This window comes from Abramis brama (genome assembly GCF_963993115.1).
Source record: "Abramis brama genome assembly, chromosome: 4".
Classification (NCBI taxonomy): domain Eukaryota; kingdom Metazoa; phylum Chordata; class Actinopteri; order Cypriniformes; family Leuciscidae; genus Abramis; species Abramis brama.
In genome coordinates, this window is record NC_139966.1 from 28211920 (window position 1) to 28284008 (window position 72089).

At 38.2% G+C, this 72089-nt stretch overlaps 3 protein-coding genes across 3 annotated transcripts; 1 reads left to right on the forward strand and 2 right to left on the reverse strand.

Annotated features, from left to right (window-relative positions):
- Positions 1–28800: 28800 nt before the first annotated feature.
- LOC311081894 (uncharacterized protein) lies at positions 28801–29616 on the reverse strand (the record flags this gene model as incomplete). Its single annotated transcript, XM_084112583.1, has 3 exons — positions 28801–28950; positions 29024–29263; positions 29325–29616. The coding sequence occupies 3 exons, from the start codon at positions 29614–29616 to the stop codon at positions 28913–28915; spliced, it is 570 nt and encodes a 189-aa protein (XP_083968709.1). The 3' UTR covers positions 28801–28912.
- An 86-nt stretch (positions 29617–29702) lies between these two features.
- On the reverse strand, positions 29703–32729 carry LOC311081895 (uncharacterized protein). The gene is made up of 4 exons (XM_084112584.1): positions 32628–32729; positions 32056–32155; positions 31874–31966; positions 29703–30454 (listed from the first exon to the last, which is right to left on the reverse strand). The coding sequence occupies exons 1-4, from the start codon at positions 32726–32728 to the stop codon at positions 30293–30295; spliced, it is 456 nt and encodes a 151-aa protein (XP_083968710.1). The 5' UTR covers position 32729; the 3' UTR covers positions 29703–30292.
- A 23068-nt stretch (positions 32730–55797) lies between these two features.
- LOC311082021 (uncharacterized protein) lies at positions 55798–65085 on the forward strand. Its single transcript, XM_084112763.1, has 3 exons — positions 55798–55865; positions 59039–59154; positions 63900–65085. Exons 2-3 carry the CDS (start codon positions 59079–59081, stop codon positions 64745–64747), a joined length of 924 nt encoding a protein of 307 aa, XP_083968889.1. The 5' UTR covers positions 55798–55865; positions 59039–59078; the 3' UTR covers positions 64748–65085.
- Positions 65086–72089: the final 7004 nt, after the last annotated feature.

Consider the following 72089-nt stretch of genomic DNA (forward strand, 5'->3'; position numbering starts at 1 on the left):
CAATAAGAGCAAAACAAATTGCTTATTCTAAAAAAAATATCAAGTATGAGTCTGATATATAATAAGGGGTTGTGTTAAAACAGTAAAACATCCATAATGGATAATTATGCGATGGATAATACAACATGCTTTCTGACATTTTGACAGAATTTTTTTTTTTTTGTCAATTTTTATTTTACAATGATCTCTGTGTGTGTGTTTTGTGTTTGTGAAAACTCAGTCATCCTCTTCTTCGTCATTGGTAAAATACTGGAGAAATAAGAATCAAACAAAAAATTTATAAAACAATGGTAATTACACTATAGAGTTTAACAGGCTACATTAAATATTTCCATTACCTCTTCAAAATCCTGCTGAAGAGGGAGAACGGGAAAATGGGGTGGTGGAGGTGGACGAAGAGGAGGAGGATCCTGTTGAACGCCATCATCAGATGACAGGTGCTCATTGTCCTGCAAAATAACACAATTCAACAGCTGTTTAACTGCACATCATACAAAAATCTGTCTAAAACAGATGCACGGTTTAATGACAAGTATACTCAACTTACTGTATGACGGTGGATTCCTGAAAAAAAACAAAAAAAAAACAATGACCATTTTGTTTTATGAAGCGTCTCATTTCTACTTCCACAACTGCTCCAACCAGACGTCTCCTCTCCACTGTCACTCATTTTACCCCGCACGCAAACACTATCTGCTTGTGAAGTTATGATGTAAGGAATGCTGTTATGACACAGTCCCACAGTTATGACAGTTCTTCGCTGCTTTTGGTCCTTTGACTTCAGCCGGTTGTCTTAAGCGTTTTTGAACTATATGTGGCGTGTAACACGAGGGCAGTAAGAGGGGTTTCTCAAAGAATTATAATTAACAAGATGGTACCATTTGCACACCGACTACGCCACTCTGGGAAATTTGCCCAAAGAATTAGAATAAGCCCCAACTAAAGGCATACACAGGTTCGTATCACCAAATAGAGTCAGAGGCATGGGTCATCATACAAAAATATATTTTATTAACAACCTTTTTTTAAAAAGAGCATAAAGGATATAAGGCACTGTTCAAATTTGGCAACCCTTATAGGGTTAGGACCCGGTCAAGGCAGGAACAAAAAGCGCAGAGGCAGAGGGTCGTAGCAAGCCACCCGCAGATGCAGGACCACTGCAATTCACTGTGCGCACACACTCACACACGCACTCACACAGGTGTAAATACCAAACACTGCACACTGTGAGGAAGACACCATCACCCAATAGGAATCCTCTGCCCCTGGTGCTCAGGCCCTGACAACACACAAGAGATACAATAAATAAAATATGAAAAATAATAGAATATGAAAATAAACGAATATGAAAAATAAACCAATATGAATATGATCAGCTATGAAAATAAATCAAATATGAAAAATAACCTTGATGGCTGGGAAGATTATTAATGCCCAAAAGAGACCAAATATTGAAAGTAATAAATTGAAATAAACAATTAGCTAAACCTCAATGTCAATGGCGGCCAAATATACAGAGAGATCAATAAAGGAAACAAAACTTCAGTTTGTTGAACAATTTGACGCGAAATAAAGCAAGATAAAGAAAGAAACTATTCCAGAAAATAATTAGAAAATAAATAATTCAATCTTTAGAAACAAAATCAAATACAAGTGAAAAGAAAATAGAGGAATCAAATGGATGAAAGTCCTGGTAGTTAATATCAGTTAGGCAACCAGCTACATAAAGACCAAATCAAAATAAACAATCAACCGCGATTCCGAGTTGTAGTTGAGTCAGTTGATTGTTGTGAACAGGATTGAAACAGGTTCGAAACAGGACAACACTGCGGCCGTGAAGGAACACGGAGCACCCCGACTGGAATGCAGTTATAGCTCTTTACGGGTCTATAACCAGGGCCCGATCGTCGAGGACAATTTAAGCGTAGCTTTCTCTGGAGGGAAACTCAGGTTTTTACAACTTTTCCAATGTCCACATCCAGCACACGCATCCAATGCATGCAAACAATACCAATCAGTAGCTCATGTCACGGAAGACAATAGCACACGCTCTCCAAGCAAAGCGGTGTCTCGCCTCAGGTGATCGCATCCGGGTTCCCAGAAGCAGCGACGGAGCGCGTTAATGACGCAGCGAGTCAAAACGTAACGCCTCATGAACGGCAGATGCGTTGCTTTTTTAAAGCCCAGGGGCACCAATGATAGGCTAGAATGGCCATCAATCTCAATGATGAAAACAGAAACGCCCTTCCTGCCACATATAGGTTCATATTCATGTTTGTCACGTGATTCTTCGCCGTCACAATGGCAGGTGTTTAACTGATGTATCGGTTTGCATTAAAAGTTTTTCAATAAGCTTGTATTTAACTTGTTAGCTAATTGTGTGATATTCCTATTCTTGTGTGTAATATGTATTTTGTGCTTTAAAATACCTTTATAACAATTCATCATTCTGGTAGTGGTCATTTTAGTTTACATTACAATGCCTGGATTTGGAGTCATCAAATTTATGTTAATTCATCAACTTATTTTTTTAAGAAGTCTCTTATGCTCATCAAACCTGCACTTATTTGATCAAAAATACAGAAAAAACAGTAACACTGTGAAATATTACAAATTTAAATAATAGTTTTCTATTTTAATATACTTTAAAATATTTGTTTTCTGTGATGCAAAGCTGAATTTCCATCAGCCATTACTCCAGTCTTCGGGGTCACATGATACTTCAGAAATCATTATAATATGCTGGTTTATTATCAATGTTGGAAACAGTTGTGCTGCTTAATATTTTCTTTATAGCCTGATACTTTTTTTCAGGATTCTTTGATTAATATATTTTATTTTTTTTATTTTTTATTTTTTTAAGAACAGCATTTATTCAAAATATAAATATTTTGTAACAAAACCCTGCTGAAAAATCCAGCATTGCTGGTCATCAGCATAAGGTATGTTTTGCATGCTGGGACCAGCATATGTTGTCTTTTGGGTGCTGGTATGATCCCAGCAAGACCACAACAAAACTTGCTTATGTGTTACATAGCACACTTCTTAGTGTGTGTTCGTACTTAAAGACCAAGACAATTTTCAAAACCTCAGGGTTAAATGAGCACTGCTCAGTTTTTTTATATGGTCAAATAAATGCTCTTTATTTGAATGAGTGGGTGGCAATGATGCTGGCCTTAAAGGATCTTTGGTGGCTTCATCTTCGGAGTTACACCTGTAGAGCTTCCCAAAAAGCTTGTTTTAGAAGTTAATGAGAGGAACAAACCGGTCCTGTTGGGTAGTCGCTGCCTCACCACTTTTCTGGCTCTATGATGTAATTCTTTGATTGCTGTATTCTGTACTGCTGCTGCCTTTTATTCAGGCTTAAGGATAAAATTATGTTCTCTGGTTTGACAGCAATCGTGGCCTTTTCAAAACTCAAAGTTTCCAGGGTGCTGTAATTTGGGAAGCACCTGGGAAGCGATCTATTTGTAAATCGGGGATGTGTATCACAAATATGTACGAAGCCTGTAAATTATCTTTGGATCTTCTGTTGCTCAACCTATTTGAGAGAATCCTCTCTGCCAGTCAATGTCTCTATAATCACTGTTGACAAACTTGCGTGCATGGAAATGTGCATTTGCTTTCCTGAAGCTCTCACAGTCAACGTAGTCATCTTCATGTATATCGTGGTTAAAATTGAGTGAACATGCAGTCATAGTCTTGTCCCCTTCATATAGAATGTAAACATGCAGTTATGGTCTTGCTTGAAGAATCAAAATTCTTTTGAGTGTCTCAAACAAAGGCGCAGAGAATCTCTGTCTTCTGCGTCACGGAAACATCCATCCTGAAAACACAGAACAAACTCCACAATGTGTGAAAACGTACCGTTCAAGCCACATGTGACTGTTTTGCTACCAATCTGTACCTTCTTCAGGCCAGCTCGAATGTTAAAAAGCTGGTTTAGAAATTAAAAAAGTCCAAAGAATAACTCAAAATAGACTCATAATTAGATTTTGATTAATTTGTCATCAAGGTTTCACACTAATTGAGTGTGAATCTAGCAGCCATATCACCCTGTAGCCCAAGACTGGTTGCTCACTGAAGCTAAGCAGGGCTGAGCCTGTTTAGTACCTGGATGGGAGACCTCCTGAGAAAACCAGGTTGCTGCTGGAAGAGGTGTTAGTGAGGCCAGTAGGGGGTACTCACCCTGTGGTCTGTGTGGGTCCTAACACCCCAGTGTAGTGATGGGGACACTATACTGTCAAAGAGCACCATCCTTCGGATGAGACGTTAAACCGAGGTCCTGACTCTCTGTGGTCATTAAAAATCCCAGGATGTCCTTCGAAAAAGAGTAGGGGTGTAACCCCGGCATCCTGGCCAAATTTGCCCCTTGGCCTCTGTCCATCATGGCCTCCTAATCATCCCCATATACTGTTTGGCTTCATCACTGTCTCCTCTCCACCAGTAAGCTGGTGTGTGGTGGGCGTTCTGGCACAATATGGCTGCCGTCGCATCATCCAGGTGGATGCTGCACATTGGTGGTGGTTGAGGAGATTCCCCCTTTTATGTAAAGCGCTTTGAGTACCTAGAAAAGCGCTATATAAATGTAACAAATTATTATTAATAATTTTACTGTCGCTTGTGTTGGCTTTCTTTTTCATACAATGTTATTTCATTTAGTTCTTGTTGAATTTTCGACCACAGCCACACGTAATGGCAGATGAGGCCTTTCCACTCCGCCGAGACCTTATGCGTCCTTTCCCAGGCCACCGTCTCTCCAGCAGGCACAGGGTGCTTCTCAATATCCCTCCTTGTCTCCTCGCTCCTCCGTCATTCATCCTCCATCCTATGACCCAGAAACCGATCAAGCTCAGCCATCTTGAAGGACATCTCAATTCTTTAATTGCACCGCGAGGATCGAGGCTATGCGGAATTGTTTTATCGCCTAAACGTGACGCACGTATAAATTGTCCCCCTTCACATCGGTCACAATCATTTTAATTTATACTTTACTTTTGCAGTTTATATAAACCACACATCTCACATATTTCAACAGGGAATCTTGCTTTATCATTATTTATTAGGAATTTCTTAAATAAACAAACTAATACAACATAACGTGGAGCTGAGACGTGAGGAAAGGAAGCGAGGATGCACAAATAAGAATTGAGAAGCACCCACAGTTTCACTACAGGCTGTCACGGTCGAGGCTAATTGTTGAGAATACCAGTGGCAAATGTACAGAGGAGTTATTGAGATCAGCCCTGCTGACATGGATGCTTGTATGAAGGCTACCTGTGTCCTGCACAACTTCCTGAGGTCGACTAGCATCACCAGGATGCCCATAACATCGGCTGGAGACGGAGAAGCTGCTGGCCTACAGGAGGTCACCCGAGGGGGAAGCAACATTGCCACATGAGAAGCCATCCGTGTCTGGGAGAAATTTACCTATTTCTCCACAGAGGAAGCTGTCCACTGGCAACCTGTGGCATAAGCCATGGCGTTAAACGGTTCTTTTAAGAGCCACCAATTAATAAAAAAAAGCATGATTTCCATACATTTAGTATCAAGTGTGAAAACACCCACTATCCCCTACACGTTTTCAATAATAGATTTGTAATAATATAAAACGTATAACCAGAAATGTTGACAATATTTTATTGCCGGTTTATTAACTTTAAAATAAAAAAAGGCAAGATATTTTAAGCAATATGAATGTCTGTTTATGTGTGTGAGGATGTCTGCACAAGGTAGCAGAACTTGAATGAACACTGTTAGAACAAATACTTTCAGTCCAACATATGCACATTCAGTCCAACATATGCTGCTATGACAAGTCCAAGCTTCTCGTGTGTGAGCGAGGAAGCACAAGGTGCAGCTGACAAGACTGCGAGGGAAATAAGCTTACAAACACCCCTCACAGACTCCACTGCCCCCTGTTACTCTCTCCCCAGTGTTCAGTGCGTCCAGCCTCCAGACATTTTGTCTCATACACAAGTCTGTGTATTTGGAATTGTCCTGTCTGGTCCTTAATGACAGCGTCCTGAACTCCTCCAGGAGGATTTTTTTTAAAAATAAACTGTCACCGTCCTCGCTAGCATTAGCTTACCTACTCACAGTCTCCAAAGATGTTAGCATCCTCTCATCAAACTCTGTGATGCGGTATGCTCTTGTCACCGGCCGGGGTGGAGGTAGAACCCAGTAGCCCACCACCCGTACCAACTACCACTCTGAGGAGCTACACCAAGGGAACACCACAAGGCAGGATACGAGATAAGATGAATAAGTTGACTTTATTGAATATTAAAACATCCTTAAAATAGTTTCAGCATGGAGAACTGAAACTCTTTCTCTTCTTCAGACGAGTAACCCAGAATGACGGGAGGAGCTGGCTTGCTCTGTTTCTTCAAGACAGCGGTGGAGCTCAGAATACTCAGACTACGAGGATCTTCAGGTGAGTAGCTCAGAGCAATGTGATTGACTGGTTTTCTCTGTTTCCTCAGGACAGCGGTGAAGCTCAGAATCCTCGGACCTATTGGAATTAGATTCTACATCTGCAAATAATAATAATAAAAAAATTCTACTGCTCATTCTAATTCTAATGGTTTTAAAGCAGTTCATAATCAATGAATATCACACATTTATGAAAAGCGACTATTCCTCAAAGAAACCTGGAAAAAAAATACTATTATATATATATAAAAAACATTTTCAATACTAATAATATTAAAAATAATAATAAGATAAGAAAATGCTGCTTTTTAGCAGCATATTAGTATTATTACTGAAGGATCATGTGAAGACTGGAGTAATGATGCTGAATATTCAGCTTTGCATCACTGGCAGTGTTGGGTGTAACTAATTACTAAGTAATTAGTTACTGTAATTTAATTATTTTTCCCTCTAAAAAGTAAAGTAAGGGATTACTCTTAATTTAATTACAGTTACTTCTAATGTAATTGAGCTAAATACTATGTATAGATCAATCCGATCTCATGGCAATTTGTATGCATTTTTATTCGTACGAATTAGCCACCTTGTAAAATAAGTATGAAATGTCATGCGATCAGACTGGTATTAACTAGAACAATTCTATATAAAACAATAGTGGGTTTAACATCAACATTTATTGTCTGATGTTAAAAAGTATATGTTTATTATTTAACCTCCTTTTAAATTGTTTGGCCAGTTTGAGGATAATTCATGCAATTTATTTGAAAGAATTAAAACAGTTTCATGTCTATTATTCAGATGGTTGAGGTTGATATGGGATTTAGAAAGTAATTAGTAATTAAAAGTAATTAAATACTTTTTAGAGAGAGTAATTAGTACCATAATCTAATTACACTGTTGAAGAGGTAATTAGTAACTAGTAATTAATTACTTTTTTAGAGTAACTTACCCAACACTGGAAAAAAAATCACTCATTAAGAGCCAGCTTTTCTTTTCTTCTTTTCTTAGATATATAAGGTTACCTCTTTAAGGTTATTTGTTTGTTCTATGGGTGTACAGATAATATTCGTACAGATACTTTTTTGGTACCTTGATTCGGTACGCATGTGTAAGGGACAAATGCAGAATTTTTTAATCTCAGTTTAAACATTAATGGAGAACTTAGTGTGGTTTGGGTATGAAATTTCTGCTGGCAGGGTTAATTCTTCACCATCCTAAGACTGATTTTAAGGTTTTTCAGAGAATAAATTTCACAAACGTCAAACTTTGCAAATCTGCGAAATCGCATGCGTTCTGAACCAAAACCAATCAACTAAGATCCCTATAAGTGCATGACATCAACACATCCTGTGATGTGACTATTTTGCGGATATGCTAAAACGTTATATCATGCTGCCCTAATCATGATTGCTATATCGACTTATCTTCTTTTTGTTTAATAGTGTCACATACAAACTGTTTGACTCGGAGAGTGAAGAAGACGACGTCCCAAATGAGCAACCCATAGGGAGAAACGCCAGGGCTCCATTAGCTTTAGCCCCTGCCCCAGCTATTGCTCCTCCAACTATCATCTCTCCTCCAGCTGCTACCAGACCAGCAATTTCTGTCCACACACCAACCTCTAGCATGGCACCCCCTAACCAGCCAATTAGGATACACAATCAGCCAATGTGTGATCGTAAGTGTTTTCAGCAATTACTACAAAACAGCAGAATTCATTAAATTACGTGGAAATATTTTTAGCGACATTGGCTTTTATTTCTGGTACAGCTAGCAACTTGAAACCTATTTAGTTTGATATGATTTTTGAAGTTCTTGGACTAACAATAGAGGGATAGAAATCTCTCAGGTTACAATAAAAATATCTTAATGTGTTTTGAAAATGAATGAAGGGGTCCTGCAATTAGATGAGGGAAACTGTCAGTTGTGAACAAACTATTAAACAAAATATAACTTGAGTGTGTTTATATTTTACAGAAATTCTCCGTGATATTTTGACCTCTATGGAAACCATAAAGCAGCAGCAGAAACTGATATTGCTCCAAATGCAATCTAATTACCCAAATTCATTGGAGGTGACAGAAGTTTCTGGATTCCCGCTCACATCTATTACTGAACTGGTGAAGCTGGAAGAGAGCATTGCTGCAGGGGAATACAGATGAAAACTGGTATGTTTTCCTATTTCAAAAGTTTTGGACTGCTAATTGCTTTTGTTTAATTGTGACTGCTAAAACCAGTTGCCTACAACAGTGATTTTTTATTTGTGTTAAGGAGTGAACATTTATTCAAACAAGCTTTTAGTATGTTTATATTGAACTAATTTAGATAACTTTGCTGACATTTGTTAATTATTGCCATAGTAGCACATTTAATCTACAATGTACCTAGGGCTGTGCGATCTCACAGTCATTTTACATTTCACATATATTAAATGTATTCATATGTCTGCAGAGCGGTTCAGTGCAACAGATCAAGCAGCATCAAGAATATCCAATATTGTGGACGTGCGCTCCTCAATGTCTATTGCATTAATGCAAACAGCATAGCGGCACACAATGATCTTTCAAGGACTTTTTATTCAAGAGTAAAAATCACCCTCCATTACAATTGTCCTTCCTACAGAGAAGACATTACATTGCAGAAGGCAGTAAAAATTAAGAAACAGCAAACATATCAAAGCGGCTAAACGCCAACAAGCTACTAAACACACAAACGCAATAACTTTATCATTGTAGAGCTGCAATTTTATTTTATCTAGACCAGGGGTGCCCAATCCTGCTCCTGGCGATCGACTGTCCTGCACAGTTCATCTCCAACCCTAATCAAACACACCTGAAGCAACCAATTAAGGTCTTCAGAGCACGGCAGGATCACTTGAAAATTAAAGGCAGGTGTGTTTGATTAGGGTTGGAGATGAACTGTGCAGGACAGTCGATCGCCAGGAGCAGGATTGGGCACCCCTGATCTAGACAAACCTCATTCTTTACTTGGCTGGGAGGGCAAAAAAAATAGCATGGTAGGACACCGTCCACCACTAGTATCACTAATACTATTACTCGTTCCCTGTCCGTTATAATCAACAATATTTAATTTATTCACCATCACTACTTTCTTACATTTTCGCTTTAGGGCACCCAACCTATTTGCGACGGCCCAGACTGTACCATTTGTCAATATTGTCTTTCAGGTCACCTATTATGGACTGGTAGGGGGGGCTGACTGTGAAAGAGAGTGTGTGGAGGATCATGTCAAAACTAATGACAAACCAGCTGGCAAAACAAATAAATTGGCGTGGGTTAAACGGGAAATATGCATTTGAACAACTTGCCATCAAAGATGTTGTCCTCAGTAAGTTTTATTTGTGTTTTATAGTGTTACTTAATTTTCAGCATTATAGAAAAAACATTGACACTTTCTTGCCTATAGTGATGAGAAGATTGATAGTGAGGCTGTGATCAAATTTGTAGTAAACTTCATCCTGAGTTTTCATGTCAGAATTATTATTATTTTTACTGACATTTTCCATATTACATTTTGAAATTACTGTATAATACCATAAAGTGCTAGTTTTTTTTATTTTTTTTATCTTCCCATCTGGTCTTAATAAGTTAGGAAAACCAGCTTTAAGTTTAAACGGGCAAACTAATGCCACATATCAACACACATGCCTAAATTCTAATTGTTTTTTGTTTTGTTTTTTTGCTTCTTTTTTCTTTTTAAAGAATCTGTCAGACAGAATCGGAATACTGCCAGTGCTTTGGATGGAGAAACAGAAAAATTAATAAAAAGATGGCTGCAGCTGGCATCTGATAGGGATGGGGGAAGAAGAGAGCGGGCCCTAAAACAAACCAATTCTTCTTAAGGTATGTTTCAAAGGTTGCTACCATTTATTATTGAGATCTATCTTTAACTGACTAACCATGTGTCATTCAGTGTCCCCTCTTAATCTCTTTCTGTCATTCTGTACCTCTTTTAGGATATCCTTGAGATGAGCCTGAGATTCATATAATTTCTATGTTTTAATGCCATTTGTTCTTGTTAATTTTATGTTATGTTTATCTTGTCAAAATCTTTAAATAAATTCTCTTTTTCTGAAATTTACATGGTGTCATTTTCATTTGGGGCGTTTCTTCCTCATCACTGTCATCTACACCGTGCCCACTGGGTTGCTAAAAAAAAAAAAAAAAACATTTTAAAGACAACTTTAGATTTAGCTTCATATGCACAACTCGTGTCTTCTGTCTTGGCTCTGAGAAATCACCCTAAACATCAAGCAGGACCACTATTTCTCAGAAGTAAAAACTTTGAACGCACCTCAAAGTCAGAGTCCAACCTTGTAGCACCCGTGCCATCACTGTCTCTATTTGCATGGTCATCAATGGATTGCTGTAAAAGAGGAGAGACACAATATGCACCAATCACTTTAAGTGCACCTTAATCTCAATTATTGTAAGAGTTAGATATGAAAAAAAAGTGTGAGTTAACCTACTTCAGGTTCATCATTCAGTCTCCACTCTTCCTCATCACTGTCATCTACAGCTTGCCCACTGGGTTGCTGAAAAAAAAGTATATATATATATATATATATATATTTTATTATTACTTTATATTTAGCTTCACGTAAGACCACGTAACTATTTCTCAGATGCGAAAACATTTAAAATTGGATTTTTCCAATCCCTTCAGATGACCATGCTGGCAAAGACAAAAAAAAATCCAAAAAAAGGATAAATAGGACTTCACATTAAAGATATATTTATTTATTTACCTGTCTCCATTATCACTGGGATCTGAAATAAAGTCAATAATATTAACGTTAGCTGTTCTGGTATTTGAAACTTGCAAATAAAACTTATGGTAGACTTTTATTACTCAGCTCTCTGAAACACTTGATTCTGATGGGTTAATAGCATAGATAGACTAACATCACACTATCTAAAATTTCCTCACAATTTCCTCCTCACAAGTTACCTGTTTTTTCATCCCCAAATGTAAGACATCGTAAAATTATAATTAAGACGTTAGTAATCCCAATTGATATTTATGATACATTATACATTTATCATACATTTGTATTTATGATACAAAATTCTAAATACATTTGTTGGGACGCATCTATTTTAGTGGCAAACTAGAAAATGCGCCTGGATGGTGCCCTTTCAATTAGTAGATAGTTCACATTACCAATTTTCTCCATACGGTATTTTGTCGTCCGGGGTAAGTGTTCGTTGTCATCTCGCAAATATCTTCTGTAAAATCTCCTTCTTTTCTCAGACGGCTCCATTTTAAAGTCCTCTAACTTCAACTCTTCCTTCAGTGTGTGTGGGCGCCAAATGACAGAAATGATGCGAGTGGGTTTTTTTATTTATTCGACGGATCTGATTGGCTACGATTGGCGCTCTTTTTTGCTGCCTGTTGCTGAGGCAAATCGAAGTAGAAATAAGTATGTACGTACTAGAGATAGTATATAACGTTAAGATAGAAGTCAAGAAAGCTGCAGCCATGTATGTGCTCGTAAAATAGGTAAAAGAAAACAACGAGTAAGTGTGGGCTTGGAGAAGCATGTGAAGGACAGAAAAATTTTAAATGACCCAAAGAGGATTGGCCTGGTGGAACACGGAGCGGTTGGAGTAAAACCACCTAACGTTAAAGGTGATCTAAGTAACTTTTTTTACCTTAACTGAACAGCTTCGGAATCATTGGAATGGTTATATTACTTATTTCGGGTTGAATGGTGGTCGTTTTGCACCCCCCGGTGCCCGTGAGCGGAAAATACGCACTTGCAACTTTGAGCCGGCGGGGCGCCGGCCGCCGCGTCAGGAAGTATCGCGTGATATCAGGTCTCGCGATGTAAACAATTGCTTTACGGCCAAAAGAAATCTGCTAAAATGCTGTCATTATTGCGCTCCCTCACGCTGTTTGAACCCGAATGAAGAAGACGTTTTAAAGAATGTCCCATCTGCTTTGATGTCGTTGATCTACTAGCCTCTGGTGTCTGAGAATCACCAACGAGTTTTTACAACAGTGTTGTAGCGTTTATACGCCCGTATAAGTATAATTAATTATTATTCATAACGGATTATGATCAATAATTAATAATTTGATTATTTTCAGAATTTACTGTAGCAGAATCAATAGTATGATCATTTTATCAGTTCATCCAATGAACAGAAACATAAACAATTATTAACTCTAGGAAATATAATATCTTCCTGGCCAAGAAAGAGTAATCCCCAGCTAACAGTAAATTAAATAAATCAAGGGTAAAAGCATAGGTAACTTAGATCGCAGTTCAAGACAATAAATTCGTAAGCACATAACAAGTAATACTTCTCTTTTCAAATACAATCAATACTTTATTGATTATATACTAACACATAAAGCTAATATCTAACACAAACACACGCATACACACGCATTCATACAAGTTGCCGAAAGAAAGAAAGAAAGAAAGAAAGAAAGAAAGAAAGAAAGAAAGAAAGAAAGAAAGAAAGAAAGAAAGAAAGAAAGAAAATTAGAAAGAGTTTGGAAAGAATGAGTTTAAGAGTGAGATGATGAAATCTCAAGATTCTATGCACTTATAAGACATAACCTGGAACGAACCATCAATCATTAATTAACCCTTCTATCGTTTCTTAGACAGGTTATTAAATTTATATCAATACACCAGTTCAGCTTAAGAGTCTGGAGGTTACTTGCTCGTTTGCGTTCCTTTTGGGAATTCCTTTGGTCAGCGTCAAAGGGGTTTCCCCGAGTTCTTTCGTTGGCTGGTCTCCTCGTGTTGGCTAGATGTCTGTGGCGGCCACTCACGTGGTGTGGATGGCGGATTGTTGAAGCGTCTTTGAAGTTGAAAGCATGCGTTGCAGCCGTGAATCGTGGACCGAAACTTCGCAGCAAAACTTAACTTAAAACCGAGACTCACAATGGAAAATAAAGGAAAACTTAGAAAAGAAAGAAAATTGAGACGAGAATAGTAAGATGAATAAAGCTGTTGAACCCGTTCTTCTGATCTTAATTTGGGTTCGTTGTCTCTTCGCGTCTACATGGTTGCTAGTCTGATTTAGATCTTCATCTCCCGCTGCATTTTTGTTCTGCACTTGTTGAGAGCTCTTCCCCTCATCTTTTTCTGCCCAACTTAACTAACGCTCTGCGCTGGGTTTTTAAAGGGTTTGTTTTAAAACAAAAACTCCTACAAATGGGAGTTCTGACTGCTGCTTTGTTTTCAAAGTCGTAAATCATGTCTTCCCTGGGGGTGTCGGTTCTCTAGCTTTAATTGGAGACCAGATACAACAGTTCAGGCATGATTTCTAATTATCAGAATACGAAACATTTTACACAGATTTAATTCAAGCCATCTTTTGAATCACGAGCATACGATCATACTGATATGAAACACCACACACTTTCATTCAAACATCTAACAGTTATAACCATTAAATGACTTACATGGGATCTAAGCTTATAAAAAAAAATGCATATAAGTGGTAGAACAACATAGGATTATGTAGTTGCATGATGTTTGATTATAAGTCCATGAAAATTGTTCTTGAATGATTTTATGTATAGTTATAGGTAAAATCTCAGTTCTGTGGTTTGAAAAGATTTTACACCCTGAGGTCATTCAGAGGTCCTTAAGAAAGATGGGGTCTGTTTTGTTCATTGCTCATGGGACCTTGGTCTTTAAGAAAGATGGGGTCTGTTAGTCGCAGGGGTCAGGTGACCTCTTGGTAGGGCCTTGAGCAGTACCATTTCTGAACAGATCTGTCTTGCAAAATTAACAAACGTTGACAACGTTCTTCCTTAAAGTTAACCAATAAAAGTCTTTAGTTGGGGGTTTTCGTTGGTTGGCGGAGACTGGCTGGAGCCTGATTTTATGGCTCTGGGTTGCTGATTTGAGTTTGGAATGTGAAGACTCTTTGTGGGATTATGTATGAACAAAATCACCTAAAAGCTTCAATTGTGTTTGATTATTCTCGTAGTCGTTACAGTGTTGTCAAATATCTATTCCGAAGCTGTGGGGGGAGCTCTAGAGAGAAACCTGCGAGCAAAAAGCGAGAATACAGCGAAGAAATCCCGAAACTACTGAGCCCTGCTTTAAATGCGTCTGGAAAGCTTTTCCGGCCCAAATACTCGTTGTAAATGGTAAGTGAATCAATTAATATTTAGTGCAATTTTATGGTCGATAATGACCAGCTCATTGTTACTTAAACTTCAGACAACAATTTGGTAGATTTGTTAAGTTATTTCGTGACGTATTTAGCTAGCAAGATTGCAAATGTTTTTTAGTTAACCTAGATTACTGTATTAGCCTCGCTATTAAGAAATACTAACGTTACGTGCTTTTGATTTGTTATTTTCCTCACGGTTTTTAATATATGTTAAAGATTCTGCTCAACACTTTTTATAATCACTTTTGCTTTGTTTGAATACAGAGAGCCTTGGGCAAATTAAAAAGTCTGAGTGTCAGTGGATAGAGACGCACAAAATGGCGACTCCATCAAAACCAAAGGTATGTTACACTACATTGAGAGATATGGCCTCTATAATAGTCAAATCTAAAATGTATTGACCTTAATCCTTAAACAGGCAAGAGTGGAAAATGATAAGCAAAAAAAAAAAAACCATTTCATGTCCTTTTTTATATCATCTGGACATAAGTTAAAGAGTACCGTTTCTATGGTAACGCAACGTCCAATTTCAAAACGGTTTTCACAGGATGAATTCTGAGTTTGTAAGATTTATAATATATAAAGAGTATATAAGAAAAAATATATTATATTTTAGAGAATAATACATATATTATACTTTTTAGAGAATAATATTATTTTATCATTTTTTTATTGACAAATACTAGATTATATGTTTTATGATTTATTATGAACTTTTAGCATGAAAACCAAAGTTTCAATCATTAAAAATGTGTGTCGCCTTTTTGTGACAAACGCCAGAACTCCTGTTATGATGTAGATTTTTTGAGGTGCACTCTTGTCATAAATTCATCTATTCATGTTCCTACATAATTTGTAACAAAAAACAGTGCTAAAATAGCTATTTAGGAGTCTTAGACCTTTCCAACGATATATAGTTTGTCATGATTAGATTCGGATTTAATTGTAATATAGTGAATTAAAAACTCAAAACACAAAGTTGATCAATATATATTTACTTTCCTCAAAATCTGAATGTCCTGCACCACCGGTAGCCATGTTGGATTTAGGACAGGCTGACTAATTTATCACAAAAAACTTGAAGCAAATCATGTGACCAGCATAATCAAGACAGACCAGGCTGTGATAAATGATAAAAGGATTTGATGAAAAAATTGTTCTTATGCCCCAAAAAAGACAATAAAAACTATGTGACTCCCAGGTCACGTTGCCTGTTTTAGGGTTAATTCGCAATTTCTCTCATTTTTGCCTCCTTTTTATTACTTTGGTCTACATTACATTCTCTTCTGTCTTCTCTTCCCCTTTGCAATGCACTTGCTGTTTTGTCAGACTACAGTAGATATTGAGGAAGATAAGCCTACTCACTCCGATGACGAGGATGAGACTCCTCAACATCAGGTGCAGATGTTGTCCAAACACACGTTCATCTAGTCTCTTCCTGTTCAATGACCTTTTATTTTAATTTAGTTAAATAGAATTAATTGATGATTTGTTGTATGTCATATGCAGTGACAGCTCATGGGTTTTAAAATAGAGGAGGCACACTCAATTGTAATGTCTGGGGATCCCCTGCCGAGGATGATGATGATTGTTATTATTATTTGCTTAACTGCTTTAAATGGCTTTTAGACAGAAATTGAGGAAAAATACACACATACAACACAATAATACAAATATAATTTCACTCACCTATCACTTGAAGCAAATCCATCCCTTCTTAAATGTCTGAGTGAGCGCACTGGACCGTTTAGTGAAGCTGACTGCTGTTGCTGAGTCTTGAGTCCCATGAAAACTTAGTGTGACAAGCAGGGCGTGGCGAGAGCCATGAGAGAACGGCACAAGGCCAGTGGCGTGATTGCTAAGGAGTGTCACCTTCTCCCATTTTCACATCAAAATCTGGGGTAGGCTGTGCCTCCCTTGCCTCGACGAAACGCCACTGGTCATATGTTTATCATAGAAGTTTTTACACTCTTGAGCTTCAAACTATTTTGGATGGAACCTGTGTTATTATTCATAATTACAGCTGACCCTTTACACTCCATAGACTTGTTTTTCAGACAGAGGATGACTCAAACGCCATGACTCCAGAGCATGATTCAATCTGGACTCCAAAACGGCCTAAGGTAAATGTAAACGAATCTGATTTGTTTACACTTATTTATGTGCCAAAAGGGTCTTTTTCATGCATATGTCACCAATAGGCAGTACATGGCGAGAGAAAACAAAACACAATTCATTAGGCTAGTTGTCTCTACCTGAGCAACAGATAACAGAGATTTCTTTTCATAATTACAAGATTCTAGAAAGTTCTTCAGCACTTCAAGTGGCTTTCTCTATTTTCTTTCTCTTGTACACTTTTCTTCTTTCTACACTGATAGAGAGACTACAAAAATGATGTACAGGAGCTTGAGGAGAGGCTAAAAACCAAGGAAAAGGAGATAAGATGTTTGCAAAAATAAAATTTTCAAATGCAAGAGGGTAAGCATTTCCATTTTACAGTTCCACCTGTACTGCATTTTGCAAATTTTTTTTTCCTTTTCTCCTAGTGAGTTTTGCGATCAAAATTACTGATTTTGTGGTGGTAATTTCAAGAAATGTGCACCCAAAAATTCACCCTCAAGTTGTTACAAACTTGTATGAGTTTCTTTCTTCTGTTAAAGGTGCCCTAGAATGTGTTGAAATAATATTTTAATTTTGTCTCTGATATCTACATAGAGGGTATGGTTTATTTAAGGGCATTTAAAATGTCCAGATATGGTTTTACAGGTCCATTTTCAACCCTAGAAATTGGCTCTAGAATGAAATGGTCAGTTTTTACCTTATTTGGAAGGGTCATGAATAGTAATGAGGAGTTCTACTCTGATTGGCTGTTTCACTGCGGGCTCATAACAGTAGCTCAGAGTGACAGCAAACAGGTCCCTGATGTCCATCGTGACAATGGAGAGATTAGGCGTTCAACCGTACATCAGAGTCCTGCACGGGTCCGATTTTGTAAATCCGCACCCGCCTGTACCCGCAGTGCTTCAAACCGCATCCGACCCGTTTTCCGACAGCAGCACTAATTAAAATCCGCACCCGACCCGCTTAAAATAGAACCGACACCCGACCCGCACCCGAAATAAGAAACCCGAAATAATAAAATAAGTTTAGCCAATCACATTATAGACACAATTACAAAAATGTTTATCGCCAGGTCATACAGAAGTTATTACACGACAATTAACACAAGGACAACTTCAGCCGAAGCTGTCAAAAGGCCGGTACATGAAGAACATGGCTAACGTTACCACAAAACTGAGTAGCCCTATCACATTTTACCAATCGAACAGACGCGGCTACAACACTATATCTGCCACGCAATTTCGTCTAGCCTACATCTGACAATTTTGGGTTCAAACACGCCCTGCACACCACACATAATTAACAGTGTTAAATTTGAAAAATACTGTTCGATAGCACTGCTTTGTTACCACAGTTATCTGCGTGCTTCCTCGGTGATGAAGTTCCACATTTGCGGCTATCCAACACGAAAATGCATGCAGCAAATAAGCCTTTCACAATATTTTCTTCAGATAACTCCAAATTTCTCCCACACACATGCATCCATCTCGACGACTGCAAACAGATCGCGCGCACGGTTATGATGAATTTTTCAAAGTGAAAGTAGCCTAGGTAACGTTAGATCCTGGGAGGGCGCAGTTCCGCCTGGTATTGAACATGGGCTGGCATATGCAAATTTTTGGAGGCGTACATATTAATGATCATGATTTTGAACTGTTGCGTCACAGTCGGTATTATGTGGAGATTCGCCTATTTTTCAGGGGTGTTTTTCAAAAACGAGATTTAAATAAGAAGGAGAAAACAATGGTGTTTGAGACTCACTGTATGTCATGTCCATGTACTGAACTCTTGTTATTTAACTATGCCAAGATAAATTCAATTTCAAATTCTAGGGCACCTTTAAACACAAAAGAGGTTTGGAACAGCTTGAGGGTGAGTAAGTGATGACAAAATTTAGATTTTTGGGTGAACTATTTTAATTTGATCATTCATACATGTATCGCCTTTGCATCGTTTCACACTGACCACTCACTGACATAAACATCTTTATCCTCATGAAAATAATATTAATAGTGAAAAACTGGAGGAACTGATTATAATATTTTAATAATATAAATACTACAACTAATAAGTCACAACTCAATTGATGTGTGTGTTAACTGTTCATTCCTTTGATTTGAATGTAGGACTTGCTGATACATTCACAAAAGCTGTCAAAGATGCCATTCAGGCAGCTCAGTCGGCCCCCAGCCACCCAGTACCCACTTCTAAAACCCACCTAGCCACTCCTAACCAAACTGGCGAGATAAAGGTATAATTTACATAGTCAGGATTGTGACAAGTGATTTCAGGCCATCCTTAAAAATATTCTTGTTTGCTGTAACCCGACCGACCCTGTCAATTTAGGACCGACCCAATTTCTTTTTTCATTTTTATTTTTAGTCCGACCGGCTTGCCGGTTGTAAACTTGCGTTAAGACCGACCAATTGTTTTTTTTTATTCTTCAAACAACTAATACAAATGCAATAAAATAATATTAATTATATTTTAGTAAGTTCCCTGTGGTGTTAAGTATCATATTTGGATATTGGAATAATAAATTAAGTAGCCTATCTAAATTGTACACACAATGTTCCTATGTTTTTTTTTATTAGTTTTTTTTTTATTAACTGTTATTAATAAACTGTTATTTTTATTTTATTTAACTGTTTTATTACTGTTTTCTAGTGGTTTCTTGATTTTAGACTAGTTGACCAGCACACATTATATGCAATGCAATATAATGCATGCGTGTTGTCGTCGTCGTCTGTTTATATATCCATATAAAAGGTATCATATTAAAAAAATGTCATATCAGTTGATATCAATCTTCATTTTCTTTCAAGTTTAAAGGTAGATTTTTGCTGCCAAGTGAAAGTTGTAAAAGTTGTAGAAAACAGGAAGTTAATTGTGATTTTATCATTAGAAAATAACAAACACAATGTTGACAATTCTGTGAATATATTCTTTTTTTTTTTTTTTTGCAGACCAAGTCTGTGACTGACTTAATGAATCCAGTTGCTTTGGATCAGGCTCAAAGATGTGAGGGTTACAAAAAGTTAACCAGAACTCTCATGGACTCGATTTTCTCTTTGGAAGAGATGGCAACATGCTCCGTCACTGGAAAAAAAGGGGTTGTTGGTGAAAAAAGAAAGAGCCTTGACCTAGAAAAAGTGCAGCTAATAATTGGTAAGCATGTCTGAATATTTGTTATCAATAGTGTGATATATGACAAGCGCTGAGCGCGTCCATCTTTGGCTCAGCACCAACCATAGTGCAAAAGCACAGTTTGAATCTGGCAGTTATGTCACGTCATGTCGCGTTGTCACTTCACTGTACATTCGCTCCTTAGTGGTCAGCTGCTGCAGCCAAAAATCATTGACACTTTAAATCGTTGACACTTTAAATGCAGTTTCAGTATTTTATATTTTGTTCCTGGAGTTCATAAAGCTTGCAAAGTGATTTGCACTAAAAATATCATTTTCTAATCTCACCTCTTAAATGTGTAAATATCAAGAATATTTTGATTATCCATTTCATGACTCCTTTAGCACACAAAAACTTTATTTTTCACGTCTCCAAAGCAAAGAGAGTTCATACTCTAATGAAAATAATACTTTTGCACTCTCGGATGAAACATTGACATCTGGTTTTACACAGTATGGATTATTGGATTATTTAGGCTCTCTTTGGCAGCTAACTCCAAACTTGTTTTCAAATTTGAATGTTATCAATCTCATTTCTTACAGACCATGTCAAAAAGACACACCCAGGCATCGGAGGCACTGAGATCAAGGTCTGCATGGCACAAAAGCTAAAAGATCTGAGACAAGCAGAAAGGTAATCTTCAGATGATCCAAAATCAGTCTATTCCTCAGTCTATTTTGTGATTTATTCACAAATTGTCAATAGTGTTTTTTATAAAAGAGACGCATCACTCTTATACAGTTGTTTTAAGCCAAGATGAAAACGACATTGCTGTTCGCCAGCATTTTTTGTTTCCATAGCATATTCACAAAACATTTAATGACACTAATAACACTAATAACAATACAATTACAAATTAATAATAATAATATCACTAAAAATATATAGGCTTAATAGCTAACAGTCTTTAGAGCCGAACACAGCAAATCAGTCATCTGTGAAAATCAAAAGCAGCTTCAAACACCTTTTTTTCAACCTTAAAAGAAAACGTATATCATGAAATCAAAATTGACCCTATTTACTTTGTTAGCGCACATTACTTTGTCTTGAGGTGAACAATTAATCCGTTTAAGTTAATACGCAGAAAAAAATGTGTTTGTCGTGGTAATCTTCAATCAAAATCTGAAAATTTGCTTCCGCCCTGGAATGGCGTCCTTTCTCTGATGAGACGAGTTGGGTTTGAACATCCTTAACCCTCCCTTCCAACCGTTAGTCTGCTATGAGCAGAGATGGAGAGGAGGAGCGCTAAAGCAAAAACCCTGCCCTCTGTTCAATATTCCGTTTCACTTGGAAATACGTCACAACACTGAAATAAAGTCGGTTGCAACTTCCGGTTCACACGGACTTTAATGAACATGCATGTGGTCACGTAAACATGTTAATCCATTTAAAGTCCAGACAGAGCGAGCTTGTCGCGGGCACAAACTCTGAATCTTTCTTGAAATGTGTTTTCATCTGGTGCAGAAGTACTGTCAAAATCCTATGTAATGGCATGAAAGGATAATATGTGTCCGTAAGTTTCCCGCTTACATGTTGGAATACTTTATTATTTACATCACAACAGACATAATAAATGGAATACTCCGAGTCACACAATAATATCGTGTATCGCCGATCGAACAGGCTGACGATAGGACGATATGAAAATTGCCCAACACTAATTTATACTGCATATCAGGGGTGCCCAATCACGTTTCTGAAGATCTACCTTCCTGCAAAGTTCAGCTCCAGCCCTAATCAAACACAGCTGAACCAACTCATTAAGATCTTCAGAAATGCTTGATAATTGGGCACAGGATTGGGTACCCTTGCTGTAATGCTAAGATACCGATGACACTAAATCCATTTTAAGGTTTTTATCCAAAGGAAACTTTAAAGATATTATATACTTTTTTTATTGCTCTTTTATAGCATTTCAACTTCTTACATGCCAAGGAACCTTGGCTGGCATGCCGTTAAAACATCAACCAACCTACAAAGATACTAATAAATGTGTAATCCTTAGAACCTTCTAGAGGGCATGCTGTAGGTGTGCACAGGATCTGCTTGTTTATATATTACTATATTGCTACTATATTGCTTACTATATTGCTATTGCTACAGCCAATATACATAGACCAGTCATCACTTGAAATTAACAGATACAATCCTGAAATCCAGAAAGAAAATTTTAGTTTATCAGGATAGACATGTGTTTGCACTGCCCTAATTTTTGATTGTTTTTCTATCCCAAAACAGGATGCCTGCTGAAGGAGACACAGAGGACTGAGACAACACACGTTCACAAACACACAATACACACACACGCCCTTATACATCATCGTTTTAGAGCAGGCCCGGGGTGGGTAATCGGGAGAATTCCCGGTGGGCCGCTTCACTTTTGGGCTGGTCGAGGAATTATTATTATTTTTTTTATTATTATTATTATTTTATTTTTTTACATTTGTCACATTAGTTACATTAGGCTACACATGTTCCGCATTCTGACACCGCAGCGCGCAGCCTCTGCATGGGTTGTACCATGAGAGGGAGTTCTCCCCTCCCATAGAGTTGGTTGGGTCCATAGCCCGTCTTTTCCAAAACGTTTTCTCAGGTAGGCTACCGCGGCTCCGCCGGTGCCTACCGATAGCTGGGCCGGCCCTAACGTAACGGTACTCGTTAGGGAGGATGGATGGGAGGAAGAGGCCAGGAGGGGATGAAAAAGCCAGGTTGAAAAAAAGAAAGGCATTGGAAGAGGATGCTGCCAAATGTGCCAAGCTTACAGAGTTATTTTCAAGAGGACAAACACAAGGGACAACAGGTAAAGAGAGATAGGCCTAGTAATGATTAGCATTAGCAACGCTGCAACGTAATTATTCGGCTAATACCGTTGTAGTGTTGTCAACCTATTCACAAGCAAAATATAAAATTTAATTAAAATATTAGCCTTTTTGTATCACCCAATACATGGCGATTCATAGACTTTGCAAATATTATGCAATTTAATATTGATAACAAAACTCAAGCTTGATCTGTGTATGCAGTAAGATGACCTCTTAATTTTTTTTGTAGCTTCTGAGCAGCAGATAAGCCAGTCCCCCGCTGAAAATGAGGAGGCCATGATGATTACAGGGACAGGTAGAGAGGATACCAGAGTAAACAATATGAATTAAAGTTATTTAACCCTCAGGTTGTGTTCAAAACCCTATAACACCTTTTGTGTTCCCGGTCAAAAGTGACCAGCCTACAAAAAAATAGCTTATAAATCACTTGTTATGCTATATAATCACCCAATATTGGATTCAATCTTCAACAAATTTGTAAATATTACATAAAATATGAATAAATTGGCACTGTTGATCACACTAGTCTACTTTAATTTTTCACCAGGAAATTTGTTTTGAAAAACTTTTATTTTGTACAAAATGGCACATAGACACACTTGTGGTGTTCCCGGTCAAAAATGACCGGCCTACAAAAAATAGCTTATAAATCTCTCATTATACTATATTATCACCCAATATTGGATTCAATCTTTTTGTCAACTTATTTTCTTTCAATTAGGACTGGTTTTGTATTTCTATTTGCATCTGATTAATCATAGGCCTCATTTATCTGAGAGTAGGTATCACGTTTTTTTTATCATTATTTTTGAATATTTTTGAATACAAATAAAACTGTAAACATTAGTTCAATATGCCTCTTTGTGGAAGACATTTCAAATGCTTTCTTTCTTTCTTTCTGCTTTTGTTAATTTATCAACCTATCCTTGTGGAATAGTGGAATATTTTTTGTTAACTTCTCAGCTTAAGTGAATTATTATTTAACCTTTACATTATTTGTTGAACCATGGTATTAATAAAAACTACACAATAGTAAGAGCTGAACTGTTGCTTCATTTATCCAATTTGGAAAAAGTGCTAATTTGGAATTCCACCATGGAAAAAGAGGGCCGGTCTTGGGCCTGAAACTCCCGGGCTGAAAAGTGGCCCCACTCCGGCCCTGTTTTAGAGGCTTTTTTTAATGTATAATTTTAATTTGGTTTTGCTTTGTTTGTTTTAAACATTCAATTTGTATTGCATATTTTGAAATGAAATAAAAGCTCAATTTGAATTATTTGTTTTAATGTTGGGAAACATGGCTATAGGCCCTACAAAAGAACATGGTAGGCCTACCGTTTTCTGTGGTATATTGCTTAATGATTTTTACATGGGTTTCACATGAAGTTGCAGGTTTACATGGGGTGTAGGTTTAACATAGATTGTTGATGGGTTTCAAATGTTATTCCATGGGTCTCGCATGGGAATTTTACGTTTCACATGTGATTATAGGTTTCACATGGGAATTTCAGGTTTCACATATGATCTCATGGGTTTCACATGGGAATTTTGGGTTTACATTTACATTTATTCATTTAGCAGACGCTTTTATCCAAAGCGACTTACAAATGAGAACAATAGAAGCAGTTAAACTAACAATAGGACAACAATATGCAAGTGCTATGACCCTTCTCAGTTTAATCTAACGCAGAATATTTTTTTTTTGCAGTAGAGAAAGTGTTAGTATTACTGGATCAAGTGCTGTTTCACATGTGATTATAGGTTTCACATGGGAATTTCAGGTTTCACACATGATCTCATGGGTTTCACATGGGAATTCACATGTGATTATAGGTTCCACATGGGAATTTCAGGTTTCACATATGATCTCATGGGTTTCACATGGGAATTTTGGGTTTACATTTACATTTATTCATTTAGCAGACGCTTTTATCCAAAGCGACTTACAAATGAGAACAATAGAAGCAGTTAAACTAACAATAGGACAACAATATGCAAGTGCTATGACCCTTCTCAGTTTAATCTAACGCAGAATATTTTTTTTTTGCAGTAGAGAAAGTGTTAGTATTACTGGATCAAGTGCTGTTTCACATGTGATTATAGGTTTCACATGGGAATTTCAGGTTTCACACATGATCTCATGGGTTTCACATGGGAATTCACATGTGATTATAGGTTCCACATGTGATTATAGGTTTCACATGTGATCTCATGGGTTTCACATGGGAATTTTACATGTGAGCTCATGGGTTTCACATGTGATTATAGGTTTCACATGGGAATTTTACGTTTCACATGTGAGCACATGGGTTTCACATTTCACATGGGAATTGTAAATGTTCCAAAAGCACACATTTCCCATGTGCAAAACACAAGTTTCACATGTGATCCACATATTTCACATGTGCAAATCACATGTTTTTACATGTTAAATTTCACATGTGCAAAATCACATGTGCATGTAGTCACATGTGACCACATGAGTTTTTGCACATGTGAAGTTAATGTGTTTTTTCTGTAAGGGTCCTCTCCCTGCTCTCTCGAGCTCTCCTCTCCTCTGCCTCCCTCTGTAGTGCCATGTCCTCTCTAACTGTACGTTCACACCGCCGCCGACTTGAGCGGCAAAGAAGCTCTGGCCGCCCTGTCAAGGACGCTTGTCAAAAAGTACGAGGAAGCTTGTTGACGCTTTGGCCGCTCTGACGTAGCAGCGTTCTATGTTCGTTCATGGGAGAAGAGAAGTGTCACACCATGAAAAGTAAACAGAATAAACAAGCAATACATTGACACTAGAAACCTTTTATAATGACCGCATTTGTATAACCGTTTTGGTCACATTATTATTTATTATTATTAATAGTGGGTGCGCGCGCGCGGCCGGGGCTCTCTCTCTCTCTCTCTCTCTCTGCTCGTTCTTATATGCCCTGTCAAGCGCGCCCTGTTAAACTGGTCAGGACTCTGTGATAAAATGATAAACTTTCACTCTGTGATGGTTAAACTGTGCAATTAATCCGATAATGATAGGAAACCCAGCAACGGCGATGATCAGCTTCTCCTCCGTTTTCTCGGAACTAATGTTTTGGTAGGAACGAAAGTTTACATCGTATGTTTCTCCGGAATCAGCCAGCGCGAAGGACGTCTATATTCCGATTGGTTGCTGGCGTTTGCCGCTGCTTGCCGCTGAACCGCGTCATAGCTCATTACCATAAAGTTGAGCTACTTTCAACTTTCAGATTGACGCTCAAAACGCTCAAAACGCCCAAAACGCGACGCCGATGGATTTGACGCTCCTTGCAGCTGAGAGAAGCCAGCTTCCATTGAAAATGAATGACTTCCGGTAACTTTGGAAGCTCAAGTCGGCGGCGGTGTGAACGTACAGTAATGAGGTTCAGCATCTCCTCCTCAAAGTCCCGCTTTCTCCGTGCTGGTCCTCCTGCTGGTGGTGGTGGTGCGGGTGCTGGTGGTGCTGCTGGTGCTGGCTCCTCCTCACTGTGGTCACCCACTGCTGAACGTGGCCCTGGTCTGTCCTCACGGATTGAGGCGATGAGGACAGGGGGATTGACAGAATGCCTCTGTCCCAACACCTCATCCATGAGGACAAACCAGGGCCACGTTTCAGCAGTGGGTTTCCCACCCACTCCCTCTCCTGTCCCAGGACACTTGCAATCCAAATTAACCATGGCTTGTTAACAACAACAGCACAATACATTTCAGCAAAGATGTGTGTATTAACTTTCTTACTTTGTATTTTGTTTTTAAGTTGTCCCATTTTTTCTTTGCCTGCATGGGGGTTACCTTCCCCAGCAGACTAATTTTCTCCAGAATTGCTCTAAAAAAGCAAAAAAGGGTACTTATGAAAATGTATAACACAGGGGTGCAAATGAAATATTAACATTAGTGCATTGTTAACACTGAAAAATGACACATCAGGACATGCATTCAAAATAGTTTAGAAATCATATTTCTGGATACTCAAAAGTGGTTAAAACCTTTGTAGACATAACTTGCATGACAACACTACAAAAAACACATAAAAGTGAAACCCATTGCATCATCTACTGCTTTTCTTATTGTTGTGGGTTTTCTAGGGTGAGTGATATTTATTATAATACACAAGTGAGACAGACTACTGCAAATTTTACAACTGTTGTCTTACCTCCAAACCACGTTGGCGGAGTTTTTTACCCCGGTAAATAAATGGTCATTTTCAGACCGCAATTTAATAAATTGAGCGGTTTGCTCCTTGCTCCCTGAAAATTATCATATTTATATTTATTTATATTTTATATTTATTTATATTATAAAATTAATTATTATAAAGTAATTAGTACAACTTTTGCGTCTAACCACCTGACAAATAAAGCCACCCAATGGTAACAAAGGAGTTAAGATGAAGTTTATAAGAAAAAAAAACTTGTGGCTGTGGTTTCGCTAGCTATTTAAATGAAAACATAATACTTACATTTAAAAGTGAATTTTCCCTCCACCACCGAACTCGAGGACGCCATTTTTTCAAATGAAAATCCTGTCGTCACCGGCGCGCAATTACTTATGGGGTAGGATAGGCCACTAAGGATCCGTTTTTGTATCCTTCCTCTCACTGGGAAACGAAGGGTGCATTTGGCGTCGCTTTTAGCCTTCGTCGCACCGCATTGACGCAACTGGCCTTCGAATACGGCCTTCGTAGGATACAGAACTGGATTGGGACAGCCTTCATCGCGCCCGCGGTGACGCAATCGGCTTTCAAATGCGACCTTCGAGGATGCAGTCTTTAGGCTTGTTCGACTTCATGCAGCTCTGCGCAGACCGATCGGCGGCTGACTTGAAGCAGTGCATGCCGGTTCGAAATTTTGTCCGACTTGATACAGCGCTGACGCCACGTGACTGTGACATATGCCATCAAAGTACCGCGAGAGCGATTCGAGAGTAGCCGGAGAACTCAGCCAGCGCAGCTTCTGAAGAGCGGCTGCACAGGTTCTGATGACGACACAACTGATCCACGATTGGCCGGATTCACTGATGACACCGATGACGTGCGTTTCAAGTTTATTGCGACGACTTCAGTTTCAGAAATTCTCATATGGACTTTTAAAACAGTTCAATACGTTTTTATGTCGTCTTCATCTTATAAATCATATTTATTAAATATTGTTTTACTGTATTTACTTTATTGTTAATATAGAGTTTGTGTATGTTTATTTTGCATGACTTTCTTTTTTATACAGACCTTTTACAGTATTCAGCAGCATAACCTATTCAAATGAGCATTTTTAATAACTAAAATGTTAATCTTAAAAACATACAATCTAATGTGGTCATAAATCCTATACAAATGATACATAATACATTATGTTCCTCCATTTGTTTGGTTTCTTCATATTCTCTAGTTTATTTTGCTGTGTTTATACTTCACCTGCATGTGGTTAGCAAACTGCTAACAACTTGCTGTAACTTCAACTTAACAACTTGACAACATTCTGTTCACTTTCAAATAGTTGGTCTAAATCACAATATAAATCCAACAGAATTGTGCTTTTCTGTATATGAAAATCAATGGTGTTATGTTTAAAATGTTAAAAAGAGCTCAGCTGGAGGGTACTGTAAATCTTGTTGTTGAAACCTTCTTAAAAAACACATACCCACCAGGGAATTTTTTTATAGGTTACTTTTATCATTTTGTATTAGCAGTAACACCCATGTCATACTGGTAAAGTATATATCCAATATGTTATCTTGTTTTGGAAGACACCCTTCCAAAACACCACTTATACACACATCTTAAACGCGTGTTAATACCATGGTTAATACATAGAGTTACTTAATCACTAAATCATGAAAACAATGGAAATCACTGATACAAATGTTGAGCCAAAACTGAAAGTGGACTTAAAAATGGTAATTGCAATTGTTGCTAACTATTAGTAATAATGAATGGAACAGGTGTTGGCTATGGTCCCATGGTTCCTTAGGATATATAAAGAACCTGCATTACCCTGTGTAACACACAACAAAATGGACAACATAACTATTAATGTGTTAGACAGCAAAGGCAATGTTGTCATGCTAACGGTTTCCAAGGACATCGCTGAAAGGATGCAAAATGGTAAGTAAACCACATGACTGTGAAATAATTACAAGTCACCAATGATTTGTGCAAGTGTTTTATTTATCATTTATTCCCCCAGATCAAATGTTCCTTTCCTCTGTCATGGAGAAAGTATCAGCTGTTGAAACAAAAGGTACACATTTACTTAATGAACAAGAATATACAGGAAATAATTCTTGAGTGACACTGACCACATCTACAATCTTCTCTCCAAACAGCTCTCCTCAGTGGCCCAGCTTGTGCTGCAAAGCTTCTCCAACATCCTATTCCATGTCCCACTACCTCCACTAGGTCGCCGGCACCCCTAAACCTCAGTTTTGTGAAACCACCATCCACCAGCCAGTGCCCCATTACTACCACTAGGCCCCCTGTACCACCTCCACCATCCACCAGCCAGTGTCCCATTACTACCACTAGGCCCCCTGTACCACCTCCACCATCCACCATCCACCAGCCAGTGCCCCATTACTACCACTAGGCCCCCTGTACCACCTCCACCATCCACCAGCCAGTGCCCCATTACTACCACTAGGCCCCCTGTACCACCTCCACCATCCACCAGCCAGTGCCCCATTACTACCACTAGGCCCCCTGTACCACCTCCACCATCCACCAGCCAGTGTCCCATTACTACCACTAGGCCCCCTGTACCACCTCCACCATCCACCAGCCAGTGCCCCATTACTACCACTAGGCCCCCTGTACTACTTACCTCCACTGTCAAGGACCCACCACCTTCCACTCTGCAACCTGGTGCAGTGTGTGGAAACCCTTCAGCATCCATTCAACCTTCATCCCCTTCCTTCCAGTCAGACAGGCATGAATCTCAAGGTATTGCATCAAATACTGTAAGGAAGATAAATGGCTATAAATCTATTTCTCTCCTTATCCCCTCCATTTTACAGAAATAACACATACAATGACACTATTTCTACTGGACCTTACAAAAACTCATCAGCACCTTTATTTTCGGAACAAAATGGCATTCTATAAAAAAATACAAAACTTATTCTCACTAAAGGGCTACAACTTGTCAAGTGAGAAAATTCGGAAAAAAACTAGCAAACATGTTAACTACTTATAAGAGAGTGAAAGACAGGCGCCGTGCAACTGGGGAAGGGAAGATCACCTGGGAGTACTATACAGTAAGTTGAAGACTGCTTTACTTTGTTTCTGAAAAAACATTGTCATGTGTTACAAGACTGAAACATTGGTCATTTTCATTTTACATCCACCCCCACCAGCTAATGGATGAGTTATTTGGGTCATCGGGGATCAGTACTGCACCACCTGGCACCATTCACTCCACACCTCTGGGTTTGGAAGAGACCTCTTCCACAAGCAGGCCCACAACGTCTTCTCTTCAAGACCAGCCGGTAGGTGCTAGTATGGATGAACAGCCAGGAACTGCTACCATACAAAATGCAAACATCACAAGAAGGCAAAGACGACCACAACCCTTACAATTCCTGGACGCTTATGAAGAGCATGCAGAGAGAAGGACTGCTGTGCTTGAGTCCCTGGTAAGGCCAGATCTGGAGAGATGGCAGCGACTTAAGGAGAGGCGGAGAAGGTCCTTCGAAAAAAAGATGGTGACCAGCTTGGGAACAATTGTGGAGGAGCTAAAAAAAATGTGGAAAAGACAAGAGCAAATTATGCATCTATTACAGAACCCACATGAACCCCAATAAAATTATAATCTAAAGATGTTATCTCTTTTGATTTACACCTTTCCCCAAAATGTCCTATTTTTTTCCCCCCCAAATAACAATTTCTAATGACAAACTAATTTTGTTCAATAAAACAAATTTCTTTATTTCAACACAAAATCTGTTTGTTTGTTTTATCATTTGTTGAATATTTCTGAACATTCAAATATTTACTTTTCATCTTTTGTTTTGTATGTTAAGTATACACATACAAGTTAGATCTGGCCACAAATCTGGTCTCTATAATGACATGCATTAGTGTTGTGGGGTTGCTGGGGGTATGGTTCATCATCAACACCATCACCTACCACAATAACTTGATCACTGGGCTCTAAACAAAGATTATGCAAAATGCAGCAGGCTGAGACTGCTGAGCTGATATTAGAAATGCTTCTCATTTGCAGGTAATGGAGCCTCCTAAACTTAGATTTTAGAATGCCAAATGCATATGCTCAATGACCACGCGAGCTGCATTGAGCTTTCTGTTAAAATATCTTTGCCTAGCAGACAAGTGGCCATTGTCTCTATAAGGCCTCATAAGTTGAGGCAACAAAGAGTAGGCAGAATCCCCAATTATGTGCATTCCCTGTGGAACAAGTGAATGAGGATCTTCTTCAAGAACACGACAAACTTCTGTGAAGCGAAATGCTCTGGCATCATGCCAACTCCCAGGGTGACCCACACTAATGTGACAGAAGCGCCGCTGACTGTCACAAAACCCAGTTAAATTTACAGAATAAAACTGTTTCCTATTCATGTATGCTAGGGGATTATCACAGTGGGGTCTCATTATAGGAATGTGACACCCATCTACTGCACATACAGTGTTGGGGAAACCTGCTGTGTCAAACCCTAACTTTGACATCTCCAGCCTTTGACCTCTGGGCCAGGATATGTGGTGGGCCATGTATGTGTTAATGGTAACACTTTACAATAAGGTTCATTAGTTAACTACATTAGTTAACATTAACCAATAATGAACTGCACTTATACAGCATTTGTTCATCTTTGCTAATGTTAATTTCAACATTTACTAATACTTTATTAAAATCTTGTTAACATTAGGTAATGCACTGTGAACTAACATGAACAAACAATGAACAGCTTTATTTTCATTAACTAACATTAACAAAGATGAACAAAAACAGTAGTAAATGTATTGCTCATTGTTAGTTCATGTAAGTTAATACATTTACTAATGTTTAATAAAGGAACCTTATTGTAAAGTGTTACCGTGTTAATATTGTAACAAAACTCATGGAGATGCTTGGCAAGAGTGGATTTTGACATGTTAAATCTATCTGCCACCCCACGATATGACTCCTGATTCACCAATGTCCAAAGGCAGGCAAGAACACTGTTCGTGAGTGGCAGTTTGGTCTGTTGTAAATTCATATACACAGGACCAAGGGTAGTGATGACATCCTGCAAAGGTAGAAAAATAGGTAATCAAGACAACATGCTAACACTTGTAATAGTTCAATGAATTTTATATTAACCAGTCCAGTACAAACCTCCACTTGTTCTCTGGAAAGCCTGAAATGACTTCTAAATTCTGAGAGACTGTAGAGAGGGACAACATCCTCCACAAAATTGTCTATTTTTGGAACCATTCTATATAAGAACAAGAGGAATTGTACTCACTATATACAGTACATGTAGCCTACCTGAACACACATGTAACATTAGTCAAACATTTATTATCAGTGTTTTATGTTGAATAGGGATTTTAATTAAATAATTAGTCTATACAGAAGTGTTAAAATTTGAGTAAAACTCAATTATTTATTTGTCAGAATGAGTCATTCTCTCTAATTAAACCAAAATAATAACTATTATTGTAAATTATAGTAATTAAAATTATATAAAAATTATTGTTAAAAGGCAAGCAACAAGAGCTATTGATTACAAAAAACACCCATTACATCAGTAATACATTGCAAAGACTTTAGACTTTCGATACAGTATTTTTATTCAACATATAATTTTCCGATTCTAGGTATAGGTCTAGTAACTTTAAAGCTAAATTGATAATGTGTCTATAATTTGTTTAAAAATATACTTTTTACATTTAACCTTTACTCACCTTCGTTGCTTATCGTGCTCAATGTATTGCAAAAATAATGGATTTTCTATTGCTTCCAGCTCGTCTGCGATCAAGTAAGCAAACGCCACGTGATCTGCCATGACTGACTAATTGCAGCAAACTACGGGAGCCACAACGTGTCCGGCTTCATATCTCCGTTTGCAGCTCCTCCCCACCTGCACGCGGCTACTCTCGCCGATCGGTTGCATCCAGCCGCAGACTTTTTGAATTGGGGCGTCCTTCCGCTGTGACGCAATCGGCCTTCAAATGCGGCCAATCGGCCTTCAAATACGCCCTTCGGAGGATGAAGTCTTCACATAGGCCTATTTCACAAAATGGCGACCGAGAGCGGAAGTAGGGTAGCGATACTTCCGGTCGCGCAGCCGCCCGCTACGATCGCCATTCATTCTCAAAATGGACTGTGAACAGCTTGTTTTCTCTATCATTAATATATCTGACAAAAGTAAGAATAGCAGATGTTGTCCGTTTTGTTGGTAGTTTTCAGGGAGCTGTGACAAGATCGAAATTGGACAAAGGTTACAAATTATTCTTGACGTTTGCTTACATAAAAAAAAAAGGTTCCATTCATTTTGGCATGGCACTTGATGACTAAGCTCACACTTACTATAGCTAAACAAAATAAATAAATTGAAATTATGTCTGATTGTAGGCTATGTTTGAAATCTAGTGGCTTTTGTTAAAATTTCATGTTATTAAGTGTTAGTTTGTCCCGGAGATTGCAGCAATCTTCCACTAGTGACTAGAAAATGGCTCATTTTTCATGTTACCACCATGAATGAAACTAAGAATTGTACATCTTTACAGTGAATTTGACCTAACGTTGCTAGTAGGGTCTAATAATGAAATTAAGGCAAATAATTAAAAAATGGCTAGACTAAAAACATGAATGAAGTGAGTGCTATTACATGTTTTAAAAAATCATGATGTTACAAAATCACATTTTACTGTCGGGTCCCCTTATGAAAAGAAAATATATTTCCCTATATATGAATGATCAATACATTGAATGGTTTAACAGTATATTTGAAAATATACAGAATAATATATTGTGTTAATATTACAATATATTGAATAATACATAAAGAATTTTCATATATTTAAAAATGTGAGACATATATTTACTAATATATCATAATGCATGTAATTTTATATTCAGTAATACGCTTCATAATATATACAGGGATTAAAGTTCTCAGTCGCTACGAGAGTATACGACGGATTTCCGTCAATATCAGGGTTCCCCCTGTCCTTATATCTTAAATTCACTGTTCATAATTTTAATGCTGTAAATATGCTTACATTTCTCAAATAGTGTAATAAATGTCTTAATTTTAGTTTGAATGGGAAAGACGAGGTATAGGCTATTCACCCTGGGGATGTGATCAAAGCCTGGAGTGGAGCAAAAGCATGTTCCTCTCTCCACTCTAAGCGTTCTGTTATCACTCCGCTCCTGATCCACTCCGGGTTCTCCAGTCCCGCTCACGGAAAAACTGCTCCGTGTTCACTCATTTTTAAGAAAGTTACAGAAAACAACTTCTACAAACAATTTTAATTTGCCAATAGTTAATAATAATAAATTAAAGTGCATGACGTGCAAATCAGATAACAATCAAGTGCAATATAAACATGTTTTGTCAGGGCATCACTCCCGAACCGGCATCAACACTCCATTTTCAACATCTGCTTGCTCCTTCACACCACAGACACGTCTTTTTGACGTCTGTGTCTGGCGTGATTTAACTTCTCCCCAGTTGTTCCATGAAAACCTGCAAAGCACGGCCTGCGGCGTAAGATATCTACGACCGGACTCTCGTAGACTCGTAAGTTACACGGACTTCATCCTCCGTGAAGTGCTTAACACACAAAAAAGTGCCCCTCTTCTCTCGGTGTAGCCCAAATCCAGCGCTTTTTCAACATTTCGTCACAAGGAAAGCTGTGCAATTATAAATAGGGTTGTTTCTTCTGTGAGTGCAAACATAAAAAGGTGCGCAACAGGACTGGCCGCTTTTAGTCTCCGCATTTGTCCTCCGACTGCTACTGCTAGCGCTTTCACCGGAAAAGAGTTTACCCTACTTCCGGTCTCGGCGGCCATTTTTGTGAAATAGGCCTATTGGGACACAGCTACATTTCTCGGGTCTGTACTGGTGAATCTACTGTTGCAGCAGTTCTTGACTCGAGAACCGCAGAAGCAGTAGGTCTATGTGTAAGTGTGTCGAGCTGAGAACTGCTGCAACCTGAATATACAGTCGACAAAACTAAAAAGTTGAAGCATGTCTCCAGTAGGTTTAATGCGTTTCTACTGTTTTGATTAACACAATAATTACTTTGCACCCTTAATATCTTGGCAAAAGTTAACTTCAAAGATTTATATCAACTTACTTCCTGTCCCTGAAAATAATAATGTAGTTTGACAGTTTTACAATCCATTCATTGTGTTTCCAGTCTTTAAAATAATACAGTGAAAAGACAGTAATTATGTGATAAACATGTTTCCAACATGTTGTATTTTTTTACACTTACTAATGTTCAACAAAATACTTAAATTTCGTCAGCTCATCGGTTTTCTGTATGTCGAACGTGTCTGAAAGAAACAGTCCTCGGTTATGTACTGGTACCTCGAGAACCGTTGTACAAGTACGTTCGGTAGTAGGGCCTACACACATGCTCAGTATCAGCTTCTCATGCTCATCAGTTCTCTCAACATGCCTCAGTTCAGTGAACTGTTGGAGTTAGAGTATTACACTCCGGGATATTGGTTTATTTTGGTTTGGAGGGACTGTCAGGAAGTCCGAAAGTGGGCGATATGGTCTACAATCCATATTGCGATATACATTGCAGCCTCTTGCGATAACGATATATATCACAATATATAAATTATAATAAAACCATTTCAGAACAGGTTACACAGACCCTGCTAAACAACTGCTAAATGTACTTTTGAAAGAAAGAAAGAAAGAAAGAAAGAAACGGTGCATGTAGTTTTGAGAACATTTATTGTGCAAAACTGTAATTATACAACATAATGTTGCAGATAAATAAAATTCAAGTACACTAGCTGCAGAGACTTTAAGTAGGCCTAATGTTTATATTATGGCTTGGAGCTTATGAAACCCCAAATTTAAAATTAGAATATTGTGAAAAGGTTTTCATAAAGCTGTAAGCCATAATCATCAAAATTATAACAAATAAAGGCTTGAAATATCTCACTTAGCGCCATGCCATAGACAGTAAAAAGTGCAAAACAGTGCAGAAGGCACCAAATGTAGTTTTAGTTACATAGTTTTTTAGTTATTTAGTTATAGTTTTAGTTTTAGCTATTTTCTTAAAGTACACAAATAAAAATAAAAATTTATTATAAAAATAAAAAATATATCTATCAATCAATCAATCAATCAAAACAGAGCCCTCCTGACCACTTTTTTTTCACGTTATAAGCACTCAATTCTAAATCAATGTTTACACATACCAAGCTCCTTAGCAGACTTCACGTAGAGACGCCACACTGAGGCCTTGGACACATGAGTTGGCAGCAACTTCACATGCCAATCCTTATGCCCAGGCTGTCGGCCATTGTCATCTGCATAGTTTTTTATGAAGTCCACAACTCTGTTAGTCTCAGCCTCAGACGGAACGTTGGCTAAACGTCTGATGCATATGGTACACTTAACTGGAAACACTTCAGGAATGTCGAAGTCGTCATCTGATTGGTTGAATTTTATCGGATTTCCGGGGGGCGCGAGTGTCGCGTTTATTTTCGGTCCGCCGGGAAACAAAGCGCAGACGTGTGATTGCGGAAGAAAAACTGTTGTGTTTACATGAGTGACAACGAGATGTGCAGATCGCTTGTGTCATGAAGAACGCCAACAAACTCCTCCAGCACAATAGTAAATTCAGCTTTGTCTTTAGAGTCGTGTCCACGGAATAATCTGTGTTTGTTAGTTTTAGATGCTTTGAAGGTCTCTGAACAAAGTCTGCATACGTTTCCTACTGATTTACTCTGTGTTTTGATCAGATGTGGTAATGCAGACGCCATTGTTGTTATACGTGCACGAACAGATCAATGACTTACTGCTTGTTTTCTTCTCCTTCTTTGATTTTCTATGCTGACTGACTTGTTGCACGCCGGTCTGTTGTTGTGGGGACATTTCCACGCCCCGAAACGTGACGCTGAACGAAACGAACTGTAATTGGTTGTTTGACATGTCGGTCAAACGGCCTTATGGGCGGGCCTTGGCCAAAGAAAGCTGCTATGAATTCCAGACCTTCAGCCGTCAGTCTGAAGGTCTGGCTACGCGAGACTACAACTCTGTTGATATCCTCAGGGCTGATGAACCTGGCTGGTGGACATGGCAGTGAGTGCTTCTTCCTCAAACGTGGACTTGCCCCATTCTCCTCATAGTTTTTGACTATATTGCCAGAGCTCGCTGCCGGCTCACTTTGAAAATTAATGACTTACATTTAGAAAATCGCTTTCTGAAATTGATTTGATTCGGTAGAATATAGAAACGTGGTCCCTGTACTTACGGTTAATTTGTTTACTCCTTTTTGTCTTAAGGTTAAAATGGATAAACAGTAGTTTATTGCATATTCAAACCTTCTCATGGATAAACACAAAAAAACCCCATTTAATTTCATGCTCTGCTCCCGGTAGTTGCTGATCATCTGGCACCTCCAACATCTTTGCTGGCTTGGCCATTGGTCAGGCACTAGATGCAAAGCTCCTATTGTTTGACCGCCCGTACTCCCCAATATGGACTAGACAGAAGCGATATTTAGCATTAACCATTAACAAGATACAACAGAGAATGGCCAAAGTATATAATTCACTTTTTTCGCGTACGCAAGGGTCAGCGTACAGTGTGCGTGATGCAAATTTAGTTGCAAAAAAGAGTACGCACAGTGCCGTTTTTTTTTTTACCCACGTGTACTTTGTATGTGCAGGTCGCACATGCGTATTCAATTTTTTTTGCAGTAATTAGTTTATCCACAAGGTGGCAATCGTGCCCTGGGGATGTCGATTCAAAAGGTAGTCAAAAACTGCATAAACAGAACAGACCGGAACGCATGCAAGCTACAGCAACAATGGAGGCCTAAATCGAAGAGAGATTCTGCGAAGAGGCTAGAAAGAACCCTCGTTTGTACAACTCACAAATATATTTACATGGGTTGTATGACTGTGCATGCATTGAACGCCTGTGTATGCATACAAGTCAAATGAAGTATACTTTGCAAAGGAAATTTTTGTACAATAATGGAAATATTTACATTTTAAACCATGAAGGCAAGTCAATAGATAACTCTAGAGCAAAGTTTGCATATTGCGTGTGTGATATGGCGGTGGAGAATTCTCAAACCCCAGTCAATTATTCACTAAAGAAAGTAAAAACATCTGACGCTGCATTAACGGTTCATATTCTCTCAGAGACAATGAGAGCTGAATCTACTTCAACGTGCTGATAATGATATAGGCTAACTGTCTTATTTTATTTTCTTAATATTTCTCTTGTGGCCCCTAAGTAGTGAATAAATTAGAAGTAGTTTGTTTTAAACAAGTTGTGTAACCTAATCTCCTCCAATAAGCGGTAATAATCATTTATTAGGTCAGCTGGTGCTGATCATCTTCTGATCATCGTCTTATCGGCACAACCTGTAGCGGGGCCCTCCAACAAGCGGGGGCCCCCCCTGCACCGCGTGCCCCTCCGTTACGCCACTGCTTGTACGGACAAATTCACACAAAATTATGTAAATACACCCACGAGTATCCTAGTAAACAGTCGGTTATATCTCATGTGAACTTATGCCGAGTTCAGACTGCACGATTTTAGCCCCGATTTTGGCTCGCCGACAGGTTTTGAGAAATCGCAGACAAATGCCCGAAATCACAGGCAAATCGGTGCTCGTTCACGCGAGTGACAATCACGCAGTGTGAATGAGCAAAGACGCGATCTGAGAGAATCACCGACGAGTCGCAGACGCCTGTGAGATATTTGGCATGCTAAATATCTGGACCTGTCGGCGATTCAAAATCCTGCTGTGTGAAAGTGTTCTGACTGAAAACTACATCGGCGATGACCGACAGCCAATGAGAGAGCAAGATACAGAGCAGCGGGGAGTTCGGGGAGGAGTTATAGGTCACAATATCAGTATTTTAATAGATATATTTACAATGATATCAAACAGAAACAAAGCACAAACATTTGCTTGACCAGCAGCAACAGCAGCACATTGCAAAAAAAATTATTTACCCACAACTCTCTTTGCAGAACACACAGTCCTTGCTCCCCTTGTCTTCCCAGCCATTTCCTCATGCATAATATGTTTTTCTTTTTCTCCTTTTCGCTGCAAATCAGTGCACAGACAATTTGGATCGCAAGCTTCTTGCAGGCTATCATTTTTAATAACAATTTCAGTCTCACGCGGGATTTTGCGCTATTTCCTTATCACTTCTCGCGTGTGTTTGGTTGCGAAACGCAGTTTGCGGACCAGACAGAAGTTGTCAGCGATTCTTCCTCCTGAAAGTCATGCAGTGTGAAACCTCCTGTCATCAGTGCATTGTGCAGTGTGAACACACCAGCAACTGAATGTTACCCCAGATAGTCACGCAGTGTGAAAAGAACAGTGACCCGACTACTTTGAAAATCGTGCAGTCTGAACTCGGCTTTAGACAGTATTCACATTGGACCCGTGCATTCGGTCTTAAAGGTGCCCTAGAATGTGAAATTGAATTTATCTTGGCATAGTTAAATAACAAGAGTTCAGTACATGGACATGACATACAGTGAGTCTCAAACACCATAGTTTTCTCTTTCTTATTTAAATCTCGTTTTTGAAAAACACCCCTGAAAAACAGGCGAATCTCCACATAACACCGACTGTTGACGCAACAGTCGGGATCATTAATATGTACGCCTCCAAAAATTTGCATATGCCAGCCCATGCTCAGTGCCAGGCAGAACTGCGCAGCCGAATCATCAGAAGTTCTGCAGGTGAAGAAACAAGCGAGGATCATAGGGAAAATGGCAGATCTATCTATAATCTATCTATAATCGGATAACGCTACAGTTTAATTCGAAGTTGTTAGTTGCTCTGCCCATTTCACCACGGACTGTTTTTCTAACCTGGAACAATATCAAGCAGCCAGGCTTCTCTCGGCGTCTCAAACGGACGAAGGGGGCAATTTCAACTAACATTATATTCCCGCAAGCGGTAAGTAGTGATTTTATTAACGATAATTTACACTGTGTTATCTAGATCCAGCGCGATATTGTTTTTTCCTCGAGAGACATCATGGCTTGCAAATGAGCGAACGAAGCATGGCAGTTGCTCAGTGTTTGGATGTACAAATGAACACAAAAGTATTTTTTTAGCTCCTTCATCCGAGCCTCTGGAGAACCAGTGGGTTATGTGAATTTCTGATGTGTAATTGTTCAAGTTCAGACAGATAATCTTTCTCTCAAAGTCGTTCAACACTGTTTATGCATCAGTAAATCGCGTTGCAGTGATAAGATCTTCATTCACGCGATCAACAGGCTGTCATCTGCTCAATGGTCATCACTGCAACCTTTTATGTGATGAGAATAGATCTAAATACTTAAACTTCTCATGATTCGTTAATCCCGATAGCTGTAATAGTAAAAACGTATAAAAGCTGTAATAGTAAAAGTTTTCCAGATAGCTCTACATGTAATGCCAGATATTTCATATGCAAGCATGTCAGCCAATCACAGCAGTGGGCAACAACACTGAAGTCTCACAGCAGACACGCCCCTTCAAACAGAGTGTTCAAATCAAGGGATGAAATCAGGCTAGGAAATATGCCTTTTATTTCTAAATTATAACAAATTTTGATCTAAAAAACATACTAACATTATAAGGGCACCCCACGAAACATTATAAAATAATAAAATAATCCATTCTAGGGCACCTTTAAAGGGGCAGCAGTCTAATAAACCTGCTGCTGTGTTTTAATGGTAATCAAACAAAGAAATCACTCACTGCTCCTTGAATAAATACCTTTTATAACTTTATGAAAATCCATCTATATTTAATTTATACAGTAATGAATATGCAGTGTTATTTCACATTTGATTACTTTATTCAAATTTCTGTACCTGAAAACTCCAGTTAGACCTACATGAAAAACTCTTAAAACTGTTTATTTCATTTGTGGCCTTTCTTCGTTCTGTTGTGTTTATTTGTGCCATTTGTTCTTACGTTATTACTGACTGTTTACTTGTCTTTGATAATGTTTTAAATTCACACTAATTAGGCTAGTAGTTTTTACTGTAGTATAAAAAGTGTAATAGAGAATTGCAATGATTCATTAGTGTCTAAATATTTGAACCACTGACCCAATCCTCAGCACTGAGCCCTGCTGGAGCAGCTTTAAATATGTGCTGTGCTATTAAATGATAGATAAAATATAATTCATTTCTGAAATGAAATGTCTGTTACTTTCACTGGTCATTCTATTGCTCTAAGCATGAAATATAAGGAAATAAGGAAATATAATTTGGCTGAACAAAATACCGATGCCTTGACTTCAATACCGGTTCCTGAACGGTACTTTTTGTTTTTATAAAATCCGTTTTAACAAGATTACATAACACATTACCTCAGAAAATTTGGTTTTATTTTTTCAGTTTGTTGATTTTTTTTTTTTACATACTCAAATACTCATCTCCTTAGCCAGTGCACATAGGAATAAAATATAACCAACACCATACATCAGTGCAAATAGATTTAATAAAGTTTTAGTGCAAAATGAACAGTTTTGTGAGGCTCACTGGATAAGCAGGCTTTAGCAGTATCATTATAGTTTTATTTAATGCCATGTCAGCATCTGTGACTATCTTCATGGCAATAAATGAATAACAAAAATACAATTACATATATATACGCAATAAAAAATAAAAACCAAGCAAACAGAAAAAAATACAGCAATTAATATTACACAAGATTTTTAACATTGCACGCTATAACAAGATATCAAGTTAGATCAGTTATTGTCAAGTATTTTTAGCATCAATTTAGCTAGCTATCTATAGCCATACATCCAAACAATATCTAACGTTACATAGGTCCCAGTTTGTTTCACCACGCACAGAAACGTTAACTAAAATCGTACACAAGCATGTACAACTACAAGTAAGTTAGCTGATTTTGTTTGTTTGTTAGCTACAACTTAAAGGTACAATATGTAAGATTTTTGCATTAAAATATCCCAAAATCTCAAGGCCAGTGTTATGTATTTTGTTAAGTTGATTACTTACAATATCCAAAATGTTTCCAACTATTTTTAAATCGTGAGAAAATTGCGATTTTAACCAAGGAAACGGGGCGTTATAGCAGGGGTGAGCTGGGAGTCGCCAGTCAATTGCATCATATCCGCATTACCCTTGGTTTCCACTCGTACTGCGTGGAGTCCTGGACAAATGTGGAAGTTGTAGTTGTAGCATCTATCAAGCAACAAACGTTAGCTTTTTTCGTGCTGTCGTTATGGAACACTATTATTCTTTACCGATTGCAGCTGGTTCTGTCGACAAAGCATGCTTAATTTTATATTTTCCAAATGTAGCATTCGTGTTTATGTAAGGAAAGTATTATTGCTTTAGGTTTGTGTTTAGTTTATTGACATTGTTTATCACATCTGGTGTTTATGGCCATGTAAATAAATATAGCATGTGTTATACATAAAGATTAATCAGTATTTTGGCAAATGATGTGGGTATATTCGAATGTACTTTTACAACAATTGTTTAGAACACGTAAAACTGCGCCGCATTATCACAACAATGAATTCAACAAATACAGTAACATCTATGATAACCAATTTAGTATTAAACCTTACTTTTCTTGCTGTTAATTCATTTTAATGAAATAAAAGTGTGATAAGGTTCAAGAGTCAGGAAGGAAGAAGACTGGGGTCGGCGTGACTGGGACTCATACTTTATTAAAATAAAACAAAACAAACAAAAGTCGCGCACAACGCACATTCACCATGGCAACCGCGACGACACAAAACAGTTCAAAAATGAGAGCTCGGATCCACCGATTTTCTTTCTCTCCGTCCAATTTACCCAATAATACTGCAATAAGACACAGGTGTTCGTCATTTGATTCGTTCGTTCATTCGCTCATTTCATTTCTCTCTCCCGTTACAGACCGCACTGAACCACGCCCCCCTCGCCACAAAAAGCATGTCATTAAACGCAACATTTATAAAAATAGAACTTAACCTCATCCATGAACATGATTTTTCGATTCCCGTCTGACTGATTTACATCCACGGTGGAGTTGAAAACAACAGTTCCCATCATTCCACGCTCCTTCACATCGTCATCAAGCTACGCCGTTGTTGTTGTTTGGAATGTAGCGCCCCCGTAGCGGCAGAAAATGTTGCATATTGTACCTTTAATCTTACCTGTTGTTAAGTTAATGTTAATTCCGTGCACTGTTAAGTGCTTCATTATATTTGTTGTGATGCCGGTCTTGGCAGCAATTGTCTTAATACTGCATACTGCATTGTCACAAATACTGCATCGAGCCTGGTGAAATGTAGCCACACTTTTGATCTTTGAGTTTTCCACATATTTTCCACATCTATGCAATATTATGGGGGTTTGGACACTTTCACACGTCACGTGAGCGTAAACTAGTGTTTTTTAGTGCTTATTGGCTCCATGACATTGACGAGTTAACCCCTTAGGTATCGAAATTTGGTACCGAACGACAAGACGTTTTTCGATACTCTGTAGTATCAAGGCAATTCGGTTGGTGCCTAAAAAGTATTGAACTCGGTACCCAGCCCTAAACAATATATATTTTCTCTCTCTCTCTCTCTCTCTAGAAAATATATATGATTTGCCAGATTGTGCTATAAACATTTAAAGAAGGATTGTTATTATAGTAAGTTTCTAAACATGGGAGCTGAACTCTCTCATTTAATGCCATTCCCTTCACCACTACTCTATATAGTCTGAATAGCTTTCTCCTGGTGTTACATCCGCCAGCTGGAGTGTTCATAATCTCCACCAGAGGGCACTCTTATCATGAACTTTCAATTGCCTGGACTGATTATGTTGTGATTAGGTTCAGCTGTGTGTCATTAGCTTGTTAAGCCCTGCCTATATAAGACCTGTGTTTTCAATCATTCTTTAAGTCTTGTATGCTGTTACACTGCATTTCTAAGCCCTGACACCCAAGCAAAAGAAGCACAAGATATATTTTGTCAAACAAATGTCTTTACATGTCGTACTATGTCAGTCTTATTTTTTTATTTATTTTTTTCTCCCAAGCACAACATTTGTTTAGTTCAGTTTGTGTATATAAAGCTGATTGATAGGGAAATGAAAGAGGCTGAATTCAGATTAGAAATTCTCCTTTGAACCTGTCTGTTAATACACTTGTTGCTGAGTAGTAGTTTAACAGTGTAGCAAACTAGCATTTGAACACTACATCAGAGGAAGAAGTTGGCCTCTGGATTTAATGTCTCTATATTAGTCTTTTTTTTTTTTCTTTTTTTTTTAAATGGGTCTTCTGTCAAACTTGATGCCTAGCATTCTGAATACCCAGGTGCTCCTGTTGTTTGCCTGTCCTCTGTTGTACTAGAATTCACAAGAGGTTAAAGTATGTAAAATGAGGATAGTGACACCCACAAATAAATGTTTCTGCATTAATGATAGAATAAAGGAGAGAATAAATTCAGAAGTTTTATCTAACAGCCTTATTCTGTATCTTTAAATGGAACTCTATCAGTATGCAATTGTTTTGGACTGATTATCAACACTCTTTCAGGATGAACAAATGCTTTAATAAATGAATTTAAAAAAGGACAGCTCCTGCTCATAAACATTTTATATTGCTAGAAATCAGTTTACATTGTGTGTGTTTTTAAACGCGTTGTACAGGAGAAATGCTGAAACACAACTAAAACTTTTAGTGTATTAAATGTATGCATATATTATCTCTCTATTCAGTAACTGTTTAGGCAATTTGAACCTTTCTTTCATTGCTTTCTTTTTCAGCGTTTAAAAAAAAAGAGAGTCAATATCACATTTGCAATCCTGCTCATATTCATGAAAATGGCTCTTATGATATTGCTTAATTACATCCTGTTATAATATATATATAAAAACAAGATTTCATACAAGTACTTTTTTTGCAATCATATCTTGAATTTGTGGGCATTTGTGTGAATTATGGCCATTTTACTTTGAGATAATCCTGCATTGATTTCAAACCCGGCACAACAGTGACAAAAGAAAGCGCATTAGAAACAAGTTATTGATTTCATTTTAAGCAGTAAGTTTTACATCAAATCACATTATGTAAACAAATAAATCAGACAATGCACCAGCAATTTAGTGATATCTTGAGAATAAATCCTGTTGTGGTTTTAAGAAAAAATCCTGAGTCCTCAGTCTGAAACGAGACCAAGTCTTTCAAAAAAAATGTCTTAAGTACAGTCTCGAAACCAGAGGTTCATAAGGCATTGGCAGTTAAAATGCATGTTTATATATTTCAAAATGTAACTTTCAATGCAGTAAGTGAGGTTTTATAATTGTATTTATTGGTTCAGCAGATTATGAACTTAAATACACCATGTACATTAGTAGCAGCACAAGATAAAATTAATGTGACCTTTTAGGTACAATTAAAGTAAAAACATATTAAGAATCAACAAGTAATTTACATTTTAAAGTATGCATCTTTATACATGCTCAATTAAGCATCATGAAGTAAAACATAATTTAATGTGACAGAAAGAGACAATGAGCCTCATTCACCAACCGTTCTTACGAAGAAATGTGTTCTTAAACCCCACTTACACACTTTTTACGAAGATTCTGACATTAATTATCTTGGATTTGTTCTTAGCTAAGAGCAAAATCTATGCACACTCGAGAGCACTCTTACGCACATTTGAGTGATGACAGTTTGCTCCAAGTAATTGGTTACTGCATTTTATTTAATTCTAAAGTCGTTTACAATGATATGGTATTTTACTATAATCACTCCGAAGAAGTAGCAGTGCTTCGCCTTCTGAGAATATAGTTCCCAGTATGTATACGGTTAGAAGATGGCTATGTCTCATGTGACATATCTGTACACACTGTGACTATACAAATCACAACATGTAAATAGGAAAATGTTGGCATAATTTACAGGGAACATAAGTAATTACTTTACCTTCCGAGTCTTTTGTTCATTTGTAACGTGACAGACGCAATGAACGGATCGTTCATGAACGACTCATCACTACTACAAACCAAAACCTACAACAAAAATTAGCATGTAATTGTAAAAATATGAAATGATATTTGGCAAGAAACCGAATGCTGACAACATGAACTGTAAAATATTTTAATCTTTTTAAATGTTTTAAAGGAAGTCGTGCTCATGGAGAGCAGGCACACAGATGTTTGGAGCAGAGACAGCGGCAGCCAGATTGTCCCGCACATGTTCTCCCACTCTTGCTTTAAGGTTGTGGGGATCAGGGGGGCCGTCATCATTGTCTTCCTCTGGATCAACGATGTCTCCATTGAGTAGAAAGAGACTGTGAAGCACAGCCCAGCACGCAACAACCTCAGGCACGAAGGCAAGGTTCACCAATAAGGCCTTGAAGAAAATACAGTGCCAGCATGTCTTCAGCATGCCAAAAGCTCTCTCCACTATGTTGCGGGCACGGGAGTATTTACTGTTGAAACAAGCCTTGCAGGGTTCTGTACAGGCTCTCTGTATGGGCTGATGAGGCAGATGCTGCACTCGGGCAATGATAGCCACAATCCCAGAGGATGCACTTTCCTGGTGGTGGATACAGACTGCCAGTATAGACAGGGCTGTTCCTCAGCACCCTGGCATTGTGCACAGACCCTGGATATCCCACAAAGACATCAAGGAATTTCCCCTGGTGATTAGTGATGGCCTGGAGTTGGATGGAGTGAAACAGTTTCCTGTTGAAGTAACAGTGGGAGTTATTTGCTGGAGGTTTGATTCTGATCAAATCCTGCTCCCACTGCCTCCAGGTCATCTCCGGTCGGAAAGCAAATGACCCTTCTCAAGATTCCCATGATGGCCTTGCTCACTCTGTGCACAATGTCATGTACAGAGGTCTTGGGGATATCGAAGGTCTGCGACACCACCCTGTATGATGCTGCATGGGCCAGCCAGTGCAGGAACACAAGCACCTCCATGTCCCTTTCCCATCTGTGATCAGATCCCAGTCTGACTGCAGCAATGAGGACATGATGGACGGCAGAGACAGGTGAAGGTGGGAACGGTGGTCAGTTGATTAGTCAAAATAAAGCCGCAGAATGGGAACAGCAGTTGAGATGGCAGTAGGATTTGGGGTTCATTGCCTGGCGTAATCTTAATTTTTAAGTAGTAACACTTGCATTGTTTGAGTGTAAAACCAACAGTCTTCTCCAAAGACGAGATCTAAGAGCAGCTGCCTGACGTCTCCTTTGTGCAGACATTTGTCTAGTTTGTGCAGACATTAGTCTCCGTGCAGACAGTCGTCCAATTTGTGCAGACATTTGTCTCATTTGTGCAGACAGTCGTCCAATTTGTGCAGACGTTCGTTTCATTTGTGCAGACAGTCGTCCAATTTGTGCAGAGTTTCGTCTACTTCGTGCAGACATTCGTCATTTTAATAATAATAATACATTTTATTTGTAAAAGCACTTTACATTTTAAGGAAAAATCTCAAAGTGCTACAGGTCTGATCCTAAAATCAATATCTAGACATTTTTAAAATTCATAAGATCTGCTAAAAAGTAATGTCTTTAGTCCCTTTTTAAAAGTCTCGATGGACTGTGGTGACCTCAGATGGTCCGGGTGGGCATTCCAAATCCGGGGAGCAGCAGAGCAAAAAGCACGATCGCCCATTGTGCAGAGTTTAGTTTTGGGTATTAAGAGGCGGTTTGAGGTTTGTGATCGGAGAGATCGTGCTGTCGAAGCAGGGGTAAGTAGTTCTTTCAGGTAGGGGGGTGCGTTTCCATAGATGCATTGGTGAGTGAGAAGTAAAACCTTATATTCAATCCTAGCAGACACGGGAAGCCAGTGAAGTGTGTGGAGGATGGGAGTGATGTGTTCATACTTTCGCATTCTCATCAGGATCCTAGCAGCGCTGTTCTGGACATACTGCAGCTTTTGCAGACTCTTGTTGGGGATCCCGATGAGAAGAGCGTTGCAGTAATCCAATCTAGAAGAGACGAAGGCGTGGACCAGTTTCTCAGCATCAGCTAAGGTAAGTGTAGAACGGAGTTTTGCGATATTTCTGAGATGATGAAAGGAGATCTTACAGAGGTTTTTGATATGAACTTCAAAGGTGAGTTGTGGATCAAATGTCACACCGACATTGGTAACTGTTGTGGAAAGGGGGATGTCTTGGCCAGAAATGGTTATAACGGAAAGTCGGGATGACTGAATTTGATGCGAGGTGCCAATGAGAATTGCTTCAGTTTTGGAACTGTTTAGTTGGAGGAAATTATGTTTCATCCACACCTTTATCTCCTCGAGGCAGGCAGTGAGTGTTGAAGACGGAGATGATGTTGGCGGTGCTGCAGTTGGTTGTGGATCAGATTTAATGTACAGTTGTGTGTCGTCAGCGTAGCAGTGAAAAGACACTCCATGGCGGCTGATGACATGTCCAAGTGGCAAAATATAAGTGATAAAGAGAATGGGTACAAGAACTGACCCCTGAGGTACTCCGCAGGTAACTGTATGTTCCCGGGACCTTGATTTCCCAAGCGAAATGTACTCTTTTCTGTCCGTCAGATATGAATTGAACCAGTCCAAGGCAATTTCAGTAAGTCTAGTGGTTTGATGCAGCCGGTCTAGTAGAATGCCATGGTCCACAGTGTCGAAAGCAGAGGACAGGTCAAGCAGTATGAGAAGGGAAGGTGAGCCAGCATCAGCTGCCATTCGTAGGTCATTTGTGACTCTGACGAGCGCTGTTTCTGTACTATGAGCTGCGCGGAAACCAGATTGGAACTTTTCGAATAGGTGGTTGTTTTTGAGGTGGTCCTGGAGATGAGTTGCAACAACTTTTTACAAGACTTTTGAGATGGACGGAAGATTTGAAATTGGCCTATAGTTTGATAATATATCAGGAGCAAGAGTGGTTTTTTTCAGAAGTGGTCTGATTATGGCGGTTTTAAGTGCATATGGAACAATGCCGGATAGGATGGACTGGTTTATTGCAGTGGTAATGAGAGGGCTTAGAATAACGGAGTTTGCTTTGACAAGAGCAGTAGGAAAAGGGTCGAGGGCACAGGTGGTGGGTTTCATCCTTTTGATGATCATCTCAACCTCCTGATTCGAGATTTCTGGAAAGCATTTCAGGGGGTGGGCGATTTCAAGCTGTGGGTGTACAGATAGGGCAGATTGGGTTGAGGATCCATGAATGGAAGAGCGGATCGAATCTATTTTAGTTTTGAAAAAGTCCAGTAGGTTATTGCAGTGTTCTTCTGTGTTTTCCTTGAGTGAGGGGGCCTGTGGTTTTAGAAGATGATTAATGGTGGAGAACAGCTGCTTTGAGTTTCCGGGGCTGTTTTTGATGATATTAGAGTAGAATGACGACCGCGCCTTTATTAGCGACTTAGAGTATTTCTTTTGGTGTTTCCGAAAAGCTTGTTGGTGGACAGTGAGACCAGTGGCTTTACAGGTCCTTCTCAATAAATTAGCATATTGTGATAAAGTTCATTATTTTCCATAATGTAATGATAAAAATTAAACTTTCATATATTTTAGATTCATTGCACACCAACTGAAATATTTCAGGTCTTTTAAAACTGATGATTTTGGCATACAGCTCATGAAAACCCAAAATTCCTATCTCAATAAATTAGCATATTTCATCCGACCAATAAAAGAAAAGTGTTTTTAATACAAAAAAAGTCAACCTTCAAATAATTATGTTCAGTTATGCACTCAATACTTGGTCGGGAATCCTTTTGCAGAAATGACTGCTTCAATGCGGCGTGGCATGGAGTCAATCAGCCTGTGGCACTGCTGAGGTGTTATGGAGGCCCAGGATGCTTCGATAAATTAACGATGCTTCGTGCTGAAAAATTAAATCTTCATCTCCATAAAGCTTTTCAGCAGATGGAAGCATGAAGTGCTCCAAAATCTCCTGATAGCTAGCTGCATTGACCCTGCCCTTGATAAAACACAGTGGACCAACACCAGCAGCTGACATGGCACCCCAGACCATCACTGACTGTGGGTACTTGACACTGGACTTCAGGCATTTTGGCATTTCCTTCTCCCCAGTCTTCCTCCAGACTCTGGCACCTTGATTTCCGAATTACATGCAAAATTTGTCCAAAAGTCCAGTGCTGCTTCTCTGTAGCCCAGGTCAGGCGCTTCTGCCGCTGTTTCTGGTTCAAAAGTGGCTTGACCTGGGGAATGCGGCACCTGTAGCCCATTTCCTGCACACGCCTGTGCACGGTGGCTCTGGATGTTTCTACTCCAGACTCAGTCCACTGCTTCCGCAGGTCCCCCAAGGTCTGGAATCGGTCCTTCTCCACAATCTTCCTCAGGGTCCGGTCACCTCTTCTCGTTGTGCAGCGTTTTTTGCCACACTTTTTCCTTCCCACAGACTTCCCACTGAGGTGCCTTGATACAGCACTCTGGGAACAGCCTATTCGTTCAGAAATTTCTTTCTGTGTCTTACCCTCTTGCTTGAGGGTGTCAATGATGGCCTTCTGGTCAGCAGTCTTACCCATGATTGCGGTTTTGAGTAATGAACCAGGCTGGGAGTTTTTAAAAGCCTCAGGAATCTTTTGCAGGTGTTTAGAGTTAATTAGTTGATTCAGATGATTAGGTTAATAGCTTGTTTAGAGAACCTTTTCATGATGTGCTAATTTATTGAGATAGGAATTTTGGGTTTTCATGAGCTGTATGCCAAAATCATCAGTATTAAAACAATAAAAGACCTGAAATATTTCAGTTGGTGTGCAATGAATAAAATAAAATATATGAAAGTTTAATTTTTATCATTACATTATGGAAAATAATGAACTTTATCACAATATGCTAATTTATTGAGAAGGACCTGTATATCTCTGCTCAATGGCCCGCCCAGATGCCTTCATTTTCCGTAGCTCACTGGTGTACCAGGGTGCTGTTCGGGAGAAGGTGACTGTTCTTGTTTTTACTGGTGCATAGATATCTAGGAGGCTCTTAAGGGTGTTGTTGTAGTAGTCCACAGGGTCCATGACTGGTAAACAGTTAACAGAGAAAAGATGCTGAAGGTCAGATGCCAGTGAATCTGAGTTGATGTTTTTTAGATTTCTAAAGCAGATTTGGCGCTTAAGCTTGATAACGGTGGACGGTGAAGACATCATCATAGAAATGACCTTGTGGTCAGAAATGCCCAGATCATAAACCCGGAGATTGCTGAGATGTTCAGAGTTTGTAATAACCAGATCGAGTGTGTGTCCCCTAGTATGAGTGGGGACATCGACAAGTTGAGTTAGATTAAAACAGTCCAGTAATTGCAGAAATTCTGCTGCAAATCTACAGGTGTGGGAGTTGACATGGATATTCATTTTGGCAGGTATTCCTAGAGAAGAGACTGCTGATGGTTCTCTACCATGTTGCTCTTTTAAGGCCTGGAAGAATGTCTTGCTTTGTCTGGGTGGATGTTCAGAAGATGCTCTTTCAGACATGAAATTGAATGTCTCATGAAGTCTCATACTGAAGTCTCATACAAGTCGTAAGGGGATGGTGCTGGTTCTATTGTAATAATTTATTACTTAATAAAGGTAAATCTCATACCATGGTTTTTGATACAAAGTGTGTGTTTAACTTGACTGACTTATTCGATTTTAATTTATACCCAAACCATCACCATCCCCTTACTGTCCCAGCAAGCAATAACATTTTTACCTCAGCCAGATGACACTGGTGAGGTTTTCTTCGGTTGGAGGGCTGTTCATAATTGCTGTGAACTTTTTACTTTGTGTCCGACAGAGAATTATATAATCATAAAACATACATGTTTTGTTAAAAAAAAAAAAAAAAATACAGAAAAAATATAAATACCCAATATTTCTGGAAAGAGACTTTTTTAAAAAAAATTATTGGTTTTGGTTATTGAAAGTGTTTAACATGGATCTGTTATATAGAACACTGTGTTATTAAAAGTACTTGATCAAGTTACTTGATCATCAGTTTAGCAGTTTAGCTACACATACTGACACTGCCAGCTGGGAAGACGAGGTAATCTTTCACATTGGGTTTCTTCCTCCTCCCGGGTTCTCTGTGCTCTCCATGCCCCATTGTGGAGCTTCATCCTCCCAGTCAGCGAAGCCTGGTGGAAGGTAGCCATCCGATTGCTTTTGAGGCAAGAAATTGTGGATACACAGTGTTGCCAATGTGACTATCACTTAGGGTTGCCAACTTCTGGAAAGGAGAATAAAGGACACTCAAAATATTGGTACTGTATCACACAGTGCATTTCATATCAGTATCTGCAGTTAAGTATGTGTATAAAATGTTCTCAGACATAAACACCTTTGGGTCATTCCTTGTCAAAATCAAGCAAATTTCAGAAACTTTCCCGGATCCATTTTTTTTTTGAAGAAAGACAAACATAAATGCAGAAGAAATCCAAAAATCCACTGTTTCGTAGAGGGGGGTCAAAATGACAATTTTCAACTGAGATTGAGTCAGATTATAGTGGGTAAAAATGACTTTAGTAAGATGGCAGCATCATTATTTTATTTTTACACATAGATTGGTAGGTCTTGATTAATTAAATCAGTTGACTTTAGTAATCTCTGTTGCATTATATGCCAACGGTGACAGTTCAAAAATGGGAAAAAGCTGCTTTTGTGTTTTTTGCCCAAAGTTTGCATGCCTGTAACTCGTATCTTTATATTCTTTTAGATTCTAATTCTTAACTCATCTTTTGGTTTCTTAATTTTTAATGCCCAATATGGTTCATTTCCAGAGATATAGGGATCTCGATGTGGCTCCATGAGAAAATTGGTTCACACTTTCAATGGTTGTACATTTTTCTGAAGAACAAATGTTTCGTTTGTTTTTTTCTATCACCACAATTGAACATTCCTGAGTGCCATAAATTGTATTTTTCCAAAGTTTGTGTGCCTGTAACTCTAAAATTATCTTCATTTTCTCATTCTTTATTAACTTTTTTAGCCATTTTCTATATATATAGACACAATCAATGCACTCATCGCGCTCTCTCAGCTAGTTAGGTGTTGAGACCTATATGTATCAATGCAAAAAAGTTCTGCACTCTAAAAATCTTTTATTATAGACAGGAGATAAAGTTGACAAACGTTTCGGCTCTTTGCCTTCGTCAGCGTGACAGTTTCACTTATTCTCAATGACTATTATAGAAAGCACGCTGCAGGTCTTCAGGTGATTGTGATCATGATTAAACAATCAAATAATGAAAAAGACTCCAGTTTAAGTCCATCTGAAACAGTGAATAATGATTACAAACAATGTTGGAACAATTACACATCTCAGAATGTTACGTGTTCTTCCACAAGAAAAATATATCACATTATATTCTGTATAACATGTTCGAGTAAGAATGTAATCTACCTATTCCAATGTCCATTGATATATGTTGTAAAAACATTGAGACCTCTGAGGATTTGAGTAAGTGAACATAAATCAGCCATTCACAGACACGGTATAACCTCGTTGATTGCTAGACATTTCAATGAATATAATCACAATATTGAACAACTTAAAAGCATAGGCATTGAGAAAGTAATAAATTCCTGCCACGGTGGAGACATTAATAATAAACTCTTAAAAAGAGTGTCCCCTTTAGGTTTAAATGAAGATTATGATCTGTCTTGTTTCTTATAAATAGTTTTTTTCTTTTTCTCCAGTTTCTTTTATATGGGCACAATGTTTCTGAATGGCAACTCTTGTTATTGTTCCCATTATTCACTTGCTGTCCCAAATGGAATTAAACTGGAGTCTATGAACTATATATAGCTACACCAATGGATATTAAATATCAACCTCTATTCAAAACGATAAACTTAAAAGCAAGGTTGCCTCGCCAATAAGAGGTGTTCTGGCCAGCCTTGTACAGAGGTCTCGACCTCCACATTGGTGGTTTATGTAGGACACTACTGTCGAGTTGCCCGATCGGACTAAGACATGGTGACCTGTAGGAAGGTTTTGAGGGCCAGCAAAACTGCTAACATTTCTAAGCAGTTGATATGCAGCCGTTTCTCCGTGCTCGTCCAAGAGTTGGAGGTCGGTTCGGTTTGCTCTCGCACAGAGCTCCCAAACCCGTGTTGGAGGTGTCCGTGGTGACCACCATCCGCCTTGAGACCGTCCCCAAGCTTTCCACGGACTGGTAAAAGCTGGGGTCTCTCCAACAGGTAGCCGTGGTCCACCTTGACATGAAGGTAAAGTTTGCACATTGCTTGTTAAATCCACTGACTCGCCTTCATGGTTTAAAATGGAAAAAATTCCAATATTGTGACGTGATATTTATCTTTATCACCAATTGCAAAATGGACAATGATTTCCCATGATAATTAAATTAAGTAAATATTAGATAATCAGAAAGAGCTTGATTGCCAAGTAAGTTTGCACATGCAAGGAATGTTTTGATCTCAGAAGAAGCTTCCAGTTCACTGAGACGACAACAGTACACAGATAGTGAAATAACGATATAGGAATAAGATACACATAATATAATATATAAATAAACAAAAAAGACTACATAAACTGTTAATAAGACATTGAGATGATTTGCTGCTACATAAATGCTCTGCAAAACATAAAAAGAACAAAGTAAATTCAATTCCTTTTAGTCTATTCTTTATTCAGTTTCCTAAATGTATGTGCCATTTTTAATACATGTGTATTTACAGCCTATGGCTCAAACATGAGGTTATTTCACAGATAGAAAGGACAGTGATGAGAAATGTACTAGTTTATTTTATAAAAAAAAATGTAAACAGCATATATATGTGTGTGTAAAATCATATAAAATTCTCACACACTGAAAATAAAATTGTAAAAAATAAAATAAAAAATTATATATATATTAAATTAATATTTAATATAAATATTTTTATAATATTTATTTTTAAAAAACACTTAACTTCATCATCAAAATACTAGAGAAAAGTAACTACAATACAGAGATTAACAGGTTTCCAAAATCCTGCTGAAGAGGGAGAACTGGAAAACGGAGGTGGACGTTGAGGAAGTTGACGTTCTCCTGTTGAACTCCCTCATCAGCAGATGACCTAAAAAAATAACACAATACAATAGTTGTAAGAGTAAAAAAAACAAAAAATTAACAAGACAATGATAACTTCACTACAGAGTTTAACAGGCTACATTAAATATTTCCATTTACCTCTTTAAAATCCTGCTTGAGGAGGGAAAACGAGGAAGAGGATCCCGCTGATCCTGGAGGATGCCTGGGGGAAGAAAAAACATAGAAAAACAAAACGATGAAATGAGAAATATTACCATTTTGTTTTATGAAGTGTTATATTTCTACTTACACAACTGCTCCAACCAGAAGTCTCCACTCCGCTGTCACTCATTTGTGATCTTGCGATTTGATGAGTTACGGCAGGCAATGGGCCATGTTCATTTACATCACAATGCCTTATGGGATTTGGAGTCTGTCGTATTTATACATTAGTTCATCAACTTATCCAAAAAAAGGGAGTGGCCTGTGATCTCAGAGAAGAATAGACAATCACAATTAATGCTGCACATTAAATTAATAACACAAGGCAACATGTTAAAAATGAATGTATTTGTTTTTGTGTTTTAAAAGTAGTCTATGGTCCTAATTAAGATTTATTTTTAAAGACAAACATAAAGAAAGAAAAACAAAGAAAAACTTTAAGCATAAATGAACTGTTAGTAAAAAACATTTTTCCCAAAACATATTAAATATAGTGTTTGCATTCAAACAGACTGTTTTTCTCCTACATACTCTTTCATTGGCAGTTGTTTTCAGCACATAATTGAACAACGTATTTAAATATGTATTTCACTAGGATTTCAACTCTGAATACTCCTGATATATTATTTTATTATTATAGTATGTTTTTCTTTTTTCTATGCACTTTTGTGATTTTAGACACAGCAGCGCGAGCGGGACTTTTATTTTGGTGTGGCGATGTGACGTCACAAGACAGCGCCGCGCTCCTGCATCTGTTGTTATTCGGCTGAAGAAAGGTTTGTGTTTTTATGCATTTTAAGTATTTAAATCGATGAACACTGTTAATTCTTTTTTTTACAGTTTTGACAAGTATTGCACATCAATTTATTATTTTTGAATGTAACATTGTAATGCTTATCTAACATTAATAAACGTTATTGATATTGAGTAAAGCGCGTCCACAAATGAATGATAGCAAAGGTGCGTCTTATTTCTCGCCCCAATTGAATCAGGTGTAAAGTCATTTTAATTGCAATTAAAGTTTTATCTGACACCATTTTATTGTGACCTAAAATGTAGGTTGAAATGCAAATGTTTGTTGGTCAATTTCTAAAAATGTAGGCTACATGAACCCTGAATGTAATTAAAATGTAATCTGGTAAAATAAGGTAGTAATTAATAAGGTAGTAATGGGGCTGCACTAATTATTATTATTATTTTTTTAAGAGCTACATGTTTGTTGTGGTGTTTTAACAGCACCAAAGAAAGACCAAGCGTAATCACAAACTGTTCTAATGATTATTTAAAACCACTAACATTGTGGCATTTTTTTTTTTCTTCAAATAAAGTTGTCATGATACAAACATCTGTCATGACAAATTCAGCAAATAACTACACTATCTTAAATAAAGTTAAATGAACAAATCTTAACCTTTAAAGAATACAAACACTGACCAAAACCTACAGTAAGGTTGCAACAATAGCACTATTCGGATGTTAATTGTTTCTCATGTGGATAAAGTATTTTCAGCTTTTACAGGGGTTAGTTTGTATTTTATTCCCATCCGAATCCATAATGTCAGTGTTTTTCTCCAACAGCCATGTAAAAATCCCCAGCCAAATGATCTACTTTTTTTTTTAACACTAAGGTCGTATGGTAATTTAATTGCCGTCTGAATCCACATCTCTGAGTTTAATAGAAGAGATCACTTCAAAATTCACTGCTTAAATCCTTTTGACCGAGCACCGTACAAAAACAGTTGCGCTTCACTGTAATTTGGTGTATGGACACACACTTTTGTGTTGTCAGCACTGCTCTGACGATTTTATCAGTAAAATAGTTTAACAACTTAAGTTGTTAATCTCTCACTGGATAGGGAAAAATTGCGCTGTTCTTTGAGCAGATCAACATATAGTTTCACTATTGGCAGAGGCCTCTACCACAAATTGTTGAGAGACACAGACTGAGGTAATTCTTCACATATATGCTTAATATCTCTCTCTCTCTCTCTCTCTCTCTCTCTCTCTCTCTCATTTGCATTAGTTTGCTATCAGTGGCTCGAGTATCCGTTACTAGCTCTAAAATTATGTTTTGGAATTAGCAATGGTGGTGTGGGATGAGATGTGTAAGAAATTAGTCCCACACACAAGTGTTTTAAGGACAAAAACCTGATATATCTTGAAATGCATCATCTGAAGGATGTTTTATGGTGTGGTAACCGTAGTATAAGCGGAATAATTGACAGTCCGTTTGTAAACAACGACTCTTTAATTCAAAATCCTCGCAGAAGAGATGAACAGTGAGACTTTAATATGATTCAGCTGTCTGCTTAGGCCACATGTCATCTTGTTGTGCAATAGTTCACCTCTTTCAGCTCATCTTCAAACCTGATAGCATCTCAGAGATATCTATTTGATGTCTGTATTTACATCTGCAAGATGTTTTTTTTTTTTTTTAGTTTGCTCATCTGCAATACATCTCTGAGACGTCTCCTCTCCTATCAGAGGTTTATGGTTTAGAATACATGTAAAACTGCCCTTTCTAAGATGTTTATCAGATGTATTTACACAGCAGATATTTTCCAGATCTTTAGTAGATATCTTACAGGCGTACCTGTGCTATCAATTACATGCCGTTCTTGGCTCATTCAAAATGCCGTTCTTGGCTCTTTCAATCAGCATGTGCAGTGTTAAAGGGGTCATGAATTGAAATATCTATTTTTCCTTGGAACTTTTGAGATAAGTCATCGTAATATAAGAATATCCTGTAAACTTCGGCGTTGAAAATGTTCTTAGTCAAATCAAAGCTTTTATTAACAGCTGGATCATCAAACGTGGGATCTGTGAATTGGCCTACCTGTGACGTCAGAGAGCAGCGAACCGCTGCCTCAACAGAAGAAGACCAACGCCTAATTCTGTAGCCCCGCCCACCATGACATGTTTTTGGTAAACATAAGCCTACGTTGCGCTAAACCGGATCGAGCTACCAAGCAATAAAAATGCCGCTGAAGATTACAAAATATTGTGCAGTGCCTGGTTGTGGAAGAACAAGCTTCCTTCGGATTACAATTTAGGAATGCGTGGTTGAACTTGATATGGTATGATAATGGTAAGACATTGTGCATTTGTTCGCTTCATTTTACCGCAGATTCTTTTGTAAACAAGACACAGGTCGAGGCTGGATTTGCAGACAGAATGAGATTAAAAAACAATACTGTGCCTTTTTTACACTTATGCAAGTAAAAAATGTTTTTTATATGTGCTAGTATTACATTGTTACAGATCGTTTGATATCTACTGATTGTGTACGTGTCTAACCAGTCACAGAAGGGTCCAACTATGAAGGAAGTATTGTCCTGCGATTCGTGATCACACTCTGGGTCTAACATGTATGGGCGAATCATTCCGATTGCCATTTTTCCACATTGGAAGTTTTCAAAACTATTCCCCACGTGAACTGACGGGAGAGTCGAAACTCATAATATGCAAAACTGTTATCCAATCATAGCATTGGGTGTTTACTTCAAAGTCTTCAATGCGGCACACCCATAAAAACCAGGGTAGAAAATAGCTTATTACTTGAATATTAACAGGCTTTTTGGAAACCTGTTAAGCTTGTTTTTGAATGTAAAAACCATGAAAACGTAATAAGTTGACCTCAGACAACAGTATAATTTTTTTTATAAAGCCAGGTCATGACCCTTTTAAAATGCCCCCTATTGGTTAAACTCCGCGTCAGACGGTAAATACACAAGATGCAAACCTTCAACGGCTAAGTGGTTGCTTGTTACCATATCCTTGATCGAAATAAATGCGAATCGCACCCTTTTAAATCATGGTTTCGGTTTAAAAACAATAGTGCAGCCCTATTAAGTAATCTACAAGTCATTGCATAGAGATTTAGATGCACAGAGTTGTAGTTTTGATTTATTTTTCTTTCTGTTAATTATTCTTATCTTCAATATGACAGAAACTCAGGTTGGAGCAACTGAGATCCACATGACATAAAGATGGCGTTTATTAAAGAGGAGAGTGAGAACATGAAGATTGAAGAAGTGAAACATGAAGATACTGAGACACAAACAGGTTGGTTTCATTCTCACAGCTGAACTCAGTCATTGATCCTTATTAAAATGTCCAGCTCTACAGAAATTTGAGATATTTTTTAAAGTTAATATTACGTCAAATGCATTCATTAAAGTATGCTATTTCCACTACACCAGTGAGACTGGGCTAAACAGAACACAATGCTGTGACTTCACATGCCTAAATAAAGCCCAATTTAAAGTCCATTGGGTTTTATATAAGGGTGGCCACAGTTGGATTCTTGGACACCACCTTCACCTTGCTGGCCTTTGTTCCCCTCTCAGAGTTCACACCAATGAAGTGCCTAAATGTAATAACAGAGAAATTTAAGATATTAGTTGAGGTAAGTAAAGATTAATTGCACTCAAGACAAACCACACTGCATTCCCCTCATACATCTTCTAAGCTGTTGCTATAATGCCAGTATCCTGAACAGAACTGGAAAGAGGGGCAAAATGTCCGAACAATATTTAGAGCTAGCAGAGGATTTACCTTTTGAACAAACTCCAATGTCCTTCCAGCTTCCTCTTGGTATTGCAAGTTGAAGACATGGTAGGTGGCGAAAACTGCAGTAAGTCCTGTGATGAAGTTTGGTGGATGCCTTCACAGATGTGGTTTTCAATGCTGATAATCCAACCTCCAAGTGTGACTTCATCACCAGCAACTGATACAGACAACAATTATAGTTAGTGTCCGAAAAACAGTATCAAATATGGGTATCAGCACCCTATCCATGCATTTTCAAGATATTGGCTAAACAGTACAACGTATTATACCCTCTATTTTCTCATCAAAGCTCAAGTGCATTCAGGGAAACCACCTTCCAAAGGTGACAGAAATGTTCTTTTTATTTCAGTTAAATGAATGAACTATATTTTAGTTCGATAATGTTTTTTATTTAATATTTTGTATTTTGGGATTTTATGGTACTAAATTATTTATGCTGTATTAATAATCCATTTATTCACTTTGAGCATAGACCTGAAAATTTAATCTCCAACTTAAGTCTGTGCTCTAAAACCATTCAAGACAGTTTAAGTTTGGTCTCTTTTCAAAGACACTTGACAGATTATTGCGGAAGTGAAAAAAGTTAAAAAATGTGAACTTAAAAAGGTTACTGAATTTCACGTTTTTTTGTTTTGAAAAATGCACAAAAATACTATTTTCAAACACGTTTTGTTCCAAATTTCAGCTTTATTTAAAAAATGTTGTGCCTTTTAAGTTTAGTCTCTGATTAAGTAAAAAATTCTAGAACAAAATAAAACGTAAACATTTTTGGTCCAAAAATGACATGAGCACCATAGGGTTAAAAGGTTAATTTGGCAAAAAAAGTATGAGTTAACACACGCCTGACAAAAATATTGCTGCAGTAGAACATATGTTGCAAGATGTCAATTTACTACTGTCTGTAGACCTTTAACACAGGGGTCGAGAACCTTTTTTGACCAAAGAGCCATTTTTTCATTTTTGATTAATGCATTTTTCCAAAAGAGCCACAGTAAAAAAAAAAATATATATATATATTATTAAAGGCGTGCTTTTTTTTTTTTTTAATAAAATTTCAACAGTAGTAATTATTAGGTCCATAGACAACTAAAAACAAACAAATATTCAGCAAATAATAAATAAGTTGCAATATGGAATTAATTGTGAAAGGGCTTTTACTGTGAGGTTGAGTTACCAACTGATGAGCATAAATCCTCTTTTAGTGTGCGTGTGAGAGAGAGGGAGAGAGAGAGTGAATGCACACAGTACTTACATCTACTGTGTTTACGTAAATACTCGACTTGGCATTGATATGTTTGTGTTTATTTGGCCGCTTAGGCGCGCAACCGAAGACTAGGCTAGGCCTACTATGCTTGTCCGTGTTGCGCTCGGAGCACGCGCACAGCATCCTGTCAGTAGAATTCAGTTCTCTTTCGCAACTTATTGTGCTTTTAATATTTATTTTCAATATAAAGCACATCCTGCTCTTTTCTTTCTCATTCATTCATGTTTTATTATTAATAACTTTAAATGTAATCAACTGAAATCTGCACGGATTATCAAAAATACGACACATTTATAGGACATAAAGGGTCTCTGCGGCAAAAGTGAAACTACCATCGGGTGAAATGTTTCGAAATGGCTCTTTGCACAGCAAAGCACCCGTTTCAATAAAAGGATATATTAAAGTTTATATAGCCTACTTTTACGTTTTCGCTGCTGTTCTAAAAATTGTTTTCGCCATTACCTTAATCCAGCTGCAGCTGCTTGAATCCCAGTGAGCTGTAAGTTACCACAGAAATGTAAGCGGTTAGTTGATTGCTGTGGTGACTCGTGACACTCACGAACAGCACTGAACACGCACTTTTGCCGGTACAACTTGAATATTATTATTATCATAAACTTTTCATTAACTTCGGTAGGCTGTACAACAAGGGAATTGTAATTGGCTGCTTTTTCTGCAGAGAGCCGATCTCTGTTTATGTGTCTTAATTTTTTTATCGATCGTTTGTTGGTAAAGGGTGAGAGACCTCACGAGCCACATGATTTTTGCCAAAGAGCCAGGTGTGGCTCGCGAACCATAGGTTCCTGACCACTGCCTTAACAGCTAAACAATCTTACTATTTTAACACAAATAATATTTGCTTTACTCTCACAGAATAAATGTTTTACGCATAATGGCAGCTAAGTAACTTTTGTGCACATTTTGATAATCCAAACAGTACATGGTAAAATATATCCCAGTCCCTCACATACAGTAGATTTTATAACAAATCAACGGGTGATCACGCATACCTCGGACATTTGATTAGATCTCAAAATTACAATGGAATTATAAGGTTCTATCTGCGTTCTGAGCAGCTTTGAGATATTGTGCTTCAAAGTTTTTACATCCCATAATCCTTTGTGGATGGATCCTTTTTGTTTTCTAAAAAAAGTCCCAAAATGTACACAACTTTATAAAAAATAAAGAAAGAAGAGTCCTTACCATGTTCCTTGATGCCTAATACTAAGGCTGCAAGTGATCATTCTGTCTTGTGAATATTCTTTTGTTAGATTGTTATATTATTTGATGATTCTGCCAAATAATCAGTTGTTAAAATGAGAAATCTGAAATGTGACAAAATTGTATTGTTTTTCAAACTGTTTTGTTTTCACGTTAAAAAAAACCCAACAACAATTTGGTTTTTTGTTTTGTTTTGTTTTTACGTGCATCAAGTTTTCACTGCTTTTCAGTGCAGCAGCAACACATTTAAACACTGGTACACCAAAGACAACTTGCAAAGTCCCATCAGCTAGGTACACATACAGACCAATAGAATACAAGCCAAAAATATTCTGCCATAAAGTTGCCTAATGGCTCGTTTCCACTGTCAAAAGTTGTGAATGGTACCAAAATGCTGAACTTCCGTTGGGGTACCTAGCACAGTGGTACGGTACTGAAGGGTGGAGCTAGACTCACTGCAGAACGTTGATTGGTTGACAGAATCGTTGTGCTACAAGGGGAATGACAACATAAGAGGTGCCATTTTTTTTTAAATACAGTTGAAATATAGTACTACTGTTATTGTGTCACAAAATGTAGTTTTAAGAGTTTTTCAGGCGAGAATGTAGTTGTTTAAAGCTCAAATCTGTGGTTTATTTATAAAGATTTAAGAAAATGTTATCCAGGTTATGAGATCCATTCCAGGCAATCACCGGGTAAGGGTACTACTGTTGGCGGTGGAAACGCAAGCCGGATCAGGGTTTACCTTCTTGAACAGTACTGTACCGTACCGATCGGTGGAAACGAGCCATTATACCCACTCTCATGGAATCCCATATTGTTCAATCAGAAATGTATCAGTTATCGGACCGGACCTAACTGTTGTATAAATGACCGTAATGACCATACCTACTTGAATATGGTCTCTTCGGGACTTGACAACCTCTGGCGTTGACATCAATTGAATGGAATGCCTCCAAGATGTCAGAATACTTAGACCGGCATGACTCCCAGTCCACATCTTCCTGACATTTTGCCGCTTTTTTAGTCCAGAATCACTTGTAGTAATAAAGAAACCTCATTGTCCATCCAGATAAAAAAAAAGTTCAATGCTTTTGCCATCTTGATTGTTTGTATTCCCCACTCTGTAAGAATGTGTATGTGCACGTATTGTTCCTTACAAAGTGACATCACCAACTATGGGCCTGGCATGCATAAGTGTTTTTAGTCATTTTTGTCCATCCGTCTGAACAGGGATTTCTTTTTGACAACATTCGTTTTTACTACATCTTTGTCGTGCAAACGAGAAATTTAACTTGACCTGTGTTTTTTTTCTATTCATATATCAGCAGCTGCCTATATTCTGGATGGTTATTTAGAAACAATGCTATTGCTGCGAGACCATGTGCAAGTTAGAGGATGCAGCCTGAAAGTGTGTGTAATAAATTTAAATTATTTGAATAAAATATGTATTTTTAAAATGACTTTTTTTTGTAATGTCAATTCAATACTTTTCACATCTTGCACAATAATGACTTTAAATGATCTTTTGGGGGTTATTTCTCTGCCAAGGGTGTGATTAGTTTACGATTTAATTAATCTGCACATGTAATTATTTGAAAAAACTTTTAACACTCTCTTTTCAGTAGCTTAGTGTGTAGAGGATCTAGTATACTCATTGCTGGTTTTGATGGTATTTGTTTTGGATGCTTTTATGTTTAATTTCTGTTGCTTTGTCATTAAAAAGGGTTAACTTGTATTTGTTTTGTTTTAGACAAGCTGATGCAGCTGAAAGAGGAGAGTCAAGAACCAAAGGAAATTGAAGTGAAAATTCAGAATGAGAAAGATCAGGATTTTATAAGTGGAAAAAACTGTTTTGGTTGCTCAAAGACAAAAAAGACTTCCTCACGAAAAAGAGGTCAAAAGGCCAAAACCAGACGTCATTTTAACTGCCAGCAGTGTGAGAAAAGTTTCACTCATAGAGGAAACCTTAATGTCCACATGAGACTTCACAAAGGAGAGAAGCCTTTCACCTGCCAACAGTGTGGAATAAGTTTCACTCAAAGAGGAAACTTTAACGTCCACATGAAAATTCACACTGGAGGAGACGCTTTCATCTGCAATCATTGTGGGAAGAGCTTCTCACGAAAAGGAGGTCTTAAGACTCACATGAGAGTTCACACCGGAGAGAACCCGTTCACATGTGATCAGTGTGGAAAGAGTATGAGATTTAAAGCCACTTATAATAAGCACATGAGGATTCACTCAAGAGGAAACAGTTTTACATGTCATCAGTGTGAAAAGAGTTTCATAGACAGCAATCACCTTAAGAATCATGTAATAACTCACATTGGAGAGAAGCCTTTCATGTGTCATCACTGTGGAAAGACTTGTAAAAACAAAGCAAATCTTGACGTTCACATAAGAATTCACACGGGAGAGAAGCTTTACATCTGCCCTCAGTGTGACAAGAGTTTCACTTTTAAAGGAAACCTAAAGATTCACATAAGAGTTCACACAGGAGAGAGGCCTTTCATGTGCCCTCAGTGTGGAAACAGTTTTATGTATAAAAGAGACCTGAAACGTCATATGCATACTCATTCTGACGACAAACTGGAATGATATGTGCATGAGGTTTAGTAAAAGGAGCAATTTCAAAACACTTGTGCATTCACTTAATTTACTCAGAATATTAGATAAGCTTGTCTTGCTGTAAACTGCCACAATGTAAATTAATGAAGAAAAAAATATATATATATAGAGAGAGAGAGAGAGAGAAAGAATGGAACTGAGTAAATAGTGAATTTGGTTAAACATAAGTTTTATATATATTTGTGTGTGTATGTATGTATGTATGTATGTGTATTTGAACACCCTGCTATTTTGCAAGTTCTCCCACTTAGAAATCATGGAGGGGTCTGAAGTTGTCATCGTAGGTGCATGTCCACTGTGAGAGACATAATCTAAAAAAAAAAAAATCCAGAAATCACAATGTATGATTTTTTAACTATTTATTTGTATGATACAGCTGCAAATAAGTATTTGAACACCTGAGAAAATCAATGTTAATATTTGGTACAGTAGCCTTTGTTTGCAATTACAGAGGTCAAACATTTCCTGTAGTTTTTCACCAGGTTTGCACACACTGCAGGAGGGATTTTGGCCCACTCCTCCACACAGATCTTCTCTAGATCAGTCAGGTTTCTGGGCTGTCGCTGAGAAACACGGAGTTTGAGCTCCCTCCAAAGATTCTCTATTGGGTTTAGGTCTGGAGACTGGCTAGGCCACGCCAGAACCTTGATATGCTTCTTACAGAGCCACTCCTTGGTTATCCTGGCTGTGTGCTTCGGGTCATTGTCACGTTGGAAGACCCAGCCTCGACCCATCTTCAATGCTCTAACTGAGGGAAGGAGGTTGTTCCCCAAAATCTCGCAATACATGGCCCCGGTCATCCTCTCCTTAATACAGTGCAGTCGCCCTGTCCCATGTGCAGAAAAACACCCCCAAAGCATGATGCTACCACCCCCATGCTTCACAGTAGGGATGGTGTTCTTGGGATGGTACTCATCATCATTCTTCTTCCTCCAAACACGTTTAGTGGAATTATGACCAAAAAGTTCTATTTTGGTCTCATCTGACCACATGACTTTCTCCCATGACTCCTCTGGATCATCCAAATGGTCATTGGCAAACTTAAGACGGGCCTTGACATGTGCTGGTTTAAGCAGGGGAACCTTCCGTGCCATGCATGATTTCAAACCATGACGTCTTAGTGTATTACCAACAGTAACCTTGGAAACGGTGGTCCCAGCTCTTTTCAGGTCATTGACCAGCTCCTCCCGTGTAGTTCTGGGCTGATTTCTCACCTTTCTTAGGATCATTGAGACCCCACGAGGTGAGATCTTGCATGGAGCCCCAGTCCGAGGGAGATTGACAGTCATGTTTAGCTTCTTCCATTTTCTAATGATTGCTCCAACAGTGGACCTTTTTTCACCAAGCTGCTTGGCAATTTCCCCGTAGCCCTTTCCAGCCTTGTGGAGGTGTACAATTTTGTCTCTAGTGTCTTTGGACAGCTCTTTGGTCTTGGCCATGTTAGTAGTTGGATTCTTACTGATTGTATGGGGTGGACAGGTGTCTTTATGCAGCTAACGACCTCAAACAGGTGCATCTAATTTAGGATAATAAATGGAGTGGAGGTGGACATTTTAAAGGCAGACTAACAGGTCTTTGAGGGTCAGAATTCTAGCTGATAGACAGGTGTTCAAATACTTATTTGCAGCTGTATCATACAAATAAATAGTTTAAAAATCATATATTGTGATTTCTGGAATTTTTTTTTTAGATTATGTCTCTCACAGTGGACATGCACCTACGATGACAATTTCAGACCCCTCCATGATTTCCAAGTGGGAGAACTTGCAAAACAGCAGGGTGTTCAAATACTTATTTTCCTCACTGTATATATATATATATATATATATATATATATATTAGTGGTGGGCATAGATTTTTTTTTTTTTTAATCTAGATAAATCTCACTGTAATCTTGGAATTAATCTAGATTAAAATGGCTCAATTGAATTCTTCCGAACGCATTCAGAATATGTGTGCTACCCAAATAATGACTAAAGGGCACGTGTTTCTTAAATACAAAGTGACATTTAAAATAACTTGTGAAGAAATGCCAGAGATTTTTTTAAAGTATGAATTTTTTTTTAAATTTTTTTTTTACTTTGAGTAATGATGGAGCTATAATAGACTCTTCTTATGAGCATATAAAACAAAACAGCTCCTTGGAAAAAATGAAATGTAGCCTAATATTGTAGTAGTTATAAACAAAGGTCTATTTTTAGTTTAGATTAACATTTGAGGGCAGCAATTTTATTCATAATGTCAAAATAAAACCAACGTAATGTTACTTGAAAGCATTATAGCCTACTATTCCTGCCAAACTTCCATGGTTGCAGTTAGTGTTACTACAATAAATCCATGATAAATGTTGCAGATCTGTGGACACTGGATAGTTCATTCATGGCACAATGTTTCTTCCTGGTTTCCACGCACTGTTTCGGTTTGAAAATGCGTACCGAACACCGAACCGAATCCGCGCTAAAATATCAAGGTGAAAGTCATCATAGCTTGCGTAGTATAGACTCAGCTCCCAACCCAACTTTGAGAATAGATTAACGGCGATATTTTTTTTTATCGCCCGATAAGAGTCTCACGTTAACGCAGCATGTTAACGCCAATAACGGCCCACCACTAATATATACATACACATGCACACACTCACATGTATTCATAAATATAATATATACACATTATATAAAAGCAAACTTTTATGTTAGATATGATTATACGACAGCACTTATAAGAACACATTGTATTAAACTTTCACTAATAATAATGCTTTGTGTATTTTAGTGAAAATTTATATAGGTGGGATTGGTTTATTTAGTGATTTTCTATTACAATCTTTGGCTTCTGATTCATACATTCAACTTTCATTTTACATGAAATGATTCTTATTTTCATTTCTTTACCCTATTACCAGTTAAAAATAAATGTTCTGTATTAAAGACCTCCTGTGGTGAAAATCCCGTTTTTAATGTTGTTTATATGTCTGTGGTGCTTTAATACAAACCATGTGCAAATTCAGTCAACACCACTGCTTTTTCTCCCTAAAACTGCAGTAAACCAAAGACATATATGAATAATTAATCATAACACATAATTAATTATAAATTTGTGGAACAGTAATAGAATTAACTTGATGTAGCTGAATTAATATTACAATCATTGAATCTGTCCATCCAGCAAACACTTAGTATTGATAATCTATTAACTCTCAGGAAAAATATTTTTCAAGGCCACAGAAAAATCACTCTTTCTTAGCATGTAGCTGTCATCACAATCATTAAATTAATGTTGATTATCAAGCAAGGGTTCAGAATCAACTCACATGAATGTACACAAAGTTTTATTTAACTAAATCACGAACACAACTAATATAAACCAGCATGTACACAATGATGCGTTCATGGAAAAAATGGAAAGTGAATGAAACCGGAAACAGAACAGGGGAATGATGCTATGATAGTCATTTAATCATCTGAAAGAACCATCAGTTTATTAGTGCAAACATCTTGTTAAGAGGGGTATACTGCTCATGATAAACATCAGTTTACAATCTTTCCGCTGTTTGCAATGAACAAATCAAACAAAAGTAACAAATGTTTCAAATGGTTTCCCCAAATTCAACTGAAAATGCAACTTTTAATGACTTTTGCCGTCTCAAAATGATTCAACCCTCTGAAAAGAATCCCTCACAACTGCAAAAAACAAGCATGCCTGATGTTGAGCTAGAACACATGAAATATCTGAACTGGCTAGGTTTGTTGAGTGTCATAGTTTGCAAGTTCAAAGTTAAAGGAACAGTGGTTACACTAGAAGACACGTGCCCTCTCTTTTTACCCTCGATGCTAGGAGGTCTTTGGTGGCCCAGCATCTAGCACGATGCTGGGTCGCAGGCCCTGGCGCCGGGGCAGTGGTTAGCGCTTCGCTGGTCGTGAATGGCACCAAGTATCAGCCGCAGGGCGGGGCTGAGAGACCTGCTTCGCCAGCTTGGCTGGATGAGGCGGAGGCGGACTTGGGCCTGCTTGAAGCGGAGCTGGAGTGTTACAGCAGGAAGTGTCGCATAGCTTGGGACGACTTCTGCGCTTCTGTGTACCTATCTGAGAAACCCTTCACCGCCGGGCAGAAGAGGCCTGAGCTGGATACAGGGGCGTCGAGGAACATTGTTCTGTCCGCGTTCTTAATGTCGGTGAGGTTTAGCCAAAGGTGGCGCTCGAGCATGACCAAAGTAGCCATATTCCTCCCGATAGCCTGCGCTGTAGCCTTGGTAGCACGCAAGGCTAGGTCCGTGGTGCTTCGGAGGTCTTGTAAGGCCTCGGGGTCCGGCCCAGCCTCGTCCATCGATTGGAGGAGTTTGGCCTGGTAAACCAGCAGCACAGCCATCGTGTGCAGGACCGAAGCAGCCTGACCGGAGGCGGGGGGTTATAATTGGCAGGAATTAACCTGTTAATTGTAGTAGGGACACACGATATATCGGTTACCATATCGGTATCGGTCGATATATGTTCATTTGAATGTTATCGCTATCGCCCTGATAAGAAAATTAGGCCGATATATTAAAGCTGATAAATACTGGATAATTTCCTTCAGATGAGACTCTTCAGATGCGAACGGTTTGCCATGATGGATTTGACTTGCTTGAAATATGATTGCAATCACTTTGAAAATGAAAATACATTAAGTGCAATGTGCTGCACAAATCTGTCATGAAGAATAAATCAAATTATAAGAACATGACTGTAAAAGAATGTTGTTAATTCTTTGTACGCCCGTGTTTAAGCGCATTGTTACAGGATAAGTTAAATCTGCACAGTTCGCTTGTGCATTCACAGCCTTTTTTTGTTTTGTGCAATTATAAGTTGTAATTTGTTTATTTTGTGTATATATGATTTATCAGAGGATGTGTTTGGCAAAGTTAGTTAACACGGTAGTAAAAAGTGTCAGTTTACCGATGATCCTCTTTAGCTTCAGTGTATGCAGCTCAAACAGCAATGCATGACATTAATAACTGTGACTGGGACTGTTATATTATATAAAGTTATAATAGAGTGTTTCCTGAAGGTTTAAAATTTACTTGCAATGGCTCAGCGCGGTAGACTGGGTAAACCCAGCCCGATATGCCAGCGATTTGATTTCGCCCTGCAGCTCTGGCTGGAAACCTGTACATTTATTTCTCCTGCTTCCGTTACAAATTTGCGGGGACCAATCACAAACTGGCTTATCCACCTGGCGCGCTATTGGCGGGTTTAACACGATGACGATAGAGAAGCACGACCGTCAATCCAATTCCTTTTAACCTCTCAACTAGGACTGCACGATTCTTGCTAAAATGTGAATCACGATTTTTTTCCATGGGAATTGAGATCACGATTCTCTTGCACGATTTTAATTTTTTCAACCAAAATGTATTGCACTCAAGTACAAAAAAAAACCCAAAAAAACATTCAGTATAATAAAGTGCAGGAGTACACAGAATGTAGGCTACATACAGTAGTACTTGCATCTACTGTGTTTACGGGAATACTCGACTTGGCATTTTGAGATATATCTGTGTTTATTTGGCCGTTTAGGCGCGCAACCGAAGACAAAGGCTACTATGCTTGTCCGTGTTGCGCTCGGATGCGCGCACAGCATCCTGTCAGTAGAATTCAGTTCTCTTTCGCGACTATCAGTTCTCTTTCGCGACTTATCGCGCTTTTAATATTTAATTTCAATATAATGCACATCCTGCTCTTTTATTTCTCATTCATTCATGTTTTGTTTGTAATAACTTTAAACAGAATCATCAACTGAAATATGCGCGGATTATCAAAAATACGACATAGAGTCTCTGCGGCAAAAGTGAAAGTAAAAGCACAGCAAAGCACCCATTTCAATAAGGATATATTAAAGTTTATATAACCTACTTTTACATTTTCGCTGCTGTTCTAAAATGGTTTTCGCCATTACCTTAAACAAGCTGCAGCTGCTTGAATCCCAGTGCAGGAGCTGTAAGTTAGGTTACAACTTACCACAGAAACGTAAGCGGTTAGTTGATTGCTGTGGTGGCTCGACGTGACCTCTATGCTTGTGATGCTCGCGAACAGCACTGAACACACACTTTTGCCGGTAGGCCTACAACTTGATTATTATTATTATTATCATACACTTTTCATTTACTTCGGTAGGCTGTACAACAAGGGATTTGTAATTGGCTGCTTTTTCTGCAGAGAGCCGATCTCTGTTGATGTGTCTTAATTTTTTTAATTGTTTGTTGGTAAAGGGTGAGAGAGCTTGCGAGCCCCATGATTTTTGTCAAAGAGCCGGGTATGGCTCGCGAGCCATAGGTTCCGTTCCCAACCACTAGTGTACACAAATCAATAGATTAAATTACGTGACCTTAACTGCCGTGTCGTGATGTCGGTCAGCCATCACAACCCTATTTTGTTATTGTGTGAGTGTGACCATAATAGCGCGTGAATGCAGCATGATCTGAATGCAGGGAAATACCCGGAAGTGAATCGCCATCATTAAGAAATGAGATCGCATTTATGTCTGAATCGAGATCGTGATTTTTTTTCCGATTAATCGTGCAGCCCTACTCTCAACGATGCTCAATGGCGTGGTGTAAATACCACTCATGTTTTTTTTGCACAACCTGCAAAAATCGCTCTATGCCATTGCTTCTTCTGCAAACCGCTGATCAGTGCTACATACAAACACATTTGTTGACACGTTTCCTGCCTGGAGTTTTCGCGTCGCTCCGCTTTCAAAGTACGTCACCTGGATCCTTGGTCTGATTGGTTGAAGGACTATCCAATTGCGTACAGAGTCATTTGACCTATGCCCATTGATCACACCTCAGAAAATACAGGGCAGACTCCCCAGACTAATGTTCAATCTTAAAAGACTGAGCTTGGCCTGGTGATAGCCAGACTATCGGTGTGGTGCTTGATGAGCAGGTTCAGAATATGAACTCTTATGAACTATTTATTACACAAAATACTCAATAGCATTAACAAATAATGTAGAAATTCACATATTAAACAATTTATACTATATGCATTAATAAATATTTTTATAATGAAATGATCTCTTTAGATTTCCAACACTATTTACAAAGTTGACAGTTCCTCTCTGAGCAATGAATTTCTGCTTTGAAAAAAAACTTTTCTAAGGCCTCCCTGTATGGAGGTACGTTTGTACTAATCCTTAAGCATGCAGCATGGTGCTCTCCTTGAAGTTTATTTAGCATGTCAGTTTTGATCTGAAATATAAACAAATTTTCCTAACCATTTTGCAAGAATATTGGCCTGATGTTGGCTTTTAACACTAATTCTTGATCTGCGGT

Bases quoted from the DNA above. Each gene is read 5' to 3' on its own strand.
- LOC311081895 (XM_084112584.1), bottom strand. From the start codon at position 32,728: ATGGCAGATCACGTGGCGTTTGCTTACTTGATCGCAGACGAGCTGGAA. The intron at 31,967-32,055 runs GTTTGTACTGGA...CTACCTTTGCAG, and splicing joins TTTCCAGAGAACAAGTGGAG to GATGTCATCACTACCCTTGG. The intron at 30,455-31,873 runs GTGAATCAGGAG...CATTTTTTTTAG, and splicing joins TTGCCTGCCTTTGGACATTG to CTCCTCCACAATTGTTCCCA.
- LOC311082021 (XM_084112763.1), top strand. From the start codon at position 59,079: ATGGCGTTTATTAAAGAGGAGAGTGAGAACATGAAGATTGAAGAAGTG. The intron at 59,155-63,899 runs GTTGGTTTCATT...GTTTTGTTTTAG, and splicing joins AGATACTGAGACACAAACAG to ACAAGCTGATGCAGCTGAAA.